This window comes from Thalassophryne amazonica, chromosome 15, assembly GCF_902500255.1.
Source record: "Thalassophryne amazonica chromosome 15, fThaAma1.1, whole genome shotgun sequence".
NCBI lineage: Eukaryota > Metazoa > Chordata > Actinopteri > Batrachoidiformes > Batrachoididae > Thalassophryne > Thalassophryne amazonica.
The window spans coordinates 26662639-26713655 of NC_047117.1; the positions used below are offsets into that span (position 1 = coordinate 26662639).

Below are 51017 nucleotides of genomic sequence, written 5' to 3' on the forward strand. Positions count from 1 at the left end.
TTGTTATTCTGAATAGTCTGGGAATATTTGATTAAAATTTAAAGAAAATCTTAGACAAAGTGCGTGAGGCCCCTCAAATATTTGTTGAATTGACATGGAATGACTCTTTTTGTCCTTGGCTAGCCCTCAATCAATACTGCTGCACGCAGGGATAATAAAACAAAACTAGTCTACTTATGCCATTGTAGGCTCCTAATTTACACTTTGTGTGCTGGCAAAGTGGCAATAGCAGGATGCTGTTTTCACTGATGTGTCTGTCTGTCTGTGGACAAGATAACGCAAAATGGTTGGACAGATTGCCTTCAAACTAGGTGGGAATATTACATCAAGATTGTCTATTGAACAATTCATGGATGGGATATCTATACCCAGGGTCGATCTCGAGACACCTGTGTGTGGGTTCGTTAAAAGTAGTAGCACGCCACCAAACACACAGTCCTTGACGGATCCTTAGCATGATCTGATGGCTGGGAAATCCCAGGCGATCGGGGTCTGAGGACCTGCTGCAACCTTTATCTGTCTTCACAGCCATTGGGTTACAAGCCATCACCTCTTCCAGCAGATGCGCTGTTGAGGACTTCTTGTTTCACCAGAACACCGTTAGCCATCTCGCGTTCAGGGTTCCTTTTTGGAATTCGTGGTTCACATAGAGGCCACGGCGCACACAAGGTCCTCTCCTGGATGTAGAGGTGATAAGATTTTGATGTACTTTGGTCAAATTACCCATGTGAAGTGCCTTCCGGCGACTTTGATGTGAGGTGATGCTATACAAATAAACTATTGAAATGGAATTGTCAAAGGTCAATGACAAGGAAAACATGGTCCACATGTTTATCTCAGCAACCAAGAAGCCTAGATGGTGGATCTAAGGCATAAATTGATCAGCTAAATATTTGTGATTGATTGGTATTAATGCCTTTGTAATGAAGTTTACACAAAGTCATATGATGAAGTGAGACATAGTCAAAAACAGCATTACAGTCATGTACATTTATATTGTGGTATGTAGAGTGAGCAGGGTATACATCAGCCCTCTGATGCCATTGACAATTTATTAACAGAAAAGCACATTAAAGACTTAACTGAGCTACAGCTGGGCTTTGCACACATAAGGCTTCAAAAATTAACAATAATAATAATAATCATTATAATAATAGTACAACAAAGAACAGTTCCAAAAAGACTTTTGCTTCATCTATTAATGTTTAAAATACTATTTCTAAGGCACAGTGTGAGTTGAGTGCATTAATATAATACTGAGATGGACACAAATTAAAATTATGTCTCACAAATACTACAGGAAACCTGGAAAACACTTCTTTTTTGGGTTTAAAAGTCGTCATGAGGCGGCACGGGTATAACATGAAAATATCAGTGACTTTGCAGGGATTAAATCTCTTCAATAAATTAAGTTGTGGGACATATTTTCCGTGAGAACCAAACAGCGGGTGTGGTTCTGTGCTGTCCGGCAGAACACTAGTTCAGTAGCTGATGTAGAAACGCGGCGTTCTGTCACTCCTCTCATACACTCTGAACCATTGAGTACTTCTTACAGGGGTTCTTAAGGCATGCAGGGGGCCAGGTCAGGGGCCAGCTGTATGAGCAGGGCACAGAAATGTGCACGTTCCGCTCGAAGAAATTGAACACAGGGTTCCACCAGGTGTTGGTGAGGTAGTTGTTCGGGGAGCATTTCAGTGTCTACAAGAAAAAAAAAACAATATGTTATTATAATAAACACTGCACTCACAGAAATATTTGCCCTAACTTTTAAGATTTATGTAATTTTATTACATGACTGATTCCCATTTACTTTTTTAGATAATTTTAATACAAACCTACCAAATAAACCTTACATGAAGTATATTCATTAATCCTATTTATCTGAAATGCATAATCCTCAGCTTTATGTATTTAGTATTAATAAAATATAATTACTCTAAATCAATAATAATGACAGTATTTATTTAAAATACATAAAGTATATTGTCTGAATTGCATAATAATTATGTTACCTATACATAGGTAACATAAATTTCGCCCTCCGAAGTTATCTAAAAAAAAGTAAATGGGAATCAGTCATGTAATAAAATTACATAAATCTTAAAAGTTAGGGCAAATATTTTTGTGAGTGTGACGCTTTGCAGAACTCCAAAACACAAAGGAAGTCTCGCAACACAAAAAGAGGTATCTGCCCAGAATACTCTCCCCGATTTTTACTGTTCCATGCATCACAAATAAATTACTAAAATTTAGAAAATAAAAGCGGGTTTAAGAGTAAAACAATCAATTCATTTAATAAACTTACTCATCTCAATCATCCAGGTAGAGATAAAGACAATAGAGCTCCATGATGCACTGAGTGGTCTGGGACAAAAATGCCTCTGAGCAGAACCACTTTTATGTGTTGGTGGTACTTCCATTATGTTGTGGAGCTTTGTAATGTGTCTGTAGTTTTGGGTGTACCTTGTTGTTGTATAGCAAATATCAAATTAATTTGTTGCATCTGCCGCAGATTACATTTGTATTTTCTATGTTCACAAGCATTTTTTTTTCCAATGTGCAAGACATTTTTTGATGCAGCTACACGTCACTGTATGTAGTTGTTTTTGTTTGTTTGTATTTGCTGGTGTTGTCTTAATTTGGAAGTGTTGTGGCCCATATTAGCCATCTTAATACTGGGCCCAAACTATTTGAGTTAAACACTTATGATCTTGTTTGAACTTTCAGGGTCACCCAAGGTGAATTCGGAATCTACACTTTGACCTTTCAAGGTCATTCAAGGACAAAGGTCACATGAACTACAGAAATATGATAATTAGTAGGGCTTTACACATTTCCTTGGAATAACAATTCAAAATATCCCCTATATACATAAACACTTGACCCAGATTTTGACTTTGGCATGTGATCTAGACCTTATTGGTTTTTGCTTTTTGTTATCCTTGCTGACCCTCAGACAATCCAGCGTATTTGGTCCAAATCGGATTAAAACCCTTCAAATTAATTTGTTCACAGACAGAAACACAGGATGAACAATACCCCAACGTAGTACTACCCTGGTCCCCAACCTTGGGTCGGTGCCCCGCTCCCCACACCCTTGGTGGATTAGCCAAAGATCCCAGAGATCACAAGGCTCTCCAAATTAGACAAGCACATGTTAAATAACGTCAAAATAACACACTTTCAGGATATTCAAAACAAATGAAAAATCTCATTTTTGTTTCTCCTTGGGATGAACCAAAATGAAGGGGGGGGAGTTATCATTAAAATGATAGATTCATTAATTTTAAACTCACTTTATTCTTTCTTTCTGTGCATGCATGTGGCTTAACCTTTTTTTTTTTTTTTTTTTTAGATATAAGGGGGAAATCCAAGGAAAAAAGATGGGGAAACCACTGTGTATGTGAATAATATCATGTAATATAATATCACATAATCAGGGTACATTAAATATGAAATACTTTGCCCATAAAGATCACGATGACAGCCAGCCTGAAAGTGCTGTGCTGGAAATTTTGCTCAGGATTCTTGCTATAATTATATAATTATAAGGAGTGAGTGCACTCAAACCCAGCAATTCCTGGAAAGGTATATTGTAATGATTCCTCATGTTGACATGTCGCTGATACAGATGGGAGCTTGTGGTTAATTACGTCAGTGTGAAATATACAGCCACGTGTCACCGGGCAGACACTGACTCAATAAGAGCTTTTAGATGTTTCTCTTTCTTTCACTAATTCATCCGCTGCACAAACACTGACCCATAATTCAGCTGTGTAATTCCGACCTGTAAATTGGCCATGGTGTGGTACCACCAGAACAGACGGGAGGTGATGAAATAGGCCACAACCACATCCACACTGTAGTGCTCGTGAGCCACCAAGATGCAAATTACACCCACTGCACTCAGCAGCCAGCACATCAGATGATACCACCAAAACGACCGCGGCGAATCTTCAGAGAAGGAAGAGATGGAATTATTTATGACAACATCCATTTTGGTCTGTTCTTCCATGTAGCAACTGGCAAGAAAACAGCCATTCTGCTGTATTTAATTCAACGTGCAACAAGTACGACAAAGGTGGCGTTGATTTGAATACTTACATTCTTTGATGAATAGGTAGGTAAGGGTGAGCATGACGGTGTGTCCACTGTACAGGAAGTCTCCACACATCAGATGGGACCCTGTAATGGACAAACCTCCACCGGAGATCAATCGCAAAACACGCTGGAGCTTTGCCTGGGAGTCGCCATACAGCTGATAGACATGGAAGTAGGAGTTAAGAGAAAAAGAACAAAGTTATCAGCATGATCATCATAATGATAATAATCAATCAATCAACATTTATTTATAGAGCGCTTTACAGCACCAACTGGTGTCCAATGCACTTAACATTAAAAACACAAATTGACAAAAATAAAATATATCTATACACAACATACATATACAAACATATACAATAAAATTTTAAAACAGCACGTAAAATCAGAACGTCACCTCCCCACTAGGTGTTAAAAGCCAGTTTAAATAAATAAGCCTTTAACTTAGATTTAAAAAGTGCTAGGTCAGGAATAGTACGTAATTCAAGAGGTAGCTCAGCAGCTTACTCAAATGTGAAACATTTGAACTTCACTTCACCATGCCCGTATATAGAGGGGGTTCAGGGGGTTCAACCGACTCCCCCCCCCCCCCCCCCCCCCCCCGAGAATTCTGCTGATTTTTTCTGCTGATTTTTTTCTGATCTGGATATCAACGTTATGTATTTTCTTTTCATTGATAATAAGCAACAAGCACTAACTGTTACACAGCTATTATCACACACCCTCAATTTCAATTTCCTCTGCCAGAGTAATCCCTTAAGTGATGAAAGGGGAAACTGCTAGATAAACTTTTCCCATGGGGGTTGAGAATTTTTGCTCCCTGGTCCCTATCCTCCTCTGATATCAAACAGATTAGTAGGCTTGTAAATACCCATGTAGACACACAATTACACTTGCCTGGTTTGTAAAAACATGTTTGTATGTATAAGCTGAGAAATAAAGGGAGCTTGTCCTTCCTGTTGCAAATACTGTAAAGGTGCAAAATATTCACGTGGGATTTATTATGCGAATTTCGCGAGTTAAACAAGGTCACCAAATTAAATACCGCTATTTTAATACATAACGTACATATACGTACATATTCATAATGTAAACGCGAATATTAATACCGCTAAAGAGGAGGTCTGTTAGAAAACTATCCGACCTTTTTATTTTTTGCAAAAACTATATGGATTTGAATCATGTGCGCTTACATCAGCCAAGCTTGAACCTTTGTGCGCATGCGTGAGTTTTTTCACGCCTGTCAGTTGCGTCATTCGCAACCAACAGGCAGGTACAAAGTTTACATTAATGTTATCTTGGTTCTTCCTGGGTAGTTCTTATGGCAACTGATCCAATCCCAAGCAAGGACTATTTGTATATAAAAATGTATTTCCTGAAATGATACATTTTGGGTTTCAAATGAAATTTATGTAGCTTTTTACCCCTCGAAATCCTCAAAAAGCTTCTGCTTCGGGGGGCTTTGCCCCCCTGAGCCCCCCACAAGGGCGTTGCCCCTCGACCCCACCGGGGGCCCTGCAGTCCACTGGACCCTCAACTCAAGGATTTGAACCCCCCCTTTCACATTCCTATATACGGCCCTGCTTCACTTCACTTCTTTTGGGGGGGGGTGATGGTCTAGTGGTTAAGACATTGGACTTGAGACCAGAAGATCCTAGGTTCAAATCCCAGCCTGACTGGAAAATCACTAAGGGCCCTTGGGCAAGGTCCTTAATCCCCTATTGCTCCCGGCGTGTAGCGAGCCCGTAGGGGTGAATGTGAGGCATTACTGTAAAGTGCTTTGAGCGTCTGCTGCAGATGGAAAAACACTATATAAATGCAGCCCATTTACCATTTCACATGGAAAAAAGTGATTTAAAAAGTATTATTAGTGCTATTAGGTGGTTGAAAAAATTAACTGAATTAAATTTCAAAGTTTGCAATTAATGAATATAAATTAATCTCATTCATAATTTTTGAAAAAACAAATCTTTTCTAATTGCAGAATGTATACACAGGGTCTCAGTAATGCAAAAACAAGAAAGAAAAGAAATTCACTCTAAAAAACAATTACAGAAATATTATAACGTATAAAAATAAACTGCAGTCTATGAACTTTGCAAAAATGGAATCATGAACATATTGATCAGGATTTATTGATGCACTATAAAATGCATTTTGAAAATTTTTGTATGTGTGGGTTTGGGGGGGGGGACTGAATTAGCACAATATGACCCCTCTAATAATTATGATACTGGATCTAAGCCATACTGGATCCATTTCATTTTCAAATCTATCCATATATTAAAACCTGGATGGAAAAACATCATGAATCAAGCATTTTAAACCTGTAAGAGCTCCATGTGTTGTTTTAATTAACAATTGTTGAAGCCTAATCAGTGTCAGAACTGCTGTTCATGCACAAACCCCTCACATTTGATATATAACAATGACAGTTATTAAAGCAAGTTACTTTGGTATGGAAAGTATTTAACAGTATTTTATCTAGAAACATTAGGCTCTTTTATTCCTCACATCAGAGAACAACATAAAGCTAATCCATACACTGTCTGTAGCTGTGCTGATAGCGTTGTTTTCCTTGGCCTTATTAAAATAAAAATATTTCTAGTCTGGTGTTGAAACCGTGCAAAAAAAAAGTGCACTCTTTGAGAGCAAAACAAGAAGTCAAAACAAAAAGGTTCAAAGTGCGATTAATCAAGATTTTAAAAATTAATGCGTTATAGGTGCTGTAACGAATTAACTCATGATTTTGCCATAAATATTACACGTAAAATGTTTAAAAAAGAAAGACCAGAAATAAACTTCTTTTGGTTGTTCCTGTTAGGGGTCACCACAGCAGATCATTTGTTTCCATCTCATCCTGTCCTGTATTTTCCTCTGTCACACCAACCACCTGCATGTCTTAAACCTCTTCTGGCCTCCCTCTTCTCCTCCTGCCTGGTGGCTCCATCAATCAGCATCCTTCTTCCTATATACCCTGGGTCCTCTGCACATGTCCAAACCATCTCAATCTTGCCTCTCTTTGTCTTCAAACCATCCCACCTGAGATGTCCCTCTGATATGTTCATTCCTAATCCTGTCCTTTCTTGACACTCCCACAGAGAATCACAACATCTTCAGCTCTGGCTCCTGTCTTTTTGGTAGTGCCACTGTCTCTAAGCCGTATAGCTGGTCTCACTACTGTCTTATAAACTTTCACCTTCACTCTTGCAGATATTCTTCGGTCACAAATTGTTCCTGCCACCTTTCTCCACCCACTCCACCCTACCTGCACTCTCTTCTTAAACTCTCTACCACACTCTCCATTACCTTGGACAGTGGACCCCAAGTATTTAAACTCATCTACTTTCATCACTTCCTTGTAACCGCACTACTTCACTGGGCTCCCTCTCATTTACGCACATGCACTCAGTCTTGCTGCTATTGACTTTCATTCCCGTTCTCTCCAGAGCGTATCTCCACAACTCCAGGCTAGACTCAGCCTGCTCTACACTCTCACTACAGATCATAATGTCACCTGCAAACATCATAGTCCATGGAGACTCCTGTCTGATCTCATCCATCAACCTGTCCATCACATTGCAAACAAGAAAGGACTCAGATCTGATCCTTGGTGTAATCCCACCTCCACCTTGAATGAATCTGTCAATCCTACTGCGCATGCCACCACTGTCACACTGTCCTTCTGCCACTCTAGATATTTACATGCCTCCACTGGAATGTCATCTGAACCAACTGCCTTTCCACTCTTCATCCTCTTCATAGCTGCCCTCACTTCATTCTTACTGATTCATCACTGCCCTTACTTCATCTTTACTGATTCATCACTTCCTGATATACTCTCTCCACATCATCTCGCCTTTTCTCTGTCTCATTTCTAATCATTCATCAGCTCCTCAAAATATTCCCTCCACCTACTCAACACACTCTCCCCGCTTGTCAACACATTACCATCTGTATCTTTTACCACTCTAACCTGCTGCACATCCTTTCCAGCTCTGTCCCTTTGGCTGGCCAATCAGTACAAGTCCTTTTCTCCTTCCTTACTATCCAACATATTGTACAGCTCCCTAAATGCATTTTCCTTAGCGTTTGCCATTTCTCTTTTCGCCTTGCACTGCATCTCCTTGTACTCCTGTCTACTTTCTTCATCTCTCTGACTGTCCCAATTGATTTTTGCCAGTATCTTTCTCCTTATGCTTTCCTGGATGTCTTTGTTCCAACACCAAGTCTTCTTGTCTTCCTTCTACTGTTCACATGTCACACCCAGTACCTTCCTAGCTGTCTCACCACATCTTTTACAGTTGTCCAAAATTGCCTCTCTCACCTGCTCACTGAATTTCACACAACAGTCTTCCTCCTTCAGCTTCCACCATCTGATCCTTTGTTAAGCTCTTACTCTCTTTTCTTCGTTACCTTTAAAGTCATCCTACAAGCCACCATCCTATACTGTCTAGCTACACTCTCTCCTGCTACCATCTTACAGTCTGCAATTCCTTTTAGCTTGCATCTCCTACACAGAATGTAGTGCACCTGGGTGTATCTTCGTCCTGTGCTCCTTCCTTTTCTTAAAGTAGGTATTCACCATAGCCATTTCCATCCTTTTTGCAAAATCAACTGCCATCTGTCCTTCCACATTCCTATCCTTGATACCATATTTACCCATTACTTCGTCATCACCTCTGTTCCCTTCATCAACATGCCCACTGAAGTCTGCTCCTATCACCATTCTTTCATGCTTGAGCACGCTCTCCACCACCTCATCTAACTCACTCCAGAAATCTTCTTTCTCCTTCATCTCGCAATCTACCTGTGGGGCATATGCACTGATGATATTCATCATCACCCCTTCAATTTCCAACTTCACACTCATCACCTTGTCAGACACTGGTTTAACCTCCAACACACTCTTAACATACTCTTCTTTAAAAATGACCCCAACACCATTTCTCTTCCTATCCACACCATGATACAACAACTTGTACCCACCACGTATGCTCCTGCTCTTACTTCCCTTCCACTTGGCATCTTGTACACACAATATGTCTACCTTTCTCCTCTCCGTCATATCAGCCAGCTCTCTCCTTTTACCAGTTATACTGCCAACATTCAAAGTCCCAGCTCTCACTTCCACCCTTCTAGTTTTTCCTCTTCTCCCATTGTCTGTAACTGCACCATTTGAGCTTCAAACCAGTTCTTCAGAAAACCTATGGGTGATGTCACTGAGGGTTTGTCCAGTATATATACAGTCTATATATATAGTCTATGCTTTTGAGGCGCAAACGCTCCGAGTGCTTTTGTGTTGTTATTGAACAGACACTTTGAGAAGTGAGGATTTCTGGCAAAGACACTGATCTGCAAACACGTTGTAGATTCTGTTCAGCAGGCAGACTAGATATGACACTTGGAATTAAAGTAACTGCTGTGACTGCTGTTATAATACCTGTAGCATCAACTGCTATGTATGAAAATTGTTCTGTGATCAAGGTGCCGCTGTTTCAGCCTTTGAAATGGACCTAACATACAAAACTCCTCAATGAATGGACATCCATGAGTCCACACAGAGATCAGTCGCTTGCATCACATTTTAAGTTAAGAAGTGCTCACGCTTTTTCCAAGTGGGAATTTAACATTGTGCACTCTGTTCGGCACATATTCATTCACTCTGGCACATGTCCTAACCCCTGATTAAAACCTAATCCCTCCCAATTATACACTAGGGCCTGTATTCACAAAGCATCCTAAGGGTAAAAGTAGCTCTTAGTGACATCATTCTAACAAAAATCTTACAGTTCCTCAAATTCTAAGACATTTATCAGAATTTTCCCTTGGTAAGATAAAAGTTATTCACAAAGCATCTTAGGCCTTAAGAGAGCTCCTAAGGTGAAAAACTGTTGGATGGATAGATGAGCTTTATTGTCATTGTCAATACAAGTGCAACAACAACGAGATAATGTCCACACTCAAATTGCCACAGACAAGATACAGCAATTAATCCACAATTATTACTTGTTTACCGTAATAATGCCACACATCAGAATTAAGACATCACATATACATTTGACATTTTTTATGTGCACTAAATTTGAAACAGTCCGTTTTCCAAATTGAGGCGATGTGAGTGTGTGGTAGCTGCTGCAACAGGAGTCATGCCACCGCCAGCTTGGGGGGAACAGGGACCTGCTGCAGCGAAAACTACGCAGCCCTCGGAGGGGAGAAGGGGTGGCGTGAGTGGTGGCCGGGATGGGGTGTGTGATGGGGGCAGGAGGGGTGGTAGGGGCGAAGTGGAGCATGCTTCAGTCTTTGTCCATGTGTGAGTCAGTTTTTGTCCTTGTACTGGAGTTAGAGAGATAAGGAGGCAGCCAATGTTCCCCAAGGTCATAGAGATTCTTCTTGAGGAAAACAGTGGGGCATTTTGTCCTTCAGAGGCTGATAAGCCTGCCGTGTTTGTGGTTGAGCAGTGAAAAACACTTTTACAATTACACATGAACAAACCAGATCCCAAATTATGAATATTCCCCGGTCTCTGAAATCTTCACCTTCCCCTGCAAGGTGCACATTTGCTCCAACATGTTATCCAATTTGCATCTGAGTTCAAGGGTTAATGCAGTCTGAGAATGCATCGCCTTGCTCAACTCATTAATCATGACGGACAAGTTTTTGGTTTTGGCGGCAGCTGTCTTGCCAATGTTCCGGTAGGTCAGAGCAGCACATAAGCCAATAAGTACCAGCCCTCCTACTATGAAACCAAATATGAGTAAATCCTCAACATCCTCCACAGAGAATGGCGCAAAGCAGAGGTGAGGAGGATCAGTATAGAAATGGGAAAATTGAAAATATGGTTTGACAGAAACAAATTATCATTAAACTTAAGTAAAACAAAATACATGTTATTTGGCTATTGTAATACAGACATACAGGTTCAGTTACAAGTCGAGGGGGTAGATATTGAAAGGGTACATGAAAATAAGTTTCTGGGGGTGATAATAGATGATAAGATAAACTGGAAGACTCATATAAAACATATACAAAGTAAACTGTCAAGAAGCATTTCAGTTCTAAACAAAGCGAAACATATTCTGGACCACAACTCACTCTGCATTCTTTACTGCTCACTGGTTTTACCATATTTACAGTACTGTGCAGAGGTATGGGGTAATACTTATATAACACAATCACTATTAGTAATGCAGAAAAGAGCTATAAGAATTATTCATAATACTGGCTATAGAGATCATACAAATCCACTATTTTTACAATCCAAATTCTTAAAATTCACAGACTTGGTTCATTTTCAAACAGTACAAATTGTGTATAAAGCAATAAACAATTTACTTCCAGCAAATATTAAAAATATGTTTTTTAACAGATCAGGGGATTACAGTCTGAGGGGGAAATTTAATTTAAAGCATCAGTGGGCACGAACAACATTAAAAGGTTTCTGTATTTCTGTCTGTGGGGTGAGGATGTGGAACAGATTGGGAGTGGGGCTCAAGCAATGTCCAAGCATGAACCAGTTCAAACAGCGGTACAAAAATATGTTTTTTTCTAGGTATAGGGAGGAGGAAGGGTAATGAGGGTTAGGGTGTTTTTGTTTTTTGCTTCGGCTTGTAAATATATAGTATTTTGTATGTAAGTAGGTATGTGTAGGTGTATATTTATGTTTCAATCAATCAATCAACTTTTTTCTTATATAGCGCCAAATCACAACAAACAGTTGCCCCAAGGCGCTCCATATTGCAAGGCAAGGCCATACAATAATTATGAAAAACCCCAACGGTCAAAACGACCCCCTATGAACAAGCACTTGGCAACAGTGGGAAGGAAAAACTCCCTTTTAACAGGAAGAAACCTCCAGCAGAACCAGGCTCAGGGAGGGGCAGTCTTCTGCTGAGACTGGTTGGGGCTGAGGGAAAAAACCAGGAAAAGGACATGCCGTGAAGGGGGGCAGAGATCGATCACTAATGATTAAATGCAGAGTGATGCATACGGAGCAAAAAGAGAAAGAAACAGTGCATCATGGGAACCCCCCCACAATGTACGTCTAAAGCAGCATAACCAAGGGATGGTCCAGGGTCACCCGATCCAGCCCTAACTATAAGCCTTAGCGAAAAGGAAAGTTTTAAGCCTAATCTTAAAAGTAGAGAGGGTATCTGTCTCCCTGATCTGAATTGGGAGCTGGTTCCACAGGAGAGGAGCCTGAAAGCTGAAGGCTCTGCCTCCCATTCTACTCTTACAAACCCTAGGAACTACAAGTAAGCCCGCAGTCTGAGAACGAAGCGCTCTAATGGGGTAATATGGTACTACGAGGTCCCTAAGATAAGATGGGACCTGATTATTCAAAACCTTATAAGTAAGAAGAAGAATTTTAAATTCTATTCTAGAATTAACAGGAAGCCAATGAAGAGAGGCCAACACGGGTGAGATATGCTCTCTCCTGCTAGTCCCCGTCAGTACTCTAGCTGCAGCATTCTGAACCAACTGAAGGCTTTTTAGGGAACTTTTAGGACAACCTGATAATAATGAATTACAATAGTCCAGCCTAGAGGAAATAAATGCATGAATTAGTTTTTCAGCATCACTCTGAGACAAGACCTTTCTGATTTTAGAGATATTGCGTAAATGCAAAAAGGCAGTCCTACATATTTGTTTAATATGCGCTTTGAATGACATATCCTGATCAAAAATGACTCCAAGATTTCTCACAGTATTACTAGAGATCAGGGAAATGCCATCCAGTGTAACGATCTGGTTAGACACCATGCTTCTAAGATTTGTGGGGCCAAGTACAATAACTGCAGTTTTATCTGAGTTTAAAAGCAGGAAATTAGAGGTCATCCATGTCTTTATGTCTGTAAGACAATCCTGCAGTTTAGCTAATTGGTGTGTATCCTCTGGCTTCATGGATAGATAAAGCTGGGTATCATCTGCGTAACAATGAAAATTTAAGCAATACTGTCTAATAATACTGCCTAAGGGAAGCATGTATAAAGTGAATAAAATTGGTCCTAGCACAGAACCTTGTGGAACTCCATAATTAACTTTAGTCTGTGAAGAAGATTCCCCATTTACATGAACAAACTGTAATCTATTAGACAAATATGATTCAAACCACCGCAGCGCAGTGCCTTTAATACCTATGACATGCTCTAACCTCTGTAATAAAATTTTATGGTCAACAGTATCAAAAGCAGCACTGAGGTCCAACAGAACAAGCACAGAGATAAGTCCACTGTCCGAAGCCATAAGAAGATCATTTGTAACCTTCACTAATGCTGTTTCTGTACTATGATGAATTCTAAAACCTGACTGAAACTCTTCAAATAGACCATTCCTCTGCAGGTGATCAGTTAGCTGTTTTACAACTACCCTCTCAAGAATCTTTGAGAGAAAAGGAAGGTTGGAAATTGGCCTATAATTAGCTAAGATAGCTGGGTCAAGTGATGGCTTTTTAAGTAATGGTTTAATTACTGCCACCTTAAAGGCCTGTGGTACATAACCAACTAACAAAGATAGATTGATCATATTTAAGATTGAAGCATTAAATAATGGTAGGACTTCCTTGAGCAGCCTGGCAGGAATGGGGTCCAATAAACATGCCGATGGTTTGGACGAAGCAACCAATGAAAATAACTCAGACAGAACAACCGGAGAGAAAGAGTCTAACCAAATACCGGCATCACTGAAAGCAGCCAAAGATAACGATACATCTTTGGGATGGTTATGAGTAATTTTTTCTCTAATAGTCAAAATTTTGTTAGCAAAGAAAGTCATGAAGTCATTACTAGTTAAAGTTAATGGAATACTCAGCTCAATAGAGCTCTGACTCTTTGTCAGCCTAGCTACAGTGCTGAAAAGAAACCTGAGGTTATACTTATTTTCTTCAATTAGTGATGAGTAGAAAGATGTCCTAGCTTTACGGAGGGCTTTTTTATAGAGCAACAAACTCTTTTTCCAGGCTAAGTGAAGATCTTCTAAATTAGTGAGACGCCATTTCCTCTCCAACTTACGGGTTATCTGCTTTAAGCTACGAGTTTGTGAGTTATACCACGGAGTCAGACACTTCTGATTTAAGGCTCTCTTTTTCAGAGGAGCTACAGCATCCAAAGTTGTCTTCAATGAGGATGTAAAACTATTGACGAGATACTCTATCTCACTCACAGAGTTTAGGTAGCTACTCTGCACTGTGTTGGTATATGGCATTAGAGAACATAAAGAAGGAATCATATCCTTAAACCTAGTTACAGCGCTTTCTGAAAGACTTCTAGTGTAATGAAACTTATTCCCCACTGCAGGGTAGTCCATCAGGGTAAATGTAAATGTTATTAAAAAATGATCAGACAGAAGGGAGTTTTCAGGGAATACTGTTAAGTCTTCTATTTCCATACCATAAGTCAGAACAAGATCTAAGATATGATTAAAGTGGTGGGTGGACTCATTTACTTTTTGAGCAAAGCCGATAGAGTCTAATAATAGATTAAATGCAGTGTTGAGGCTGTCATTCTCAGCATCTGTGTGGATATTAAAATCGCCCACTATAATTATCTTATCTGAGCTAAGCACTAAGTCAGACAAAAGGGCTGAAAATTCATAGAGAAACTCACAGTAACGACCAGGTGGACGATAGATAATAACAAATAAAACTGGTTTTTGGGACTTCCAATTTGGATGGACAAGACTAAGAGTCAAGCTTTCAAATGAATTAAAGCTCTGTCTAGGTTTTTGATTAATTAATAAGCTGGAATGGAAGATTGCTGCTAATCCTCCGCCACGGCCCGTGCTACGAGCATTCTGACAGTTAGTGTGACTCGGGGGTGTTGACTCATTTAAACTAACATATTCATCCTGCTGTAACCAGGTTTCTGTTAGGCAGAATAAATCAATACGTTGATCAATTATTATATCATTTACCAACAGGGACTTAGAAGAGAGAGACCTAATGTTTAATAGACCACATTTAACTGTTTTAGTCTGTGGTGCAGTTGAAGGTGCTATATTATTTTTTCTTTTTGAATTTTTATGCTTAAATAGATTTTTGCTGGTTATTGGTGGTCTGGGAGCAGGCACCGTCTCTACGGGGATGGGGCAACGAGGGGATGGCAGGGGGAGAGAAGCTGCAGAGAGGTGTATAAGACCACAGCTCTGCCTCCTGGTCCCAACGCTGGACAGTCACAGTTTGGAGGATCCAAGAAAATTGGCCAGATTTCTAGAAATGAGAGCTGCTCCATCTAAAGTGGGATGGATGCCGTCTCTCCTAACAAGACCAGGTTTTCCCCAGAAGCTTTGCCAATTATCAATGAAGCCCACCTCATTTTTTGGACACCACTCAGACAGCCAGCAATTCAAGGAGAACATGCGGCTAAACATGTCACTCCCGGTCTGATTGGGGAGGGGCCCAGAGAAAACAACAGAGTCCGACATTGTTTTTGCAAAGTTACACACCGATTTAATGTTAATTTTAGTGACCTCCGATTGGCGTAACCGAGTGTCATTACTGCCGACGTGAATTACAATCTTACCAAATTTACGCTTAGCCTTAGCCAGCAATTTCAAATGTCCTTCGATGTCGCCTGCTCTGGCCCCCGGAAGACAATTGACAATGGTTGCTGGTGTCGCTAACTTCACATTTCTCAAAACAGAGTCGCCAATAACCAGAGTTTGATCCTCGGCGAGTGTATCGTCGAGTGGGGAAAAACGGTTAGAGATGTGAACGGGTTGACGGTGTACACGGGGCTTCTGTTTAGGGCTACGCTTCCTCCTCACAGTCACCCAGTCAGCCTGCTTTCCTGACTGCCCGGGATCTGCCAGGGGGGAACTAGCGGCAGCTAAGCTACCTTGGTCCGCACCGACTACAGGGGCCTGGCTAGCTGTAGAATTTTCCACGGTGCGGAGCCGAGTCTCCAATTCGCCCAGCCTGGCCTCCAAAGCTACGAATAAGCTGCACTTATTACAAGTACCGTTACTGCTAAAGGAGGCCGAGGAATAACTAAACATTTCACACCCAGAGCAGAAAAGTGCGGGAGAGACAGGAGAAGCTGCCATGCTAAATCGGCTAAGAGCTAGTAGCTACGCAACCTAGCGGATTCCTAAAAACACACAAAGTGAATAATGTGTAAATAATTTAAAGGTGATTCAGCAGAAGGAGTGCCCCAATCAAGGCACCAAACAGGCCATGAAGCAGCACAGGCAACGCACGACAACAGCGAACGCACGACAACGGTGCTAAAATAAAATAAAAATCAACTAAACACGCTGTGGAGCAGCACAGATAACGCACGACAACAGTGCTAAAAGAGAAAAAAAAAATAAAAAATAAAAAAATAATAAAAACGAAAGCGTTAGCAAGCTAGTTAGCTTGCCAACGCTGATGAAAGTTAGCTGATAAAAGTGCTCCGTCGCGATGTTTTGACCGTTAGAGGTCTTCCTTAGGCGTTGGAGCACAGTAAAAAAGTAAAAAAAAAGTAAAAAGGTAAAAAAGTAAAAAAGTCTTGAAAAAGACTGTTAAGTCCAAAGCAGCAGGTAGCAGTCTCTGTGTAAACAGTCCCAACAGAGAGCCAAAATTCTGATGCCAACACGTAAACCAACACGATGTTGGTTTACGATGTTCACGATGTGTATATATGTATATTTATGTATATATATATATATATATATATATATATATATATATATATATATATATATATATATATATATATATATATATATATATATTGATATCGGTTTAGGTGTGTAGGAATCTATGTGTATATGTGGCAAAGGGTATTACTGGTTGTGGGGAAGAAGGGGTAGGGATAAATAAGCTGATGCTTCACCCTACCCCTTTTCGGACATGTTGAGTATACAGTAGGAACTTTTTTGTTGTTGTCTTTACTGATCTATCTTGTAATTGTTGTTGTATCAAATGTTCGAAATAAACAGTTTTCATTCATTCATTCATTCATTCATTCAAAAAGCATGTGACACGCCACGTCTCCCAGGCGTCGAGAACATAGCCCACAGGGTAAGTTCCATCTGGGCACGCAGGGTCCCCCGGCCCTGATCTTCTTGTAGAAAAAATTATGTCAATAGTGTTCAGAGACCAGCTGATCAATTCCATGGTTAATCCAATAGTTTGAAGAATTCAAAGTCTGGTGAAGTAGGGACTTTGAAGGTTGGAGCAGAGATAGAGGAGAGAGGAGGAGATGTGACCGCCCTCGCCGGAGTCCCAAGCTCAATTTAAGAGGAGGGAGGAGGCCCTTTAAGAAGCCTAAGAGTGTCTTAAACAGACAAGGTGGCAGAAAGAAAGACAGGAAAGAGAGACATTCTCTGTATGTTGTATGGCAGTGATTAAGTAATGCTACTAGCTTGATCGTGCAGGGATAATGTTTGCGGTTGATCTCATCACAAACAAGCTTACTTTTTCCACCCAGCGTAGTAATGCAATAATGCCTGAGATGAAGGTCATCACAACATTACGATACCTGGCTACTAGAAAAAATGTAAGTTGCATGTAAATTCTATAACATTCATAGGTAAGCCTATGGTCATGAGGGTTGGGTTGACCGAAAGAACTACCTTGCGGGTACAAGTGGCCAAAATGGGTTTCCTGGAGGGGTGGGGGGGGTAGCTAGTGTCTCCCTTAGACTCTTAGAGATAGGGTGAGAAGCTCGGTCATCCGTCAGAAGTTTGGAGTACAGCCGCTGCTCCTTCGCGCTGAAAGAAGCCAGCTGAGGTGGTTCTGGCATCTGGTAAGGATGCCCCGGGCTCTCTCTAGGGAGGTGTTCCAGGCACGTCCATCTGGGAGGAGACCCCATGGAAGACCCAGGACTAGGTGAGAGATTATAGTTCCACACTGGCCTGGGAGCGTTTCTATCCACTCCTTGCTCAGAGTTGCCCTCAGACACTTCCTGGATCACTCTTAGGCTAAGATTCCTTACTGGAAATCTTTAGGCTAAGCTCTCTGAGACGACTCTGAGATTCTTTGTGAATACGGGCCCTGATCTCCACACAACTCCAGCTCTGGCCAGGAGTGGTGAAAGCAGCCTGAAAATTTGGTACTAACCAGATTTAAAGTTTTGTTTTTTTACTTTTACTTTTTTGTTAGTATTTGTGATCAGTTCAGTTTGTTTGGTCTGGCAATGTGCTACTGTGTATCTCTATATCCAGAGTGCACCCCATGGACCCACCATGTGAGGCTTTCTGACTATTGCACACTCACTTGTAACCAATAACCAGTAAAAATCTATTTAAGCATAAAAATTCAAAAAGGAAAAATAATATAGCACCTTCAGCTGCACCACAGACTAAAACAGTTAAATGTGGTCTATTAAACATTAGGTCTCTCTCTTCTAAGTCCCTGTTAGTAAATGATATAATAATTGATCAACATATTGTTTTATTCTGCCTTACAGAAACCTGGTTACAGCAGGATGAATATGTTAGTTTAAATGAGTCAACACCCCCGAGTCACACTAACTGCCAGAACGCTCGTAGCACGGGCTGAGGCGGAGGATTAGCAGCAATCTTCCATTCCAGCTTATTAATTAATCCAAAACCCAGACAGAGCTTTAATTCATTTGAAAGCTTGACTCTTAGTCTTGTCCATCCAAATTGGAAGTCCCAAAAACCAGTTTTATTTGTTATTATCTATCGTCCACCTGGTCGTTACTGTGAGTTTCTCTGTGAATTTTCAGACCTTTTGTCTGACTTAGTGCTTAGCTCAGATAAGATAATTATAGTGGGCGATTTTAACATCCACACAGATGCTGAGAATGACAGCCTCAACACTGCATTTAATCTATTATTAGACTCAATTGGCTTTGCTCAAAATGTAAATGAGTCCACCCACCACTTTAATCATATCTTAGATCTTGTTCTGACTTATGGTATGGAAATTGAAGACTTAACAGTATTCCCTGAAAACTCCCTTCCGTCTGATCATTTCTTAATAAAATTTACATTTACTCTGATGGACTACCCAGCAGTGGGGAATAAGTTTCATTACACTAGAAGGCTTTCAGAAAGCGCTGTAACTAGGTTTAAGGATATGATTCCTTCTTTATGTTCTCTAATGCCATATACCAACACAGTGCAGAGTAGCTACCTAAACTCTGTGAGTGAGATAGAGTATCTCGTCAATAGTTTTACATCCTCATTGAAGACAACTTTGGATGCTGTAGCTCCTCTGAAAAAGAGAGCCTTAAATCAGAAGTGCCTGACTCCGTGGTATAACTCACAAACTTGCAGCTTAAAGCAGATAACCCATACATTGGAGAGGAAATGGCGTCTCACTAATTTAGAAGATCTTCACTTAGCCTGGAAAAAGAGTCTGTTGCTCTATAAAAAAGTTATTGTATGGCCTTGCCTTACAATATAAAGCGCCTTGGGGCAACTGTTTGTTGTGATTTGGCGCTATATAAATAAAATTGATTTGATTTGATTTGAAGTATAAATTCCCTTGCCAGTATAAATTCCAGCAACTTTTTTCTGGAAAAACAATCCATATAACTTACCTCAGGTTATACCAATCCCCAGGAAATACACAAGTAGTAAATACTCCATCACAGTGGGCCTCGTATCAACGTTGCGTACGGCGATATTTGAGCGTATATGGGGTGTACGCCAAAACAGTTTCGCTACTTGGCATTTATCAATGTGGTCGTTGGCGTACGCTGCGCTGAAAATATACACCAGGTCGAGAGGTGGCGTAAATTATACACCAAAATGAACCAGCGCTGGAATCCACATAAAAGTGAAGATGATCAACATGATAAACAGTGCCATTATACAAATCAATGCATATGTTACATAAATAACACTTTCCTGATTATACTACATAATAATCAATACAAATCCCACCTTTGCGGGATTGTTATGGAGCACGATCCGTGGCCACAGCGCTGACAGGAAGGAAAGCGCTGCTCGCCTTTTTCTCCAGACTTCGAGCCTGGAGCCAGAGCAGCGCTGAGCTTAACTTCATGTGGTGTGATCATTTTAGACTATGAAATTGATAATAACAACTGTACTTTCGTCATTCCCTTAATTCGCCCGTACTGCAGCCAGGTTTTGTCGTCTCCATTCGGTTGTCACAATAAAATAAATACAGAAATACATTTAAAAAATAAAGAAATCTGACAGATTAGGCGTGTCTTATTAATTGAGCGAGCAAATATCCACGTCAAGAATTATTGACATGTGAAAAGAGAATACAGTGGTCCCTCGCTATAACGCCGTTCACCTGTCGTGGCCTCGGAGTCTCGCGGAGTATTTAGTCCAATTTTGCATGCCTTTTTTTTACAGTGTTCTGTGTTCTCCATATCTGTTCATAAGAATCTTGTTGCCCAGAAGAGAAAAGAGCGCCAACAACTACTCATAACTGTGTTTGTCACACGGAAACAAACACCTGCTGCAGCGAGATGTGAGTGGGAAAAGGCGCGGCGCCAGGACGCAGAGGCCCGATCTGTGAAATACTGGTCAGTCACTATTAATAACTTCTTATGTGTCCGACCTCGTTCGTTGATCGTTAAAATTAATTTGTTAGTTCTAAATGCCATTATAATTATTTATAGGAAAACGTTCTATTTTTATTTCTCAAACAAATGTTTGGGCCTGAAAACAGTTTGGTATTATTTTCCTACTAAGGTTTGAGTGTGAGAGTGTTTGAGAGAAAAGTGAGAAAATGTTCATGCCTGATTGAGAAAGTGTATAAACTGTGTAGTGAGGGGTTTTATAGCCTTAAAACATCTATAATAATTGTAAAAAATAACGCTGACTATGTCGCGGTTTCGCGTATTATGGGCTATTTTTTAGAACGTAACTCCAGCGATTAATGAGGGACCACTGTAACACTTTATTGATTATATACTACAAAACAATTGATACGACAGCCGCTTTTGATGCTCTATTGGCACGCGTCGTGATTGGTGGAGTTCTTTTTCATTGCCGTCTTCCCGACTTCCATGTCGTAAAATGAGGGTGTGTCTGAAGGGGAGTCTGAATATTTATGGGCGTGTTTATTATAATTACGATCGTTTCCACCCGCCGCATTTATCAAGATCACGTCAGGCGTATGCCAGAAATGGGCAGGTGCGCACTGCTTGATACATGTCACGGTGACTTTGGTGTATTTAAAGTTTACGCCGTAAATTTACGCCACAAGTGCGCAACATTGATACATGAGGCCCATTGCATGGGAAATAAGTTTTCCGCAGTTTATCTCAAGTATGTTGGCACTTGGAAAAGCATTTGGAAGGCAGTCAGCTTGGTCACAGCAGAGACAACATTCACACAGAATTTATCTGTGCTGACCTGTTTGCACCTTTTACACACCTATTATGTGATCATCTTTGTGAGCGACTCAACTGTAAATTCTCTCACTGTGCAACGGCTTTAGTGTGGAGATTAAAAATAAAGCAACATACTAAAAAGTCAGTGGGAACATGTTTTTTCATGCTTATGTAAGAAGACACTTCTGCTCAGAGCACAAACAGCAAAAAAATCTTACTAAGGTATTAAGAACATCATAGAGATAACTATCAAGACAGATCCTTTTTGTCACACAGCAGAGAAGACAGAAATACAAAAATAAAAAAGCACAGAATCCTGGTAATTTTTATTTTATCTTTACAGGTTACTGTGGCACGTCAGGCCTGTTTATTGAGTAGCCACTCCCATCGTTGTTCTTTTTATAGAGAATTATTATCCCGTGCCAGTCAACCATAATCATGACAGACATCCCGTAATAATAATAATAATAATAATAATATATATATATATATATATATATATATATATATATATATATATATATATATAAAAACATCTAGAATGAATAGCGCTTGTGACACATTACATTATGTATCATCACTGTGGTATTTCATCTGTTGTGCAACACACACCTCCTTTTGAGACAAATATGTCCATGGACATGTTGTTACTAAAACATTAGCACCAAGCTTGGAAAAATGGTAAACTCAAATTCTTAAAATAATTCTGTTTGTACCGACCATACCCAAAACATCTTCATTGGTCTTCTTTTCTATCCATGGGATTCTAACCATTCTTCTGAGGCTCACATCTTATAGCCCAGGTTTTACATCCGAATGGCAATGTAGCTGTTACATAACTTTTTGATATCTGTAATCTTCTTTCCAGCCCTATCTTCCAAGAAGAACGTATGTTCTCATCATGACATATGTTCACTGTGCTTCTTTCAGTGAACTTTCTTTCAGTCAGTGCTTGCTCATAGGGGGTCGTTTTGACCGTTGGGGTTTTTCTGTAATTATTGTATGGCTTTTGCCTTACAATATAAAGCGCCTTGGGGCGACTGTTTGTTGTGATTTGGCGCTATATAAATAAAATTGATTTGATTTGATTCTTTCTCACACTTGTCTGACTGTTCTGTGCAACACGAACAACTGCCAAGAACACATTTTTGATCAAACACTGAAGCACCTCAATATTATTGAGTGCTAAGGCAATAAAAAGACAAAATGGCTTTTTTATGGCCACCTCTCTTGCGTGACTGTGCAAAATGAGTCCCAGAAGGACAACACGAGTGTACAGCCAAGCAACAAAAGCTAACGTTTGCATCCTGCTCACCTTCGGAGCACAAGTCATGTGCATGCCAGGTACAGGCAGGGTGGTGATGTACATGGTAACACAGCGGTACAAGTACAAGGTGCCAATCAGGAAGAAGAATCGCCTGCTTGCTATTGACCTGCAAAATGACAAAAAAAAAAAAAAAAAACACCTCTTACAAAGCTGCAGACATCTTAAAGCTAAACTACGCTGTAGACTGGATGTGTGAAATAAGTCAACATGCTATCCTAGCGCAGGGCTTCTGTTCAGCTGGTCAATAGATAGTCATAAGTAGATTACACAACAAGGCATCAGTGAGTTAGCCTCAGTAATATGCTGTAACATTAGGAAAAAAAATCCCATCATGTTTCTGTTTTTATTCATGCAGCTGAGTGGCCAGATGTGGCTGACCTGATCAGTAACATGATGTAGAATGAATAGAGACACCAGGACAGAGAAACAAGTTCTAAACAAGCTACAGGATATCAGAGCTGAACAACATTTTGAAGAGTCATAACAGGCTTTTTTTCCTCCTTTGACTCTTTGTCAAGTCAAATATGACAGCATGTGCAAGTACCACATGCCGCCGCACCATAGAACCGCCATGGGTTCTGGTTGGCAACTACCCAGGTAGACCGGGTCTTCCCTGTTGTCAGGAGGCCCGGTGTCGCCGACCAAATGTTCCCCCCAAAAATTGGTCCTCCCTGCGTCACTGCACCTTCACTGCGCATGCGTCATTTTGGAGTGTCAGCAGCAACCCACCAATTATCACCCCATTTCTGTTTAAAACTGCCTTGTTTCTGCTTAATACTGACTTTAGAATGATTTAAGAGGTTTTACTTTGTCATCTGATGGTTAATAATCACATTATTCCCTTTGATTGCTTTGGGTGTAGAGAGTCAGACTCAGCGAGTCGGTCTCAGATGTGCTGTTGTGGCGCTCTGATCAGTCCCCCGTTGTTTATTATGAAATAATGTTGACTTTATGTGGAAATGATTGTTGTACAAAGCTTCAGATATTTGTTGCTGAGATAGATGTTGAGTGGAGTGCAGTTTGAAGCAGAAATGAGGCAATAATCACTGCTGACAGTCCGAAATGACGCATGCGCAATGAAGGTGGGGGGAAGGCAGGGTGGACCGATTTTTAGTGGGGACCGTATGGTCGGCCACACCACTGATTTGTATATATTACTGGATAGCTCATTGGCTTACACACTCCATACAATCTGCTGAAGCAAACTGGCGGCCATCTTGCCAATGTCAACAATTTCAAGTAATAACTGAGCTGATTCTCTCATTTACTTATTTTTGTTTTTCGGATAATGTAAGATTTTTCCCTCCTAATCTATGCCTGCCATGATTAGCTATTTGATTTATTTTCTTTCTTTCTTTTATTTCTTTGACACTTTCTTCCATTCTATTCTCACTTACTCATATCTCACTGGGACAAATACTCAATTCTAAAAATTAGCATTCTTTAATCAAAGTTTACACAAGTGTTGTGGAATCATCAGCACGCTATATATGTGTGTGTGTGTGTGTGTGTGTGTGTGTGTGTGTGTGTGTGTGTGTGTGTGTGTGTGTGTGTGTGTGTGTGTGTGTGTGTGTGTGTGTATTGGTACCATATCATGAACAAAAGTGGATGGATAACATAAGTCATGATGGCTAATACAGAATTAGTGGATTTTTTTTTTTTTAATAGGTGCACTAAAAGAATCAAACACCACTTAACTAGCTACAGGACAGTTAGTTTTCATTCATTTCATATGACAGTTAGTTTTCCCTGCAATGACATTTATTACACATAGCTCTATGAGCTTCAGCCTAATATAAGTAATAAAGCTAGTAACAACAACACCTAAAGCTCCAAAACTATGCATAAGTAGACCTAATAAATGTCTTAAAATAGTTAGTCCAACAAAAAATACATGTGGCTACACATGTTGAGTTAATAAGCCACTTATTATTATTATTATTATCATTAGCTTTGCCTATATGGTGGAATAAGGGAGAGAACCCCTCAAATTATTGTTCATTACTTCCCATTTCTATCATACTCACAGGTGAAATGTTAGTCCACAGCCTTTGAACTGGCGATTTGCGCAGTTTATAACTGCACATGAAGGTATTTTTTAACAAAATTACAAAGAATAAAGTTGCGTGTGCCTCATTAAAGATCAATAGAAAAGAGCGTTCAGGAGCGGAACATCGGAGTGGTAATATGGCGGCCGGTTTGCTTCAAAAATATTGGCCAGTGAGTGATCCAGTGTTATATAGAGATCAGTGGGCCACACTGGTGGTCACAAACTGTGTCTTTTGGGGGATTCCATACTTTGTTCATACATGTATATGTTTTTCAGAGACTTTATTTTTGCCACTGAACATTGTGCAACAATTTACAGTAATAATGTTATACTAATGGTGTTACAGGATAAGAATATGTTTTGTTGGCTAATGTCGCTGTTGTTCATGGTTTGTTTGTAGACTTCTGTGCAGTTCGTCTGCTTACAGTGTTGAGATAAGTACATGTTCATATGCATGCTATTCATTCGGACTGGTGTTTATTTTATTTTTGAATTGTATTTTTAATAAAGCTGAAGACATTTTCTACTTTTCCCTGTTATTTTTACAAAATAAAACTAAATAAATAAATAAAATTGGGTGTAACTGATCATAAAACTGACACTGTAAAACATTATGAAAATTCTGAAAGAAAATCATCATACAAAGTTGTAACGTTGTGATCCAACAAAGTGAATACTTAGATTTACTTGGTGCAGATCCGAGCTGCAAAAGCAGGTGAAAGTAGATAATTGGGGACAATGTGCAGTAAATGGGGACCTACCATTCTCTGAAAAAGAATCATTTTGATCATCCCCTGCAACATGAAACCCGTGAAAAGCATGTCACACTCTTCAACAGAGGACAGTTTTGAGATGTTCATAGGGACATTTTACATTTTTTCAAAAGTGTTGGAAAATGTGGAAGTAACAGTCGTGATGGAAATCGTATGTACTCGGGTGTGTTCGGCAGTAACTGCTACACTTATATGTAATTTAATATAAAATAGTAGGTAATACTAAAAACTGTGATTACATACAATTCGTAAACAGTTTGATTCAATATCCTCAATTTTTACATTGGCATAGAAATTGGGGCTAAAAATCTGCACTGGGAAACCTCCCTTAAAGTCCTGACCATCTGTTGAATTGTCAGTCACTGTGATCAGCAGCAACGAAACCCTGCACCATTTTGCTTTTGAAGAAATTGAGACATGAAGAAATGGACAGCATAATGACTTACAATACTTGCACTATAGAGAGTTCCAGCGCTTCTTACTTGTATCTGAAGAAGAACAGTTGGATCATCCAGATGGCCAGCAGAACCATACCATTGATCTCAGTCACTGTAAAGGCCCAGTTGACCCTGTCAACATAGTCAAAAAACTTATCAGGCAGAGGTGGGCTGTTTTCTTTAGGTGGCACTCTTTCGTGGACAACAGTGATGACAACTGTTGTCAGGACCAAGTTAAAAGCAGCATAAAAGAAAGCAACTACTGTCTTCCACCATTCCATGGGTAGATGATGATTGACTTTGGTTTCTGGGACAGAGATTTTCACGTAGTCATTGTGCCTCCTGATACCTTTGGGGAAAACACGCTTTGAATCGTCTCTGTTAGACGTGTGTACAGGGCAGCTTTTACTGTCGCTGGGCACGGTGGTGCTCGCCGATTCCGGGGCCCGAGTATCAGCGACGGAGTCTCTCTCATCTGTGTGCTCTGGTGATTCCATGGCTACCTTCATTGTCCATTCGCAGGCCTCCTCCTCCTCTGGGTTGGAACGTTTGTGACTTCCACAAGACACAACAAAAGGTTGGAAATTAAAAAAAAAACAAGTCTTGGTTTGGAAATCATACAATCCTGCTGACACCAAAAGAAAAAACAAAGCAAGGAAGTTATGTTTCTGTTGTGCATAGTTTTGTGTTTGTTAGTGCCATGGCTTGTGGTGGCTTGGCCCTGAAGGTTGAAGGAGACATATGCAGACTCACAGACACAGGTGTAGATCAAGAAAAATGCAGGCAACAGGTTCGGTACACCGGGAATCAATCAACGTGGTGGAGGTACAGGGAGGTAGCAAGCTCAGGCAGAGTCCAAAAAACAAGCAAAGTTCCAAATACACGGTGTCAAGGAGTTCACAGGGCTGAGGCAGAGGCAAAGTAAAAAAAAAAAACAAGCAGAGTTCAGGGATAAGACGAGGCAGAGGTCGGTAACACTAGCAAGATCAGAAATATAACAAGGCACAACTGAACAATGGCGTGAGGCAGGAAAGTGCGAAATGCAACAATCTGGTGAGGGACTGTGAGACTGTGAGGGCTTAAATACTAGTGGAAGAATCAGAGTGCGAAATGAGGAACAGACGTGCAGAGAGTGCTGGAAGGGGGCGTGACAAGGGAAGACAAAGGTAAGTGCAAGAGAGTGCAGTAAGGCAAAAACAAAGTGAACTGGGGCAAGATAATCAAATGACAGAAACACCAACGGTGCAAAATGTGACCTGTTTGACTAGTCATAATAAACACGAACAAAACAGAGGGGGCGAAACTAAAACTAAGGTGGCGAGTCAAGGAGTGGAAAACCAGTGATAATAACTAAAAAGAGAGGACGTGACACAGGAAAGTGAATGCACTAAACATGACAAAACAAACTATTGACAGAATAGGAAATAAATGATGAACAAATCAAAACCAGGGACTAGGTAATGCAATGAATGACTAAACCATAAATAAATGATACACAGAATAAAACCAGTAACAAAGCATTACACAAAGTAAAGAAATGAACAGAACCAAACCAAGACTTACATGACAACATATAATAATATGAAAATAGGGGGAAAACCCGGACATGAACCCCGGGCCAGAGCAGATCCTAACATCTAGACTGTTGGCGACTCAAACACTAAGGAATGAATGGGCAAACTTGTTAAGATTTTGTATGGCTTGGAGTAGAAATAATTTCGAGCCTGTTTCACTAAAAGTTTACGTGTGGATAAATACACACAAACATCATAGTGCTCACAAAAAAATGTGCAATGGATTACGCCTTTTAAAATGAGCAAAATGGCATGTATTGACCATTTAACACATTTTCTTTAATGAATATGCAATTTGAGTATCTCAACCTGAGTGTGCAAAATTTTGGGTGTTGAGCATGTGCACCTCTGCAGGGATCCTTTCTGTGCTACTGGACACGTCTAATGTCATTGTTACCTTCAAGTAGGAAACTTCAAGTTGGGGTTTACTGAGAGTGTGTTAGCTTACCTCATTCAGTAAAGCCCTGGTCACACCCAATAATAAAGCCATGAATAATGAGCCATGTATGGATTTGTCAGAAGTTTCAGTGATTATTCGAATAATGCACCACATACATGATGTTCTTCCGAAGGAATTGCAGGAAACGGATGTAAAAAAAAAAAGGCTACAGGGCTTTCTCAGAGTGGAACCTGCTCTGTTGCAGGTAGCCTCTCCGGTACTCGGACAGTGGGCTTCTAATAGCCTCGTACTCACCACTAACGTGCCTCTAACATCCTCGTTTGTCCTCGTAGTACCTCGAATACAAATCTCCCTGCGCTGTTTTGGGTAAATTTTTAATTTCTTGAAATTAACGCCACACTCAGAGATGATCCTCATTAGCCGCATAATCTGCCTCTAAGAGCCACTATTCTCCCACATTTCTTGAATAACTCCACTCATACAAAACGAAAAAAAAAAACACACTACACAGCTCATTATTTATCGTTCATTGTTCTGTGTAACCAGGGCTTAACATTATAAACAGTTAGCTTGTGATGGTGGTTGCATTGTAAATCAGTAATTTGTATTTGCTCTGAGTGAACATCTTTAAAAATAAATAAATAGAGCTGAGGTTGGAGTTTTGCGCTATTGCAGAGGTATGCACTCAGGGTGCCCTTCTAGTTACTCTTTTTTTTTCTGTTTTTTTTTTTTTATCCTGGGGATTAGAAATGGAAAAAAAAACAGACATTTTTTGATGCAGTTTTCATGATGGCACTGACGTCCATTCTCAACTGAACAGCTATTCTGAGTTTGTAACAGCCTGGTAAAACACTGGTAACTGTTTCCTTTCCCTGGACATTCACCACAACCGCTGTGGCAGTTTTTGGATCCTTGCTGAGACTTTCTTCATGCACTGCCTTCGCCTTTCACTTTTACAGTTTTCATAGAGAAATGTGATTATTCAAATATACTTGAATTACTAAATACAGAGAAGGAGCAGGAGTCAGATATTGTTTGCATAGAACAGTAAAACCCAATACAAACACATTTGGAGATGAGCACATCTGTAATGTTTGTTGATCCTCCCCCCAGTTAATGACATGACAGAGTACTGTTTTGGTGATATTTTTCATTCTTTCATGTCTAAAAGGCTTTAATGGATCAGAGGAGATTGCCGGCAGCCCTGAAATGGATCATAATAAATGTCATTTGGGATGCATGCAGAACGGTATGTTTGCTTGGAAACAAAGTTGGCGCGCCAGCAAAAACGACAAGATAAGAAAAATGGACATTGTGTACATGAGAGCTGCTGAAAGGTTCAGTTTCCTCCAAATCAATTTTTAGGAAAATATTATTAGAGTGGGGGGTGGGGGGGAGGTTTATGATGGAGTGCTGTCTGAGCCGGTTCGCCTTCGATTATTCGGAGCAGACCACATAGTCTGACGGGCGACGACAGGGTTACAGAGTCAGTGGGCGAGTTGGCAAACAAGATCAGCAATAAAAGATGAAATAAATGAACCGATTACAACATTTGTCTCTGTTATACCATTCGTGATTCTAGGTTGTATTTTCTGTTAGTCCAGGACCCCTTTACATATGCAAATGTTATATAAGGACCCCTTATTGTCACTGTATAAGTTGCACTCTGAGTCAATCTATCTCTCAAATAGAGGTAAGTGGGAGAGATATTTTGGGCTTCTGAGATGATTTATGCTTTGACACTACACTAAGAGACTGCTCTCTGTGTTCTGTATGGGGGAGGTCAGCACAGTGTGGTCATTAGACTACATTTCCACTGGTCCCCTCCTCCATCGTGTACAGAACTGTTTTCCCACCACCCAGTGACCAAGCGCTCTACAGAGAAGCTTAGTGATGGAAAACTGGCAGAAAAAAACCCATATCCACTCAGTCAGAGACCATAATGGAGAGCTTGACCGCCTCCACTCACACAGGCTATTTCAAGACAACCCAGCCAACTGCAGCAAAGGCTGTCTTTTATTCTGTTGGATAAGCAGGGCATATATTCCATTTCGGGCCATCATAATAACATGTTAGCATTGGTGCCCGCTCATTTTTCTTCTCGTGACATGTGGATTATATTAATCAAAGGGAGGGTTAAAAATAAGTGAGGTCAGAGGTGTTCTGTCCCTCTAAAAACTGCTCACACTGCAAAGTTGGCATGTGCTTCCCAACCTATACTTACTGTTAAATACATGAGTGAAATTGATGTCTTCTTGAGTGCACCAGACATCACCTAGTCCACAACAAATATCATCTAGGGCACACCAGATATAATTTAATCCACTCAAGATTGCTACTTGTGCACACCAGATAATATTTACCCCACACTACATTGCACTTCTGCATAGTAGATACAATTTAGTCTTGACAAGACTGCATCTCAGCACACCAGAATTATTTTATTATGCACTAGATAGCACCTGTGCACATTCAACATAATTTATTCTGCACTAGGTTGCATCTGCACACACCAGATAGAGATTATTATATACTAGATTGCATCTGTCCACAACAAATATATTATTCCACACTAGATAATACCTGTGCACACCAGATATAATTTAGTTTGCACTAGGTTGCATGTGTGCCCAGGAGACACCATTTATTATGTACACCTGTACATACTAAATATAATTTAGTCTGCACTAGACTGCACCTGTGCACACCAGATATAACTTAGTTTGTGCTAAAGTGCATCTGTGCACACTGCATATGTTTTTGTCTGCACTATATTCCAATTGTGCACAGTAGGTAGAATTTATTCTGTACTAGATCACACCAGTACATATCAAATCAGATTTATGGCATCCTCCCATTGCTGATTTTTGGCTGTGACTGACATTCCGATTCCAAAAATGAGGAAATCAGGCAAAGAATTATACTTGTTTATACACTAGATTGCTTCCATTTAGTGCAGCCAGTGCACCAGTGCAGCCCCATGAGATTCTGGGCATGTCCACAATAGTACTATGTGCAGTCTACGCTCTAATGTCTGTCGCAAAAACATGTGACCACAAAGCTAAAATGTATTTGTTAACATCTGATAAGTGTGTTCTGAGTGCGTTATGCCTTTCATGGGATTATGAATATATATGAGTCAACAAACAGTGAGTCGATGAATGCACCATCTTACACACACACACACACACACACACACACACACACACACACACACACACACACACACACACACACACACACACACACACACACACACACACACACACACACACACACACACACACACACACACACACACACACACACTGATCATTGCTCTTCACTGCATTGTATTTTAATTTTAGCCTTTAATTGTAACCTGGCATCAAAGTGACTGTGCAGCCAAATCCACATTCAAGCAGAAAACATGCACAATTGGGTGTCATAAATCGGCAATAGGAGATCAGCTTAAGTCTGCAATAACGGGCATCTGTACACACCAAATATAATTTTGTCTGGACTAGATTGAATCTGTGCAATCCAGATATGATTTATTCCAAACTAAATTGCATCTGTGCACAATACAAATTATTTAGTCTTCAACAGACTGCAACTGTGCCAAAAAGATCATTTCTGGTGTGCACCAGATTCCATCTAGTGTGCACTTGTCTAGATACTACTTATTTGCCATTGATCTAATCTCTCTCAAATCCATCCATCCATTTTCGATACCCGCTTACTCCAATGATGGGCCATGGGGGGCTGGAGCCTATCCCAGCAGTCATATGGTGTGAGGCAGTTTACACTTTGGATGGAAAACCAGTTTATCGCACACATAACATAGTGACATACATATAGTTACATAGAGGTATCACAGCAGCAGACCCCTCCAAAGGCATCTCTATAGAATTGTTTACGTATATTACCTTTTGTTTGTTTTTGTTTTGTTTGTATGGTACATTGGTGATATGGGACGGGATAAAGCTTGAACTCAAATCTTTCCAACACAGATGTCCAAAATAATGAATATGTTCAAATAAAGATTTTTATATAAATGAACATGTACGTATGTTTAAGTATCTCGGGGTCTTGTTCATGAGTGAGGGACGGATGGAGCGTGAGATCGATAGACGGATCGGTGCAGCGTCTGCAGTGATGCGGTCGCTGTATCGGACCGTCGTGGTGAAGAGAGAGCTGAGTAGGGGGGCAAAGCTCTCGATTTACCGATCGATCTACGTTCCGATCCTCACCTATGGTCATGAGATTTGGCTCATGACCGAAAGAACGAGATTGCGGGTACAAGCGGCCGAGATGAGTTTCCTCCGCAGGGTGGCTGGGCGCTCCCTTAGAGATAGGGTGAGGAGCTCGGGCACTTGGGAGGAGCTCAGAGTCGAGCCGCTGCTCCTCTACGTCGAAAGGAGTCAGTTCAGGTGGCTCGGGCATCTTTTCCGGATGCCCCCTGGACGCCTCTCTGGAGAGGTGTTCCGGGCACGTCCCATTGGAAGGAGGCCCCGGGGAAGACCCAGGACACGCTGGAAGGATTACATCTCTTGGCTGGCTTGGGAACGCCTTGGGGTTCCCCCGGAGGAGCTGGGGGAGGTGTGTGTGGATCGGGAGGTCTGGGCGGCTTTGCTTGAGCTGCTGCCCCCGCGACCCGAATCCGGATAAAGCAGAACAAAATGGATGGATGGATGGATGGATGTACGTATGTACATAATAAATATTAAATTTAATACATTATTTGGTAATGTGCCTTAATAATCATGATCATATTCACAAATAAATTACAACTAATGGTACCTCTATAGGTGCTTATAAATACAAAGAACCAAGATTCTTATTCCCCCGTCACACATAACCAGAATGAGGCCGAATGGCGTCAGAATGATGATTCGGCACACATCCAAAAAGTGTCCAGTTTCAGTTTGAGAACGTTCTGACACCCATCTGCATCCGCACAGTTGATTAAAATCAGTTGGCAGCCCCTTGTGTGATGCACATGTTCAAAACCCTCCGGGCGCCGTCGAGATGGGACACCTATCCGACGGCGGTCCATGTGCAATCTGAGCACCATCTCACCGCAATTTACATATTCTGATGGCAGCAAAACAGGATCCGAAATGATTTGAGCTGGTATGAGGGAACCTTGAGATGGATCTGGCACGACAAACCTGCTGGTATGACCTGCACGTGCCACGTATAATAATGTACACCTCGGGCAGTCTTGAACACCTTTTATGGCTATCTGACAGCAGTCTGTGTCATCTACCTGTTGTCTACATGCAGTTGGATGCCATCGGCAGGTGTGGACGAGGTAATCTGGATGCGTTCTGACACTGCTGACCACGCCTCTTTTCCTCCTGACTGCGTCTGATTATGACAATATTTTCCATGTCGGGCTGGTTCCTGCACATTCTTCCTATGTGTGGTGGGGGCTTTAGTGTTCTCGATTTTGTTACACCAACACGTTTTCAGTTAAACAAGTATTCATCTAGAGACTGTGACTGTTGTATATTTTTACAAAGCTAATAAAGAGTTCTTTCATTGCAAGCCGCAATTTGGATTATATATTTAATATATATAATTATAATAATATGTATAATTCGCACCAGAATCTAAGTCACACCTATAAAAAATATCTCTCGAAGAGGAAAAACCCATATATAAGTTGCACTGGAGTATAAGAGCAATGTTGCCAGTTTGGGCAGTTTTTAATTTTCTTTTGTAGGCTGAAGGCTGTTTTTGAACAGACTTTGGACTGGAAATCATCATCTGTATCTGACAACATTGCAACAGAGCAGAGATTCGCAATCACATGAGCTCTCATTAGCAGCATCACCGTTAGTTTAACTGTGGTAAGAAGAAGACATGCACACACCTCCAGCCACTCAGTTTACCTCAGAAAATTTAGTTGCTACATGTAGTTCAACTTCATTTATGTTGAGGTGGTTTAGATTTGAAATGACAGATGTTGCTCAAATGATGGCAATCTGCAAAATATGTCAGAAACCTGTTGCTGTAAAACAGTTTGACAGTGAACATGTTTCACCGCCTGCAATCTAACCACAGCAAGGAAAAGGAAGAACTCAGCTGCCAAGAAAAGCTAAGATAAGGTGCTTGCATAACACACTCAGTAAACTTCATTGGATCAAAGTGTAATTTATGTTTTTACTTTAATGCTTAAGTTTTACGGAAATAAATACCGGTAACAGCCATTTTCCTTTAACATCGTGTCCATTGATGTCATTAGTAAGCAACAATTAATGCCTACTTGTACAAAGAATTTTACAAAACGCATTTTATAAGTATTTATTGTTATCATCACAGTCACAAAAAATTCTAGATATTTTTTGGGTACCATTATAGATGGTACATGATAGATGGACCTACACATACCATGAAACCAAAGAGGCATGTTGGCACCACCATTACAACTAGGAGTTCCCTGCAAAACCGACACAGCATACAGTCTTGGAGAGATTAATATATATTTGGTGGAGTGAAAATTGTCAAAATTTTGCATAAAGCAAAACTGTCTTGTGACAGACTGGCCTCCTGTTCAGGGTGTAACCCACCTCATGCCCTATGACTGCTGGGATAAGTTCTATCCCCCAGTGATCCTAAATTTGAGTAAGCGGGTATAGAAAATGGATGGATGGACATAGCAAAAGTTTACCCCCCTAAAAAACTTTAGTAAAACAGTTAGCTCTGGCTTGGCAGAGTTGGCATCCTGTAACTCTTCCCTCCTATAACTCTAATCCCTCCAGTGTGTCCTGAATCTTCCCACGGGGCTGAGTTGGATATGCTTGAAAGACCTCCCTAGAAAGATGACCTGAGGTCATCCTCACTAGATGTCCGAATCATCTCAGCTGACTCCTTTTGATGAAGAAGCAGCATCTCTACTCAGAGTGCCTCTCAGATAGTTGAGCTTCTACCCTGTTCTAGAATGTAAGCCCAGATATCCAACAGAGGAATCTAATTTCCACCGCTGGTATCCGCAATCTTATTCTTTCGGCCATTAAACAAATTTCATGACCATAGGTTAGGATAGGAGTGTAAATCAACTGGTAAATTGAGAGCCTCGCCCTCTGGCTCAGCTCCTTCTTCACCACGACAGTCCGGTACAGTGTCCTGACCCTCCCCTGACCCAGAGGGAACAATCCACTCTTTTCCAACAGAGGACCATGGTCTCAGATTTGGAGGTGCTGATTCTCATCCCAGTTGCGTCATTCCTGCTTCACTCCTTCAAATCTGCTCAGTGCACATCAGAGGTCACTGCCAAATGAAGCCAAAAGAACCACATCATCTGAAAAAGCAGGGATGCAACTCTGAGGTCACTAAATTGGACACCCTCCAGTCCCTGACTGTACCTTGAAATTGTTCCATGAACAACATGAACAAGATTAGCAACAATGGGCAGCCTTGGTGGAGTCAAACACCCACCGGGAACAGGTCCAATGTAATCCTGAGAATATGGACACAGCTCTTACTTTGTTCATATAGAGACTGGATCACACGTTGGGCTCTTGATAATCCTGCAGCATCCCCCACAGGATACCCTGAGGGACCCAGTCATACACCTTTTCCATATTCACAAAACACATGGAGACTGGTTGGTCATACTCTCAAGACCCCTCTAATATCCTTAAGGTAAAGACCTGGTCAACTGTTCCTTGTCCAGGATGGAACCCACAATGCTCCTCATGAATCTGCGGTTTGACTGACATTCTTAGTCTCCTCTCTCGCACCCGGGCACAGCCTTTCTCCTGGAGGCTGAGAAATGGAGAACAGGAGGACACTCTCCACTACCCTTTTTAAAAGATGAGAACCACCACCTCAGTTTGCCAGTCCAGAAGTACTGTCCTCGACTTCCATGCAACATTGTATAAGCCTTGTCAGCTGTGACAGCCCAACGACATCTGGACACTTCAACATCTCATGACGAATTTCATCTGCACCTGGTGACTTGCCACCAAGGAGTTTTTTGACTACCTCAGTGACTTCTGCTTGGGTGATTTCACCAGATCAGCCTGAGTCTTCCATTCCTGCTCAACGGAGGGCATGCCAGTAAGGTTAAGGAGATCCTCAAAGTGTTCTTTCCAGTGTGTGACGTGAAAACACTCGCCACCGCCAAACTATTAACCCTAGAACCTTGGCAAAAGTATGAGCACTCAATCCCATTTTCCTTAAATTTGCAACTATTTACTTTGCATAGTTTTTCAAGAAGATCTGTACAAGATCTTAAAACATCCACAAAATGTTGACAATTTCACAATGATTCATGAAAATTGGTTTTTGTGTAATCCTGCAAAAAGTCAAACATCACTGAAAACATTACCACTTTGGTGGAGGTAATGACAGGAAGCAAATGTCATCATGAACAAAACTTGTTCACTGCTGACAAAACATAAATATATCTGTAGCCTAGTGTGCAGACCGAACTGTTCAAACTGTGCACGCAACCACTGCAGTCTTCTGGGCGTCTTAACCACATGTAGGGTAGGATAATGGCAGGTTCGGGATTGGGAGTTTCTCATGGCCGTACAACATTACAGGGCAGCGTGTCACATACGATGTGAGTGGCACGGCTGGTTTTGAAGTTTACTTTTGGGGTTTAGTACAGTGGTCCCACACACAGTGTTAAACACCATGTTCCACAAGAGGGCTGCTGGGTGGGGGAAGAGGTCATCTCCTGTAATTAAAGCTGTCTTGTTTTCAGCTGCTGTAGTTGGAAAATGACATCTGGATGATTGTGATGGAAGGAAATCAAATAGACAGGGTTCACAGCCATGCACCAAGCATATAACACAGAAAATAGAGGGTTTTTGCAGGTTCTGTTAATAAAACAAATGTACTTAATCTGTAAATCATGCATATGCAATGAAAGGATGTCATAATCTCTAATGAGCCAAAATGACAAAAAAAAAAAAAAAACTTTCAGCATGAATCTATATACGTATGTGAGTCTTACTCTGCTGCAACATACTGTAAGATTCAAACTGTGATGGACGCAATCACAATCCGCATCTATACAGTCATTTCAAGGACTGACAAAATTATCATCATCATCAGCAGCAGCAGCAGCACTTTCACCACATGTAGCACATACATCCTGTAAAATCAGAATCAGATCTCTGTGTATTTTGAGCCACATGTTGCACAGCATCCTACCTGGGCTTCCCGCTGTCTCCTGCTGTAGTTGCAGCTGTTCTGCTGTGTCCTCTCTGCTCAAGCTGCTCTGTCACATCATCCACAATGCTGCTCGGTTTTAAGGAAGCGCTCCTCCCCAGAGTCAGTCCACACATGCTCACATCCCACCCAGCCTTTGTATCTTCTCGTGTCCCTTTAATTCACTGTCTCTAATCAGCTAACCGCTGTGCTTCCTATTAATATACGTATAGGTCTTCTGTAATCTTCTCATCTTAAAGAGGGCTAGAGTGTCACAGACACCACAACAGATTTTTTTTTTGTCTATTTTTATTTAACCAGTTGGTTGCAGGTTCTCCAAAATAAGAAATCTTTTTAAACATATTTTTGTCACTCATTTACTTTTAGACCTGGGTGTATGTGAATAATACATTTGAGTTACTCGTGCATTCAACATAATTAAATTCCCCAAGTTTAAAGAGGATGTGCTTTTAAATGCTTTCCTTATTCTGACTGCAGATCAGTAGAGGTTTATGTCATGGGGCAAAACTGACATTATAGCTGCTTTTCTCAGAACTTTTATTTCTTAATAATACAGGTAAGTGCACATTAAATGGATCATATTATGCACATTTCCAGGAATCAAATATGGGTGTTTTAAAAGCATATAGTAAATTTCCTATCCATAAATACTCCATGCAGTGCTGATTGGAATTGTATTTTTATAGAATTAAAAATATATATAATTTTGTGCAATCATAATATTTAAAGCACATCCAAAGTTACTGAACAACACCTACAAAAATTGCCTTCAAATGCTGTAAGGAGAAAAAAAAAGAAGACATAAAATATACATGACAGGTATTAGAATGGAATAGCCTTTATTGTCATTGTATACAAAATTACACAATGAAACTGGTTAACATCTCTCATGTTGCACATTGAAAACAATATTGTACATAATTAAAAAACAAAGATGTAATAAATAATAGACGTAAATTAACATGCAAGTGCGAAAAGTTAGCAAACACCACAAGGCACAGTTTGGATTGGTTTGGACACTCTTTAAAAGCCAGTATCCGAGTTCTAGATTCTGATGACCCATGGATAAAAGCTGTTTTTAAACAGTTTGTCTGGCTCTTTATACTCTTGAACCTCCTGCCAGAATGCAGAAGGTTGAAGAGACTCTGACCAGGGTGTGAGAGGTCAAACAGGATTTTCCTAGCCCTGGTGAGACAGCGAGAGGTGGCGATGTCAGCCAGGGGGCAGGGGGCATCCGATGATTTTCTGAGCGGTCTTTATCACCCCTGCAGGGGTTTCCTGTCTCCTGCTGTGCAGCCAGCGTACCACACTATGATGCAGTACGCCAGCATGGTCTCTATTATTGTGGAGTGATAGAAGGTCAACAGTTGTTTGACCTCCAGGTGGTTTTTCCTCAGTAATCTGAGGAAATGAAGCCTCTGTTGAGCCTTCTTGATAACTGCCGACATATTGGTAGACCATGTTAGGTCATCTGCAATGTGCACCCACAGAAACCTGAAGTACCCATTGATCTTTAGTGGAGCAGGATCGCCCCTCTGTCTTCTGAAGTCAGCCTCATCCAGTCAAAATGGGCAAAAAGGTCGGGACAAATTTGTAAAAAGCTGAAATTTGGTGTCTGCTCTCCCCTCAGTAGTCTTGATAACATACAGAAAGTCCCCCTGTATCCTCATTGAGCTTTCACGGTTATGACATCATAGCTTATATTTACGTGAGAAATGGCCTCATCCGGATATAAAATTTTGTATTCAAGGGTATATTTTTGATTACTTGTTTATTAAACAGCCATACAATGCTTTGGAACATTGATGTAAATGTCATGTCATGACTTCATTTATGATTTCATAATATGATGTCATCATGTTGAGTTATCTCATAGTTGATAATTATAAGGATTTTCACTGGAAAGTTGAAGAACCACAAAATACTCTTGAAGATGACTTTATATGATCCAGGATAAGTGTTTTATGCAATTGTTTCAAACTTGGGACTTGGGTTCACAATATAGTATTGCAGTTCGAATCAGACCTACACGAAAGGTTATTAAGGGGATTTTTGTTTTGTGTATTTTCAGTCATGATTGAAGTCACATTCATCAAAATGATCCATCGTCAGCCATCTGGAAATCAAATGTTTCATTTTTCAGTACCAGTGAATCAGAACTGAACTCATCTTTGCTGTCTTTCCCATCAAAGTCATGCTCTTCATCAGTGTCTGATTGCATGTCTGGTTTTTCAGAATTGCTGCAGCCATTTCCATGGCAGTGGCCACAGAGTTGTACAGAACAGACCTGACTTCTTGCAGCCACACGATCACTCCCAACCACTTTTGCCATTGCAGGAAATCAAATATATCATCAATCATAATATAATATCTGTTTAATTTTGAAGCAATCTTGCCTATCAAACAATGAAGCTACATATGCCACTGTGAATAATTAAATGATTAACATGTGTGAAATACTATTTTGACATCCATGACACTCATGGCATCATGACGCCATACCAGGAAAACCTCAAGGAGGATACATGGTGTCATGATTTGGCCCGTTCTGGGCTCTTGCTATGGTCTGGACTCTTATTTGTATATGTGCCCTCTGTCTTTGATCCTCAGTCTTTGATTTTATGTATTATACTTGAGCCATGTGTCTAATTCCATTCCGGTTTTGTCCAGCCTTTGTTTTTCTTCATTGTATTATCATTAGTTGTTTCACCTGTTTGTTTTTCTTTTGTGTTATATGGAATCATCTGTTTTATGTTTCTCAGGATTTATTTAAGTCTTAGTTTGGTTCTGTTTATGTCTTTCTTTGTGCTATGCTTTTGTCCCTAGTTTGATTCTCTGCTTATCTTTGTAGTCATTAATCACATTATCTGTTTTTCTTTTGCCAGTGTGAGTTCCATTCAAATTTAGTGTTTTATTGTTGTCCCCCCCCCCCTTTTTTTAGGTTTGTCATTTTATTTACTAGTTTGCTTCTTTGTGTACCAGCCTTCCACAGTCCTGTTATTTTGTCTGCCCGTGTTTCAACCTTGCCTTGTTTTGACCTTGTTTTTGTCTCAGCCTCTGTACCCTGCCTCGCTGTGTTTAAGTACTTTGCTTGTTTTTTGGACCACGTCTCTGCCTACTCCTGCCTGTTTTGTCTGCTTCGCTGATTGACCACCTATGTACCGAACCATGGCTCGTATGACAGATAAAGCCTTTTTTCTTACTCCTAAACATGCAGTGTGAGCTTTGCATTTGTGTCCTAACATGTTTGTGCCACGTCTCGGTCGAACCCTCACTCTTGGTGGACGGCCCATCAGAAAGTTTTGAATCCAGTCACAAATGAGAGGCAATTTATGTAAAGGCTATTCTATTCTGGACACAAAATATACACGACAGGTATTAGCAAGCAATAAAAAATCACTTCTCCAGCCAGTTTTCTTAAGACATATCAGGGATGCATATATACATTAACATTTCCAAGTCACAGAATATTTCTACGGAACAGTTGCTTGGTCGTCAACAATGAGCTACCTTCATCATGCTGGATCATGCACAGAAAAACACATTATATTACATTTTATTACATTTCTTTTCTTTCCTGTTGACCAACAGAACCATTCCACAGGCCTCTTCAACATTTTATGACATGCACAGATTTTATTTATTTATTTATTTATACAAACTTGTCACCATACGTTGTATTATTTTTTTACCTTGTATACCACCACATATGCAAGGTATTGTAATCTGGTGTGTATAACTGTGTGTGAACAAAACTAAAAAAAAGCCCAGATGGATTTTCATCACACATGGTGGGAATGTTACTTGGTTTGTGTAGATGATTAACTTTTGGAACAGATTAATCAAAGGTCAAGCAAAACACAATCAAAATCCAACACATTTACCATAATATCTCCACTACCAATGTGGCTAGAGATTTGATCAGAAGTCATATTGATCAGTAGAATATTGTGATTGATTGGTATAAGACGCTTCTCGATGAAGTCATAAAGAAGTTGTTATGTGTCGGACGCAGCTCGGAGAACCGACCAGCGTTTGAAGGACCCAGTATGAAATAAGCAGAGCACGGTACAAAGGCTAACTGAATTTAATACATAACAGTGAAAATGTAATAACAGAAAGGTGCGGCCTGGCGTGGTGCGCTCCCAGCAGCGCTAACGGTCCGGAGCCAGAAGCTGTTTCGGACCCAAGGACCCCGCCGACACCCCCCAGGTGGCCGCAACAACCGAGTCTGTGAAAGAAGGAACCATTATGTGAGTCCACACTCTACACACAGAACACTTAAAGGTGTACAAACAGCAAACACTTCCTGGCTTGATTACTGATCAGCTTCCCAACCTGCAGGCATGGAACATCCCGTTCACAAAACTCCACCGCAGTGGAAGCTGATACATGACTAACATACAGCTCAATACAATAAGGTGTGAGGGACACCACATTTACTGACTGTATAACTGTTAGTCACAAAATCCAACGTACCTCAGGAAGTGTGCTGACGAGCGTGAGACCTCACCCCCTCCTCTTTCACAGACCCTGCATCAAACCTGGACATTCTCAGCGTCCGCTGCTGATGAGATGGCTCCCAAGACGACGATCTCACCCGTCTGGTCACAAGGTCGAGTCTCTGGCAAATACACACTGTGCACTCCAGTCTTAAATGCCAACATGCCCCAATCCATCCAGATGCACCTCAGCTGTGAGTCCTGACGAGTCGCAGGTGATCAGGGTGAGGTCCTGACAGCCTCAGCAACACAGCCACTCAGTCCCAAATGCACGCCACCTGGGAGGAAAACAAAAAGACAAACAAACCGGCAACCAGGCCCCCCCAGCCATATAACAGAAGTCTTAAAGGAAGCCACTGGTGGGTGGGGGGCACCTTATTTGACTGTGTGATCCCTTAAAGTTCACTACATGTATTGTTGACAGTAAGTATTCGTAATATAGACTCACGTAGACTTCATGACATAAACTTATATCTCACGTATCATTTCTCATGAAGCTGTCTGAAGCACAAAGTCCAGGTTTTGTTTCCTACTACATAGTCTAGGTTTTCTACAGTGGAAAGAAGGCTTAAACCTCTTAAACCTAAGAGACATGGAAAGAGAGAATGACTGAAAATGCAGAGTGTAAGAAAATGCTGGGAAGACTAAATGGGAAAAATGAGGCCATAACAGAACAATGGGACAGTTTTTGTTCTTCTGTGTCTACTGTCTAATGTGGCATTTGATGCTTTGATCAAGACATCTTGAGATGTACAGTGGTTGATTTGTAATTATTTATATACATAAACCTAACTTTTTATTTGTTTTATTTATTTGTGTTCATTTGTTTGTTTTACATGTCAACAAAATACAAAATAAATAAAAATTTAAATAATAATAATAATAAAAAAATTAACCACACACAGCAACACATCCAGGTACAGGTACTGCCAAAATAAATATAAAAATAGTTATCAAATTTACATAGATTTACAATTTATGATGATTTATGTAATTAATTTGAAGCCTGATTTATGCTTCTGCAGCTCTGTAACTCCGTGTCATGCAATGACGTGTGTGACAATTTTAAAGTTCTCCATCGCTGGATTATGCTTTATTATGGATTAATTTGATCCTCAACAAGCTTTTCTTTCTACAATCATCACCTCCAATTCAAAGGTAAGCTGTACAGTTTTATCTTTTTCAGACTCCATCTTGTAAAGTTGCAGACTTTCCTGATCTACACTCAACAAAAATATAAACGCAACACTTTTGGTTTTGCTCCCATTTTGTATGAGATGAACTCAAAGATCTAAAACTTTTTCCACATACACAATATCACCATTTCCCTCAAATATTGTTCACAAACCAGTCGAAATCTGTGATAGTGAGCACTTCTCCTTTGCTGAGATAATCCATCCCACCTCACAGGTGTGCCATATCAAGATGCTGATTAGACACCATGATTAGTGCACAGGTGTGCCTTAGACTGTCCACAATAAAAGGCCACTCTGAAAGGTGCAGTTTTGTTTTATTGGGGGGGGATACCAGTCAGTATCTGGTGTGACCACCATTTGCCTCATGCAGTGCAACACATCTCCTTCGCATAGAGCTGATCAGGTTGTCAATTGTGGCCTGTGGAATGTTGGTCCACTCCCCTTCAATGGCTGTGCGAAGTTGCTGGATATTGGCAGGAACTGGTACACGCTGTCGTATACGCTGGTCCAGAGCATCCCAAACATGCTCAATGGGTGACATGTCCGGTGAGTATGCTGGCCATGCAAGAACTGGGACATTTTCAGCTTCCAAGAATTGTGTACAGATCCTTGCAACATGGGGCCGTGCATTATCCTGCTGCAACATGAGGTGATGTTCTTGGATGTATGGCACAACAATGGGCCTCAGGATCTCGTCACGGTATCTCTGTGCATTCAAAATGCCATCAATAAAATGCACCTGTGTTCTTCGTCCATAACAGATGCCTGCCCATACCATAACCCCACCGCCACCATGGGCCACTCGATCCACAACATTGACATCAGAAAACCGCTCACCCACACGACGCCACACACGCTGTCTGCCATCTGCCTTGGACAGTGTGAACCAGGATTCATCCGTGAAGAGAACACCTCTCCAACGTGCCAAACGCCAGCGAATGTGAGCATTTGCCCACTCAAGTCGGTTACAACGACGAACTGGAGTCAGGTCGAGACCCCGATGAGGACGACGAGCATGCAGATGAGCTTCCCTGAGACGGTTTCTGACAGTTTGTGTTGAAATTCTTTGGTTATGCAAACTGATCGTTTCAGCAGCTGTCCGAGTGGCTGGTCTCAGACGATCTTGGAGGTGAACATGCTGGATGTGGAGGTCCTGGGCTGGTGTGGTTACACGTGGTCTGCGGTTGTGAGGCTGGTTGGATGTACTGCCAAATTCTCTGAAACGCCTTTGGAGACGGCTTATGGTAGAGAAATGAACATTCAATACACGAGCAACAGCTCTGGTTGACATTCCTGCTGTCAGCATGCCAGTTGCACGCTCGCTCAAATCTTGCGACATCTGTGGCATTGTGCTCTGTGATAAAACTGCACCTTTCAGAGTGGCCTTTTATTGTGGGCAGTCTAAGGCACACCTGTGCACTAATCATGGTGTCTAATCAGCATCTTGATATGGCACACCTGTGAGGTGGGATGGATTATCTCAGCAAAGGAGAAGTGCTCACTATCACAGATTTAGACTGGTTTGTGAACAATATTTGAGGGAAATGGTGATATTGTGTATGTGGAAAAAGTTTAGATCTTTGAGTTCATCTCATACAAAATGGGAGCAAAACCAAAAGTGTTGCGTTTATATTTTTGTTGAGTATATTTGTAATCTGCGTGCAAACCACGGGGGGGGGGGGGGGGGGGGGACAGCGCAGGTGATCAGAGACATAGAAGGACATGGGGGACAGGGACAACATAAGAACCCCGCAAAACAACCCGACCGGACCGAACCCTAACAGTTATGCTCACAATTGTCTTCACTCTGGGATCTATTATCTGCTAGTCACACACTGTAAAACTCAATGAGTTAGTTGAACTCAAACCATCTGAGGAAACCGATTGCCTTAAACCATTTGAGTTTGCCAACTTAAATAAAATAATTTTCAAAAATTTAATTGTTAAAGTTTTGGTAACTTAACAGTTAATCTTATGTAAATCTAGCTTATGTTTTTCAATAAAAAAGTGACAAATAAATTTCTGCCTAAAGAATTTGCATTACATTTTGGATGAGTTTTTTTTTTTTTTTTTTGATGCATTCTTTCATTTACTTGTTGACTGTGCATTGCGTTGTTATGATTCTGCCCATTCACTCCCCTCGGGACGCGGACTCATGATTTCCAGCATGGAAGTTGGACTCTCTAACCAGAAGGCTAAAACCCAGGCCTCTGGCCTTGTGACCAGAGAAGCCTTTTGAGCTGTTGGTAGTGAGGTTTGAGCATTACTACATATGCACAGCGACACCTGCTGGCCTCCGTTACATAAACTCAATTAAAATGAGTGAATGGACTTCACTGAAAATACATCACCAACACTTAAATGCCCCAAAACTTTAAATGCACTTAAAGGAACTGAGTTGTTATGACAACAATTCATTATTGAGTTAGTTTAATTAATGGGTGACTATAACTTTTTTCAAAGTTTGAGTTACATTAACTTAATTATTGTGTTAAAATGGAGTGTTTGGTTTAATAGTGCACCACTGCTGCAGCTTCATCACCTCCAGCAGCAGCAGCCGCTGCAACTCCCCCTGCACCTACACATTCATCTCCTCCAGTACAGCACTCCTCTGACCCTTTGTCATCCAGAACCTTAGTCAGAAACGGTTGACGCCTGTAGCTCTACAATGTTCATTTCATCCATGTACGCATCAGACCAACACAAAATTGCTTACTTGATCAGTTTGCTGAAGGGGAAGGCTTTAGTATGGGCCATAGCACTGTGGGGACAGCAGTTGCCAGTCCTGGCTTCTTTTCTCAGGAGTTTCGGATGGTTTTCAACCACCTGATGTGGGGGCAGGTGATCTCCCGGAGGGTATTATCTCTCCGACAGGAGAATTGCAGTGTGGCCACATAGTCAGTCAATTTCTGGGTCATTGCCGCAGAGTTCGGCTGGAATGCAGCCACACTGTGAAGCGTTTTTATTAATGGACTGTTGGAGTCCCTAAAGGATGAACTGGATGAACTTGACTCATTAGATCAACTCACTTCATTACCTATTAAGTTAGATAACAGACTTAGAGAGAGACGGCAGAAGAGAGGCCGGAGGCCAGAGCGTGCGTCTTCCCCTCAGATCCCTCCGTGGCCAGCTCCCATAGCTTCTTCCTCATGCTCCACTGACTATGCACTCCCAGCATCCACAGCGCCCCCTGTCGAGGAGCTAATGCAACTCGACAGGGCTCGATTAACACCTGCTGAACAGCAACATAGGTTGGAGGCTGGGGAGTCCATCTACTGCAGTGCCCTGGGGCATTTCCTTTGTGAGTGTCCAGTTAGGCCAAAAGCCAATGCTCACCAATAGACCCCGGGCACCCAAATCCCAGCGACCTTTCTATTTAATGATCAGTTTGTGTTGTTGCATACCCTTGTAGATTCCGGTCCTGACGCTAACTTCATAGATCACAGTATCATCACTCAAGCCAACATCCAGGTGGAGGTACTCTGCACTCCCATCATGGTGAATGCACTTGACGGTACCCCTCTCTCCGCCATTACACACCAGACTGTTCCATCACTTTAATGGTTTCTGGTAATCACAGTAAATCAATTCAGTTTTTCATTTACGCTTCCTCTCCTTCACTGGTGTTGGGCCACCCCTGGTTATCCCTGCGCAATCCGGGTATTGATTGGTCGACTGGGGCTATTAGCCAGTAGAGTAAAGCATGCCTGCGATCATCGGTACCGCCTATTCATAAATGCCAGAAAATCTGAAACTACCCCGCTTGATCTCTTCTTCATCCTGGAACAATACCAGGACCTTAGCGAGGTCATTAGCAAAAGTCACACACTTTCCGTACCACCTCACCGGCCCTATGACTGCTCCAATGATTTGCTCCCAGGTGTGCACTCCCTTCCAGCTGCCTGTACTATCTGTCGCATCTGGAGAGGGAATCAATGTAGGAGTACATCCACAACTCTCCGGCTGCTGGTCTTATCCAGCCCTCATCATCTCCCAGGCTTTTATTTCGTCAAGAAGGATGGGACTCACCGCCCATGTATTGACTTTTAAGGGTTGAACATGATAGTTTGCAATAAGTATCCACTCCCGCTGTTAAATTCAGCATTCGACTCCTTACATGTAGCCTCTGTTTTTTTCTAAATTGCATCTGCGCAATGCTTACCACCTGGTTAGGGTAAAGAGGAGATGAGTGAAAGCATTCAATGCACCCTTGGGTCATTTTGAATATCTCTTCATGCCCTTTGGTCTCAGCAAGGCTCCTGATACTTTCCAGGCGCTGGTGAATGATGTGCTCCCTGACTTCTTAAACCAGTTTGTTTGGTATACCTTGACAACATCCTCATTTTCTTCACTACCCTCCAGGAACATATCCACCATGCTGGGTTAGTGTTAGATCGCCTGTTACAAAAGTGTGTGTTTTATCAGACATCCATTTCATTCCTCTGGTTCATTTTTCAGTACAATCAAATCAAACCAAACCAGACCCATCCAAAATAAATGCTGTGGCTGAGTGGTCCACTTCGGCTAATGTCAAGCAACTTCAACACTTATTAGGCTTTGCCAATTTCTATTGATGAAACTCCAATCAGATAGCAGCACCACTCCACACACTCATTTCACTCGTCCACCGAAGCAAACAGGGCTTTAAAACTTCTTAAACATCACTCTCTCCACTGCTCTTCTCCCTCTATACAAATGACTGACCCTCAGGGAACCCCACTGTTAAACTCCTGAAGTTTGCAGACAACGACACCATCAGTGAACTCATCCAGGATGGTGATGAGGCTGCATACAGACAGGAGTTGAACAGTTGGTCCTCTGGTGTGGTCAGAACATCCTGGAGCTGAACCCGCTCAAGACTATGGAGATGATCGTAGAATTCAGGAGGAACCCACCATCAACCCCTCCCCCCCATCCTCAACAACACTGTGCCTACTGTGGACACGTTCCGGTTCCCGGGATCCACCATCTCCCAAGATCTGAAGTGGACCTCCCATGTAGACTCCATCAGTAAAAAGGCACAGCAGAGGATGTACTTCCTCAGACAGCTCAGGAAGTTCAACCTGCCCCAAGAACCGCTCATCACCTTCTACACAACCATCATCCAGTCTGTCCTGTGCATCTCCATCTCTGTTTGGTTTCCCTCTGCCTCCAAACATGACAGGCACAGACTTCAATGAACTGTCAGATCTACAGAAAAAAATAATTGGAGCCAGCCTGCCCTCCATCCAGGACGCAAGCTGGTAACATCTCTGCAGACCCCTCACACCCTGGACACACACTGTTTAAACTCCTCCCCTGTGGTCCGTATTACAAAACAACCAGAACAAGAACAGTTTCTTTCCATAAGCTATCACACTGATGAACAATTTAACCTGGCACAAAACTCACTAATTCATATACCCCATGCACAACTTCAGTTTGTCTGTTTCACACATTTTTTTCTCTTATTGTACATTTTTTATTTTACTTGCACATTTCATTTGCACTTTTTTTTTGCTGTGAATTATTCAGTGCTTAGTGTATATTTCTACATGCCATACAGAGAGAGTGCAGCTCAAATCAAAGTCAAATTCCTTGCATTCTTGTGGATTTTTGGCAAATAAAAGCTATTCTGATTCTGATTCACCACTGTACGCATCCTTATACAGCTGAATCCAGATTTCCAGTTCATCATGGAGGTTGGTGCCTCTGACATCAAGATCGGGACCATCTTCTCCAAGTGAGCTGGTGAGCGATACCTGCATCCTTGTGCCTTTTTATCCTGGCATCTCTCTCCCACTGAGCACAATTATGATGTGGGGATCCAGCCGTCAAGGAGGTACTGGAGGAGTGGAGGCACTGGCTTGAAGGTATGTTTGTTCTGTATATTGTCTAGACTGATCACAAAGATTTGTCATACATTCAAACCGCTGAATGCCTTAACTCCAGACAGGCCGGGTAGTCTTTGTTTTTTGGATGCTTTAATTTTTCTTTTATGTACTGACCCGGTTCCAAAAACATCAAACCTGATGCTTTGGCTGGTCAGTTTGCAGCTCCACATCACAACTCAGAATTAAACACTATCCTTCCTAGTCCTGTGACCATCGGAGCTCTCTCCTGGGACATCAAGAAGGTTGTCCGGGAGTTACCCTGATGCTGGAGGAGGACCTCCCGGACAGCTCTTTGTGCCCCCAGTGGCCCAGTCTGCAGTTCTTTAATTCGTTCACACCTCCAAGATTTCCTGCCATCCTGGAGTCCAAAGGACCATCCATTTTTTTAACAGCACTTTTGGTGGCCTGCAGTCCAGGCAGATGTGTGGGACTATGTCAAGGCCTGCACTGTCTGCTCTAGGGGTAAGGCCTCTCATGAACTACCATCTGGACTCCTCCACCTGCTGCGTACCCCTGGTTGCCCCTGGTCCCACATCTGCCTGGACTTTGTTACAGGACTCCACTCCTACATGGGCAACACCGTCATACTCACTATAGTTGACTATTTTTCCAAGGCAGCTCACTTTGTGGCCCTGCCGACGATACCATCTGTTCAAGAGACAGGAGACCTCCTAGTCCACCATGTGTTTCGGCTGCACGACATCCCTTTGGACATTGTGTCAAACTGAGGACCCCAGTTTACTTCACAAGTCTGGAGGAACGTCTGCTCAGCGCTTGGAACCTCTGTCAGTCTCTCATCCAGGTTCCATCCACAGTCCAAAGGCCAGGTGGAACAGGTCAATCAGGAGCTCAAATCCACCCTCCAGTGTGTCACGTCTTTGCACCTGTTGTCCTGGAGCACGCAGCTACCATGAGTGGAATACACTCATCACTCTCAGGTGAGCACAGCAACTGGACTTACACATTTTCAGTGTTCTTTGGGTTATCAACCCTGCGCCCTGTTTCCAGGACAGGAATCTAACCTTTCAGTTCCTTCAGATCAGGCCCACCTACGGTGGTGTCGATGGTGTGGAGGACTGCCCATTCCGCTTATTCCAGAAGAGGGACCAGACCATCTGGCATGCAGACTGCCACTGGACTCTGGCTCCCCATTACCAGCAGGGTCAGGAGGTGTGGTCAAGGATGTCCCACTCCATGTGGAAGCCAGGAATTTGGTTTCGAGGACCCCTTTGTATTTGACTGAATTATCAACCCTGCCATTGCTCAACTCTGCCTGCCTCGCTCACTTCAGGTTCATCCAGTTTTTCAAGTTTCCTGGCTGAAGCCAGTGTCCTGTGCCCTCTGGCAGATCCCCCTCCTCCTGCCCAGATTGTAGATGGCCATCCAGCTTGGACGGTGCACCGGATCCTGGATGCGTGCTGCTGGGGTTGAGGTTTTCAGTATCTGGTGGACTGGGAGGTTATGGGCCTGATGAGTGCTCCTGGGTGTCACAGGGCCTTATTTTGGACCCCTCCCTTCTTTGGGACTGCTATCAAGCCCAATCGGTCCGGCCTGGTAGGTTGCCGGAGGGCTGCCATTGAGGGGAGTACTGTTGTGCTGCCTTGAACCTACTCGACTCCCCCTCCCTTCTTGTTTCTCCAAGTGCCGCATCACAGAACTGACTTCGCACACTTGCCAGCAATCACAAGCACCTGTATATAATCTCTGGTACTGCCTCTCTACATTTACCAGAAACTCAGCTTTGCCTGAGGGTTTCTGGTCTCTGTGTTGCTCTTTGTTACGTGTTCTTAGAGTTTTCCTTGTGATCAGTCCTTGTAGTATCTTACATATCTGTTTTTGGTCTTCCAGCATACCTGCACCCTGTCAGCTCCTGCGCAGCCACCTGATTCTGGCTCTGGTTCGACACTCCACTTGTCCTGGCATTCACTCCATCTGGAGTCCTGGTCAAGTCTGTGTCTTCCTGCCTTGGTGCCTTCTTGCCAGCTTGTACATTTTCATTATCCTGTGAACCAATAAATTGTCATTTGGCTTTGTTTTCACTCACCGAATTTTGGGTCCTCACTGTGTTTTTGGTTTACCACTGACAATGACAGTACAATTGGCAGTTCATCCACCATAAAACATTCTGCATTCAGTGGAAATAACTCTGCAGGTGCCTTTCAAAAGAGGGCATTATGCACTGTGAAGGAGATGGCCGGTGAAAGCTGTTTGGAGCCTCATCTCTGGAAGAGAAGGAGCAAGAGGTGGCATGGTGGAGTTTGGAGACAAACTTGAGGTTGTGCATGCCGGTGGACCCCTGGAACATCCTTTCCCTGTTGCTGAGGGAGCTTGAAAAACTCAATTTAC

The 51017-nt window shown here is 41.6% G+C and overlaps 1 protein-coding gene and 1 long non-coding RNA gene across 2 annotated transcripts; one reads left to right on the forward strand and one right to left on the reverse strand.

Annotated features, from left to right (window-relative positions):
• Nucleotides 1-1038: 1038 nt before the first annotated feature.
• sgms2a (sphingomyelin synthase 2a) lies at nucleotides 1039-37243 on the reverse strand. The gene is made up of 6 exons (XM_034188522.1): nucleotides 37083-37243; nucleotides 26001-26510; nucleotides 22684-22801; nucleotides 4105-4258; nucleotides 3788-3954; nucleotides 1039-1698 (listed from the first exon to the last, which is right to left on the reverse strand). The coding sequence occupies exons 1-6, from the start codon at nucleotides 37214-37216 to the stop codon at nucleotides 1522-1524; spliced, it is 1260 nt and encodes a 419-aa protein (XP_034044413.1). The 5' UTR covers nucleotides 37217-37243; the 3' UTR covers nucleotides 1039-1521.
• Nucleotides 30660-42373, forward strand: LOC117526461. The gene is made up of 3 exons (XR_004565292.1): nucleotides 30660-30670; nucleotides 32295-32300; nucleotides 42193-42373. It is a non-coding gene; the product is annotated as an uncharacterized LOC117526461 (long non-coding RNA).
• The last annotated feature ends 8644 nt before the right edge of the window (nucleotides 42374-51017 follow it).

Bases quoted from the DNA above. Each gene is read 5' to 3' on its own strand.
- sgms2a (XM_034188522.1), bottom strand. From the start codon at position 37,216: ATGTGTGGACTGACTCTGGGGAGGAGCGCTTCCTTAAAACCGAGCAGC. The intron at 4,259-22,683 runs GTGAGCAGGATG...CATGTCTATCAG, and splicing joins ACATGACTTGTGCTCCGAAG to CTGTATGGCGACTCCCAGGC. The intron at 3,955-4,104 runs GTAAGTATTCAA...CCTTCTCTGAAG, and splicing joins CTACCTATTCATCAAAGAAT to ATTCGCCGCGGTCGTTTTGG.